Below are 72089 nucleotides of genomic sequence, written 5' to 3'. Positions count from 1 at the left end.
ATGATGAATGATATGTCGATGATGTTTATGATAAAATGCTATGTGATTTATGATATGATGCTATGTGATTTATGATAAGATGCTACATGTTTACTAATGATGATATGTGATGATGTTATGATTATTAATTGATGATATGTGAAGATGATTATGGTTATTATTAAGATGATACATGACGATGTTTATGATTATATTTATGATGATATATGATGTTATGATTAAGGTGATATATGATGTTTATGATTATATTTATGATGATATATATATATATATATATATATATATATATATATATATATATATATATATATATGACGTTATGATTAAGACGATACATGATGTTTATGATTATTTATTATGATAATATAAGATGAAGTTTATGACTAATGTAGGAAGATTAATGATACTAGTTAATGAAGTTTAAGTTGTTAAATGTGATTGATGAATTATATGCTTAATATTGTTGTTTGTGAAATCTCACCCCTTCTGCTTGAAAATGTTGCTCTTCGTATGGGTAACTTGCAGGAAACCAAGATTAGTTGCAGTCGTGAGTGGACTCCTCACAAGTGTGTGTCTTAGGTGCTCTGATACGTAACGGGATGGGAGTTTTGACTTTGTTTTCTATTCCTTACCTATTGTTTTATGAGATTTTATAATAAAGATGTTGGACTGAGCCAGTTATTATGTTTTAGACTATTTATGAGACTTTTATGATGAGGCCTTAGTGCTAAAGACTATTTTAGATGATGAATAATTCCGCTGCAAAGTATTAATTAATTGTTGATTGAATTTTGAAGGATAAATATTAATTTATTCCATTTATGATTTTTAAGAAATCTGACATTCCGTTTTGTGATGAAAAACTCTGATAATTGTTATGAAATTTTTACGTTGGGAAAACGGGGTGTTACACTGTCGGGAGCCGCTCATTGGCGTGCCTTGTGCACCGAAGATCACTCCCTTGCTCTCGTCAGTGGTGGGTGTTACATGCCCACCAGCTTTCGCCTGGTTCGTCCCCGTACCACACCGTACTGGGAGAGGTCTGCTCTGATACCATTTTGTAACGCCCCAGATTGCTTTAAGGATTGCCGACTGACCCCACAAACCAACACGAGTCTTTTCAGCATGTTTTGTCCTCACTCGCATGCTTACCGGGAAACTTCCCGGTAGTTCACCCATCCCAAAATTGCTTCAAGTCAAGGACGCTTAACTGTGGAGTTCTTATGGAATGAGCTACCGAAAAGAAGATGCATCTTGTTGATATAGGTAGTACCAAACAATTCTTATAAGCCTTCCTTCAACCATGTAGTCCCATACCTACACGGCCTCAGGATCCCTCTCATTCCGATGTGATTCGGTTCCTCTAGATGCTGTCGGGAGCCGCTCATTGGCGTGCCTTGTGCACCGGCGATCACTCCCCTGCTCTCGTCAGCCATGGGTGTTACATAACACATACTAAACGTATCTAGAAAATTTAGCATGTGCGTTATCTTTAGTACTGGATACATTAAAATTTACAACTATAAATTTTCCGAATGAATATTATATACAACAAATCACGTTCGTACAAACAACAATATAATACATCTCGTCCATACATAAAGAATACATCCTTGATATCTTTGACATCCTGCAGCGGGTACGAACGAGCACTTGCTGAAATATCCATCCAGCTACGAGCTTGCATGCCAATCTGTTTATCTGAAACAAATAAGGATTGGGATGAGACATAATGTCTCAGTGAGTTCTACCTAATCCTAGGCTATAGGTAACCTCGGGGGAAACCTATGGTCACCACGTGTCTACAATACAACCTAACGGTTGATTATACGTGTGTGGTCATGCTTTCCTAGACAATCGTGCACACTAGCTCCGTCTTAGGTTCATCTTATCTTGTCATAGGTCTTACTTACATCATACGTGTCATGGCGGTCAAGGGAACCTATGACTGCTATGCCAAGGTACGCCAAACGCACCGAGGCCTAAACATAACATATTCATGACACGATCCTAAACCGGACGATCGAGGAATCCTAAATCATCATCGATATAACATTCATAACTTGCTCTAAAGCATAACCTGTACATGCCTAGCATCATATCATAATCATAATCATATCATCTCATACACAATCATATTCATTCATTCCTTCATTCATTAGGTTAGCGTTGAACAAACAATCATTATCTTGATTCATTTTACGGAGAGCCCCGGGTGGAGTAACCCCGAGTACAATCCCATACATAACCAATGAAAACCTAGCTAAGGTACATCGGACTCCCTCAGTGACGTGCGGGCCCCCCTTACAGAGCTTATCCCATTCCCACGACACCTACATCTTGCTTACTCAGTGACATGCGGGCCCCCCTTGTGGAGCTTATCCCGTTCCCATGGTGAGAACCCCTTGAGATCCCAAACTTGCGTGGATCACAAGAGACATGGCACCTACATCATTCATTATAGTCTTAATCATTCATGAAAGGTTAAACCTATACATGCTTACTCATTTACCTCAGATCCTTGATCGATCCGATTAGCGGTAAACTACATACTTATTCATTCATGTTCATACTTATTCATAGTGGAGAGATTAACTTATCAATCCACGGCTTAACATGCTTGCATAATCATTCTTGTTCATGTACGAAGAGAATTAACTAATCACTTTGCGTCTTAACATACATGGGATTCATGCTTTCATTCTAGTTCTCAACAAACTATGTCGAGGCTCTACATTCATTCCTTTTCTTAGTTCATCACTACCCGAGTAATTCGACTTAAACTCTCTTGTGCCATCCTTGTCGTACATGCTAAGATTGCCATGATTTGAAATTCAAGGATCATTTGATGTTAGGTGCATTGGTTAGATGTTGTTTTGGGGTTATAAAGTTGTAAATCGATGAAAGAAAGGCTTCAGATTGCACCACCGACCCTAAAATGAGCCAACAAGCAAAAGGAAGTTGGCCAGGGCAGAAACTTTCGCTATTAGCGAAATTATCTGGGCAATGTTCTGGAAATTTAGCTATTAGCGAAATATTTAGCTAATAGCGACTTTCATCTGGGTAATTTCGCTAATAGAAAAATTATTTTGCTAATAGCGAGTTTCTTCGGGTCTGTGGTGCAGATTTTACAATTTTGACCCAAAACTCGTCCAATTTGATCCTGCAATGCATCATACACATCCAGCAACATATATTGACTTTAATAAACATATTACATGGCAATTTTATCATATAATCAACAATAATTGCTTTGGGGTGCTAAAATCATATCATACTTAGCATAATTTCATAGTTTTCTCATAACTTAGAAAATGGGATTGCTCCAGCCCTTACCTCCTCCGTCTCAGGTATGGGAAGACCTCTGTAAGTTCAAATTGTAACCTAAGAGGGGGGGTGAATTAGGTTTCTAGGAATATTTGTTAATTTTTAAGAGTTTCTCGTTGTTGATTGTTTTTGCGGTAAATAATGATGAAGGTATTAATTTGTAAAAATAAAAGAGTAAGGGAAGAAGAAAAGACACAAGAGAATTTATAGTGGTTCCCCTTTAAACCTTAGGGTCAGTCCACTCCCTTCACACCCCGTGAAGGAATTCACTATGTTAGAATCTTTGTTACAAGCAATCTCACCCCAAGACCCCCTAACAATCTTTCTAAAATAAACACAAGAAAGAAACCCTCTCTCTTGATTACAACACAAACACTAAACACTTTTGGTGGACTTTGAATCTTCCAAAAAGTGCTGCCAACGACATGTTTGAAAGACTTTTCTTTTCAGATATGGCTGTTACTTTTGGTTGCCATTCCCTTGTTAGTGACCTGATAATCTTCAAGTTTATTTCATTGTTGGACAAAGTTTTTCCAAGGGCTGGAAGATGATTGATAAGATGTGAAAATCTCTTTTGCATGTCTATAATCTTTTCTCCTGATTTCATTCTAAACATCTTGTACTCTTGAGAGGGGGTATTCAATCTGGAACGTTTTACTTCTTCTGTTCCATCATGTGTTGTTTCCAAAGTGTCCCAGATTTCTTTGGCTGTTTTGCAGTTACAAATTCTGAAAAACTCATCCATCCCAAGAGAGGATTGAAGAATGTTCTTTGCCTTTTTTGTCAAATAACACTTTTTTTCTGTCATCATCATCCCATGATGTTTGTGGTTTGATACCAGTCACACCATTCACAGTTGTAGTGGGAACATAAGGACCATTCTTGACAGCATCCCAAATTTCTTCACCTTGGGCTTCTAGATACGTTGTCATCCTAATTTTCCAGAAATCATAATGATCTCCGGTGAAACATGGTGTTCGGTTTGAATTAGGACCTTCTGCTAGAAACGGTTTAACGGAAGCCATTTTCTGGATCAAAGAAGCAAGTTATCTTTACTCTTGCTCTGATGCCAATTGTAAGTTCAGATTGTAACCTAATCGGGGGGGGGGGGGGGGGGGTGAATTAGGTTTCTAGGAATATTTGTCAATTTTTAAGAGTTTCGCGTTGTTGATTATTTTTCCGGTAAATAATGATGAAGGTATTAATTCGGAAAAATAAAAGAGTAAGGGAAGAAGAAAAGACACAAGAGAATTTATAGTGGTTCCCCTCTAAACCTTAGGGTCAGTCCACTCCCTTCACACCCCGTGAAGGAATTCACTATGTTAGATTCTTTGTTACAAGCAATCTCACCCCAAGACCCCCTAACAATCTTTCTAACATAAACACAAGAAAGAAACTCTCTCTCTTGATTACAACACAAACACCAAACACTTTTGGTGGACTTTGAATCTTCCCGAATCAAAGAACCTTTTACAACAATCACGAGATAGCACCCCCACTATGTTAAACAATAATTCTCACCAACAATGGCAAGAAACTTTACAACAAAGTAATTGAAGAATAACAAATGTATGACTGTATATCTTTATCAATATCTCTCTAACAAATGGACTTAGTGCTCAGAAAACTTTTTAATAAATGTTAAAGTGTAAGCAAAGTTTTCCAAACAATTTGAATGAAAGTTTGAAAGCAAGTGATATTGAAAATGTCAATTGAGATAATGAAAATTGTTGTGTATGAAATATTTTGATTCTCAATTGAATTTATAGAGGCTAAAAAGATGTTTATGAAACAATGCTACTTTTTAAAAAAAGGTTACAAGAATATATTTGAACTATAAAAAATTGAAACAAAATAAAGATGGCCGTTGGAAATTAAAACAAAATACTGGCCATTGGAAATAAAAAGCAGTTGCATGAATTCTGAAATTAGAAGCACTTAATGCAATTGAATGCAATATGACTTTTACACTTTGTAATCAAATAAGGCCATATAAGTAGCCGTTGCCACATTGTAAACTAGAAACAAATCTGCCATCTTAATTTTCAATGCATGCTAAAACTTTATTGTAAAATTTCCATAATAAATTATGGTTTTTCATGCAAAAATAATTTTATGTAAAATCACATTGAGTGTGTGATTTATTTTCAAGAGATTTTTAGGCATTGCTTCGTATGGGAAACTTAGAAAATATTTGTAATTATTTCCTGAGCATTCTAAGTTGTTTCATAAGTTAAGAATGATAGTGTCAAAAATAAGAACCATACTTACAAAAATATAACTATGAAGCCTAAGTCCTATTATCTTCATTCTTTAATTTGAGCCTCCATATAGTTTTTATTCTTTTGTGATGTGAGTTTGTTATCATCAAAACCCAGCCAAGTCTAAGGAGGAAATCTTCTTCACAACCTGAACATGGATTTTATCACCCACCTTCTTGTTGGAGCAAAAATCCCTTTGAAAATGTTTTTAAATGATAAACAAACTCTTGCATTAAAATTAAGATTATAATTTTATTTGGTTATTTAATGTGTGCTCTTGAGTGAATTTTATTAAGGATAGGAAAGTCCAATTCTCACACATTGTTAAAACCATGGATGATTATGCTCAAGTTCTCATGAACATTGTGATTATGCTCAAGCTCTCATGAACATTATGATGATTCATTATTAATCAAGAAAGGTTAATAAAGCAATCACAACGGAAAGCCATGCGCTAATTCAAGGGAAAATTATCCTTCAATCATGTGATAATCATTTGGTAAAGATAAAGATGATGACAAAGCCCTAAAGATGAATCTTGATGAGCAAGCAAGCAAAAAATCTTAAAGAAACAAGACTTGGTGACCAAGTATGATAATATGATTAATTAATGGTGTCTTGGAGGCAAAGAAATGCGAAGACATTAACATCAATGCATCTTGGAGAACAAGCAAGAAACAGTAGTAAAAAGAAAAGATCTTTTTACTGTTCATGTACTTTTCACTGTTCACACACGCTCCTGGTCCAAGACAAGCTCAAGCTCTTAGTGTTAAAAGTTGAGGTCGAGGCTGACAAGCTCAAGCTCAGCGTACAAAAGTATGGTACAATGGCAGTTTTGCAATTCCTATCAACAGCAAGGGTCTCTACACAAGAATGAACAGCTGCAGATATTGAAGGATGAAGGCTGGCTATAAATAGAAGCTTTCTCTCAACAAAGAAAGCATGAATTTGAAATACAATCACAAGCCTACATACAAGCAATAAATTCATCAATCAATCTTAATATCAAAAATACTCTTACAGTACTCAATCATATTTTCGGATCATCCTTTTAAGAGTATTACAAACTACAATCTCTCATTCTCTTAGTAGCTTGAAAGTTGTAACTAGATCCAAACATCAAATCTTATTTTGATTGTATATCCTCAAGACTGTAAAATCTTAAGTGATAGTGTAAACTTGCTGAAGCTAATAATATCAGTAGTGTAAGATTGGTGAGGCTAAGAGAATACATAGTTGTACAACCTCGGCCTCTTTAAAAGCTCGAGTTTGAGTGTAAACCTGGTGTGGCTTAGAGAATACATATTGTTTTGCACATTGCAAAGAGTAGGAAGAAACTCCTAAGAACTAGTGGATAATCTCACAAAGCTGTGGGGACTGGACTAACCCATATTGGGGGAACCAGGATAACTTCTCTGTGTGATCTCTCTTAACTCTACTCTTTACTTTCTGCTTTGCTTTAGCATTACATATTTATTGTTTTACTAACCATCTCATTCCAAGCAAAGTCTTAAGTGTTCAAACTCTTAAAGAGTAAAGATAAATTTTTTAAGGGTCACTATTCAACCCCCCCTTCTAGTGACATTTACTTCAACTTCACTTCCAAAATCATTTGGACACCGATGAGTTAATAATTAGCTAGTTTTAGGATAATATTTAGTTTCGTTTTAATTAGATTTGATTTTATTTGATTTTAATATTGTTTCCTTTTTGAGCTATTTTACTTCAATTGCATATATTTATATTTCAAGAATACATATTTGATGGATTGAGTCTTGGAGCAAAAGAAAGGAGTCTGGAGCTGATTCGGAGCAAAAATACGAAGATTCGGGAACAAAAATATAATACCACCAAGTCAGAAGCTTGGCACGGCCCGTGCCAATATGTGGCACGGCCGTGCCATCCCCCAGAACACTCTTTTGCTGCTTTTGCTTAGGACTTAAGCTACTCTGTTTTAGTTTTACCAAAAAGCCCATGTAATTGCTTAGATTTTAAGTCAAATGTAAACTATAAATAGAGTAGCTTCCCATCACAAATATTCATCTTTTGTTCTTGGAATAAAAGTTCATCTTTATTTTATTGTTATTTACTTTTATGTTCTTCTTCTTCTTCTTCTCTTCTATGTCTACAATGAACGTTAGTGGGTAGACTCTTCTTGTCTTGAGATTGTTGGATAAGTCTAATGACGTAATCCTAATCAAACCAAACCATAAATCCTAATTTTATATAAATCTATTTTCTAATCTAAATTCACCGTTTTAACATGAATTAACCATTATCAAACTGTGGAAGTGATGACACTCTGTCATTACTAGTTTGTAGACAATTTTTCATGTAATTCTTAGGGTAATTCATCAAGATCATGAAGCTGTAAGCACAAAAAAATGAAGATTTCAGGTTGTTAGCACAAGTACAAATCGGGCGCCGATTTTGTACCATCGGGCGCCGATTTCCAGTCACAAGGATATGTGAACTTACTGAAAAAATCGGCCGCCGATTTTATACCATCGGGCACCGATTTTGCGATTGCCAGGACGCGTTCTGATGCATTCGGGGGCTGATTTAGGGACTCAGGGGCCGATTTTTAGCTTCTTATAAATATAAAAGAGGTGTTTATGAATTAAGGGTTCACGTTTTTGGAGATCAAAAGGCATAGAAACACATAAGAAGAGATCTAGAGCATCACTGGAGGAGATTTATCAAGAATCATTCATGAATTATTCTTGTAATATCTATTTTATCCCTTTCTCTTGTTTAATTGCTATGTGTAACTAAACCCTCCATTGTTGGGGATGAGTAAACCTAGACGAATACCTTTGCCATGTAATTTGATTATGACTTTTGACGAAACTTATTGAATTGTTTTTCTTATCTCCATGCTTAATGCTTTTATTGATTGATCACCTTTAAATTGATTTACGGTTTATATTGTGAAACGTAAGTGGAATTTATAAACGCTTGAGATAAGAGAACCTTGCCTTTGTAATCTAGGAATAGATGCAAACCCTTTGAACCATTTGAGAATTCTTGATTGTTCATGCTTAATTCTAATCTGCAAATTCACTAAGGAATTAGGTTTTTATTTTAGAATTAAAGGTTCTGTCACTAAGGAATTAGGGCACGAATATTGTAGAGAATTCGGTAACAATTAAATAAGTCGATTCAATTGTGATAATCAGGTTAATAGGTTTAGGTAATAATCCGGTGAAACTCATCCCCAACGCTTTTCTCTTATTAAGTTTGAACCAATTTATTTTGTTTAATTTTCATTATTGCGATAAAACAAACCTCGTAACCTTTTGTTCGATTAAGTCACAAATACGATTCAATAGTATAACGTGATCCTCGAGTTCGACACTCGGTCTTACCGTTTAAATTTACTACTTGCACGATTTCGTACACTTGCGAAAATCGCTATCAAGTTTTTGGCGTCGTTGCCGGGGATTGCCAAATCACTGTTGAATTTTATTTTTTGATTGAAATTTTTTGCTCTGCAACAAAATTTTTACTTTCTTTTTATTTTAATTATTGCTCAATCTCCTATTACTCACTATTTGTCTAATCTTGTATACGAGGCCAGGCCTCAGCTGAACTTATCTTTGTTCCAAAGGTTGAAAAATTTTGCCGAGCAATCCGAAAGGAAACAAAACTCAGAAAACTTAGAGAAAAGGAAGACGCGAGTAAAGTGGAGACTGACACGGACGAAGAGGTATTCAAAGTAGGCAAAGAGATGGAGGGACAACAACCACCACCGGTACAGCCTGAAGAAAGACTTCTTGGAGACTATGGGGCCCGTGACAGAAACCGAAACAGGCTGACCATTACTAATCAGCCTGTGATGGTGGACAAGTTTGAAATCAATCATGGGTTGTTGAGGGAGCTTAAGGAGAATCAGTATGCGGGAAAGTACAATGAAGATGCTAACAAGCACTTGAAGAGTTTCTTGATACTTTGTTAGACAACAAAAGTGCAAGGGCACTCTGAAGAACCCAAACGGTTGAGACTGTTCCCGTTTACTTTGATTGATGACGCTTGTGAGTGGTTTGACTCTTTACCGGCTGGTAGTATAACAACATGGAATGAGATGGAAGACAAGTTCTTGGAGCAGTTCTTTCCTACAGCTTTGTTTGTGAGGAGGCGACAAGACATCTCTAGTTTCCAGCAGAGAGAAGGAGAGTCCTTGGGAGAAGCTTATAAAAGGTACAAGAAGCTACTATCAGCATGTCCTGAGCACAACTTTGATACTACTGTTCAAATGCAGATTTTTTGTAATGGTCTACGTCTAGCTACTAGACAAGTTCTCAACACAGCTTCCGGTGGTTCCATTAATTTCAAAACCGCCTCTCAAATAATCAAAGTCATTGAAGCTGTTGCACTTAATGAACAAATGGAGATGTATGATAGAACTGGTGGTACATGGGGAGGACTCATAGATTTGAATCAACTTGAGCTCAAAAATGCTCAAAACATACTCACTGGTAAACAGATTCAAGATGCAATATCAGCTGAAGTGACAAAGAGAATGGCAGCCCTTAACTTAACCTAACCACAAGTTGCTCCGGTGAATCAGATGAACATTGTCAAATGTGATTGGTGCACTGGCCCTCATTTTACTATGCATTGTGATGTGCCCATGGATGCAACCCAAGTGGAGATGGTAAATTATCTCAGCACTCAAGGGAATCAACAGAAGAACAACCCTTTCTCAAATACTTATAATCCGGGCTGGAGAAATCATCCAAACTTTTCATGGAGGAATCAACAAGGTGACTCTCAAAACCAACAACAAGGGGGTTATCAAGGAGGTCCATCAAACCAAGCTCCAAAGAAGGCGGATTGGGAGTTAGCAATTGAAGCAATGGCTACCAACATGAATTTCTTAGCTCAAGAAACCAGAGAGGCTCAAAAGAATACAAGGGCTTCAATCAAAAATCTTGAAACTCAAGTTGGGCAAATTGCTCAACAACTCACACAACGAGCTCCAGGAACCCTTCCAAGCAACACTGTTATTAATCCAAGGGATCATGAAAATGTGAACAATGTTACTACAAGAAGCAGAAAGAGGGAAGAATCACTATCATCTCAAGGTGACTCATCTCCTGAACTAATTGAAGTGGAGGTTGAAGTGCGTGATGCCATTGATACTCAGGTTGTCGAAGAGCCAAAAAAGAAGAAGAAAGATGAGCTCCCAAAGCCACAAATCAAGCTGCCTTTCGCTCAAAGGTTAAAGAGAGAAAAAGATGAGAAGTGCTTTGCAAAATTCATCGAGATGTTCAAGAAATTACAAATCAACATTCCATTTGCTGAAGCTCTCCAACAAATGCCTTCATATGTAAAATTCATGAAGGACATCCTTTCAAGGAAGAGAACAATTGATGATGAAGATGTGATGCTCACCGAGCAGTGTAGTGCAGTCTTACAAAGAAAAATTCCAAGGAAACTAAAAGTCTCCGGGAGTGTCACTATTCCTTGTACCATTGGGGATAGAACTTTCAAGAAATCTTTGATTGATCTTGGAGCTAGTGTGAGCCTGATGCCGCTGTCCATCTACAAGAAACTTGGCATCGGAAGGGTAAGAGATACAAGGGTGACATTGCAGTTTGCAGATAAGTCCTACAAATTTCCTTATGGCATAGTTGAAGATGTTCTTGTGAAGGTTGATAAATTCATCTTCCCGGTAGATTTTGTTGTTCTTGAGATGGAAGAAGATGATGATATCCCATTGATTCTAGGGCGTCCATTCTTACAAACTGGAAGGTGTTTGATTGATATGGAAGATGGTGCTTTGACTTTGAAATTCTTTGATGAAGTGGTCAAGTTAAATGTGCTCAAAGCTATGAAACATCCTGAAGAAAAGGAGAAATGCTATAGGGTAAATATGATCAAATCCTTTGTGAGAGAAAAATTGCAAAAAGAAGTGCCAGCTTTACCACTTGAAAGAGTCTTGAGTTTACCAGCAGAAGTTGTTGAAGAAAGTGAAGACCCCCATGAATGTGAAGTTCTAGCTATGTTGGAGGCTTGCCCATCCCACAACCGTCGCACCCCTACTAGGTGGGAGGAATTACATCCTCAAGGAGAAGTTGTGGAAAAATCAATGAAAGAACCGGCAGTTGAACTTAAACAATTTCCCCCTCACTTGAAGTATGTGTTCCTTGGTGAGAAAGAGAAGTACCCAGCCATCATAAGTGCTAGTTTGCGCAAACTTGAAGAAGAAAAACTATTGAGAGTTCTTAGAATGTACAAGAGTGCTCTGGGTTGGTCTATTGAGGATTTGAAAGGCATAAGTCCTACTTTCTACATGCATAAAATATTGATGGAAGATAATTTCAAGACAGTGGTGCAACCACAATGAAGACTCAATCCAGCCATGAAGGAGGTAATCAGAAAAGAGGTTGTCAAGCTACTTGAAGCAGGTATCATTTATCCCATTTCAGACAGTTCGTGGGTTAGTCCTGTCCAAGTTGTTCCTAAAAAGGGCAGGACGACCGTGGTGATGAATGAGAAGAATGAGTTGATCCCGACTCGTACAGTCACTGGGTGGACAGTTTGTATAGACTACAAAAGGCTGGACACTGCAACAAGGAAGGATCACTTCCCACTACCTTTTATTGATCAGATGCTTGAGAGGTTAGCGGGTCATGAGTACTACTGTTTCTTGGACGGGTACTCCGATTACAACCAAATTGTTGTAGCACCTGAAGACCAGGAGAAAACTGCTTGCACATGTCCTTATGGGATATTTGCTTACAGGAGGATGTCATTTGGGCTGTGCAATGCCCCTGCCACTTTTCAAAGGTGTGTGATGTCCATATTCTCCGATATGCTTGAAAAACATATCGAAGTTTTTATGGACGACTTCTCTGTCTTTGGCTCTTCTTTTGATAATTGTTTGCATAATTTATCTCTTGTATTGGAAAGATGTCAAAATACTAATTTAGTCCTAAACTAGGAAAAATGCCATTTCATTGTGAGAGAGGGAATTGTTTTGGGTCACCGAATCTCCCACAAGGGGATAGAAGTTGACCAAGCAAAAATTGAAGTAATTGAAAAACTTCCCCCTCCCACCAATGAGAAAGGCATTAGAAGCTTTTTAGGCCATGCAGGTTTTTATAGGAGGTTCATTCAAGACTTTTCAAAAATAGCAAAACCCCTCACTAACCTGCTTGTTAAAGACATTCCTTTCCAATTCAATGATGAGTGTTTAAATGTCTTTAACAATTTAAAGAAAAAATTGATCACTGTCCCTATTGTCACCGCTCCTGATTAGTCACTACCTTTTGAAATTATGTGTGACGCAAGTGACATAGCTATTGGGGCAGTACTTGGGCAAAGAAAAGATAAGTTGTTGCATGTTATTTATTATGGCAGTCAAGTCTTGAATCCGGCACAACTTAACTATGCCACCACTGAAAAAGAACTCCTAGCTGTTGTTTATGCTTTTGATAAATTTAGATCTTACTTGTTAGGGTGTAAAGTTATTGTTTACATTGACCATGCTGCACTAAGGTATTTGTTTTCTAAGCAGGAATCTAAGCCAAGGCTACTTAGGTGGATACTTTTGTTACAGGAATTTCATTTGGAGATCCGTGACAAGAAAGGATCGGAGAACACGGTGGCTGACCACCTTTCTCGGCTGGAGAAGGTGGATGAAACTGAGGAGAAGAGGCCTATCAAAGACCTCTTTGCTGATGAGCACATCTTGGATCTTACGATGGTGTCGTGGTTCGCGGACTTTGCGAACTACATGGTGGGTAAGATTATTCCTTTTGACTTTAACTCCCAACAACGTAAGAAATTCCTACATGACTGCAAGTCATATGTGTGGGATGAACCATTTTTGTACAAAAGGGGGGTTGATGGTTTGTTAAGAAGGTGTGTCCCCGAAAATGAACAAGAAAAGGTGTTGTGGCACTGCCATGACTCCAGTTACGGGGGACATTTTAGTGGCGATAGGACTGCTGCAAAGGTCCTTCAATCAGGCCTGTTTTGGCCTACTCTGTTTAAAGATGCTTTCACCTACATTAAGAAATGTGACCGCTGCCAACGCACAGGAAATATTTCAAAAAGAAACGAGATGCCACAAAATCCTGTGTTAGAAGTGGAAATCTTTGATGTATGGGGAATTGATTTCATGGGACCATTCCCATCCTCATGCTCAAAGATGTACAGTGGATTACGTTTCTAAGTGGGTAGAAGCAATTGCCACGCAAACCAATGATGCTCAAGTAGTGGTTGCCTTTCTTAAGAAAAATATTTTTTCACGCTTTGGGGTACCTAGAGCGTTAATTAGTGACGAAGGCACCCACTTCCTCAATCGAAAGATGGAAGCGTTGTTGAAAAAGTACAATGTGCATCATAGGATTGCCACACCTTACCATCCTCAAACAAGTGGCCAAGTAGAAGTGTCAAATAGGCATATCAAGCAAATTCTTGAAAAAACTGTGAACTCATCCAAAAAGGATTGGTCACTTAAGCTTGATGATGCCTTGTGGGCATACCGAACAGCGTTCAAAACTCCTATAGGTATGTCCCCTTATCAGATTGTTTATGAAAAATCTTGTCACTTACCTTTGGAACTTGAGCACAAATCATTATGGGCCACCAAATTCCTGAATTTTGATCTTGCCAAAGCAGGTGAATCCAGAATTCTTCAACTTCAAGAGTTGGATGAATTCCGGAATTTCGCCTATGAAAATGCCAAAATTTTTAAAGAAAAAACAAAGAAGTGGCATGATAAAAAGATTCAAAATAGGGAATTTCAGGAAGGGCAATTGTTTTACTTTTTAATTCCAGGTTGAGGTTATTTACGGGGAGGCTGAAATCAAGATGGTCCGGTCCATTTAAAGTGGTGAAAGTCTATCCCTATGGTGCCATTGAGGTGAAGGATCCAGACTCCGACAGAGCTTTCAAAGTGAATGGACAAAGACTCAAACCATACTATGGGGGAGAGTCAGAGCGTCCAACTGAGTCTATCCCGCTGCACTCCACTTGAAAGAAGAGAAGTGGACCGTCAAGCTTAGGACGTTAAACCAGCGCTGGGTGGGAAGTAACCCACTGAGTTCAAATAGGTATCAATTTTATTTTTCTGTCAAAAAAAAAGCTTCTGTGAAAATCGGCGCCCGACCCATACATGTCGGCGCCCGATTTTTCATAAAAAAAAAGTTAAAAAATCGGCGGCCGTTCCATACTTATCGGCGACCGATTTTCTGCGAATGTGAGCTTGTGTCACTGTTATTTTCGGCAGCCGATTTGCTTATTTCGGTAGCCGATTTTTCCTCTTCTCCCATATATTCAACACTCCAACACTCCTTCTTCCCAAAGTCCAAACTTAGTGTTATGCTACCCAAATCTTCATAGGAACCAAAAATTAGCCTTCTATCTTCATCTTCATCATTCTCAACAACCCAAAACCACAAATCTCCATCAAACTCTACACCCATCATCTCTAACTTCACCAACCTTTAAATCTTCATCATTCTTAACAACCCAAACCACAAATCCATATCCAAACTTCATCTTCAACCTTTTTCTAACACCACAAACCCACACATCTTCATCTCTAACCTCACCAACTCATAAACCTTCATCAACAACACCACTACCCATTACCCATAATCTTCAAAAATCATTCCTAAAAACCACAAATCATTATCAACAATCAAACCCACAAACTTTTACCAACAAATTAAACCCAAATTTCATCAATTTCATCAAACCCTAACTTTATCCCCAAATTCATATTCCCAAATTCACATACCCATTCACAAATTCAACAACAACCATGGCCAAAAATAAGAACCAAACTCAAGAACCCACCACAAAGAGAAGTAGAGGAAAAAGCTCTACCGGAACCTCTTCTCAACAACCACCTAGCCCACCACAACCTCAACCACCCATTCAACCACCATACCAAAGGTTTGTTTCAGAGATAGCGGGGGAAAGGTACAATTTGATTAAAAAGATGGCTTTCAACAAGGAGAGGGGTATTGCTATGGACAAGTTGGTGAAGCACCCTATTTTTGTGTGGCAAATTGAAGCAAGGAAGTGGGAAGGAATTGTGAACATGGTAACCGAGGAGAGTAATTCGAGCATTGCCTTAGAGTTTTTGGCAAATGCATTTGTTCAGAAAAATGGTTACACTTATGTGCGCGGGAAGAGGGTTGGTTATCAGAAGAGGGATATTAAGTGAGTGCTTGGGTTGAGGGACGTGGAGAAGTGTGATGTTGTGTATCGAAATCAGGTATATGATACTTTTCGAAGTTGAGGTGCATGGGATAGTTTGCTTGAGGGGCTTATGAGAGATGGAAAGGGATGGATAGGAACTTTGGAAAGACCTCAAGGATTAACACTGTCGATTTGCTGCCAGAGTACAAGGCATGAGCTTCATTAATTTTGACTGTCATTGAGCAAACTTCGTCGACAGCTGAGATGTTAAGAGACCGGGTGATTATTTTGCTGGCGATGATAGCTGATGAAGAGATAGATGATGCTCAGTTGATGACTGATAGTTTGTGGAATCTGATTGGTATTGATAAGAATTCTTTGGGACGTTGTTGTTTGATTAATAGACTATGTTAGGAAGCTCAGGTTCCGGTTGAACCCACTAATGTGTATGTGAGATCTTTGAGGTTTATATCCGATTCTGTGTTAGAAGGTTTTGAGAAAGAACATGAAACTTATGATCGGAAGCTTAGGGAGGCAGAAGAGCATCAAGCTATAGAGCAAGATCACATCCCACAGGTGCCTCCACAACAGGTGCCACCACCACAGGTGCAGCAGCAGGGTCTTCCACCTTATTTCATGGAGTACACCTATGCCATGGCAAACTGGGCCCAAGACATTTCTTCCAGAGATAGGATGCTGCCACCAGCATTCCCTCAGCCTTTCTACGAGGCAGCTGAGCTTTACCGTCAGAGTTCTGTTGCAAGGACTAATGCTTATGACAGGTTTGCTAGCCCACTTGAGATGGAGAACTATTTTGCAGAGGAGTGGCAGAGGGGAGCTAGAGCAGAGGAGCGCGTTAGGGCGGAGTACTTTAGGATTCAAGCTGAGAGGCATCCTGATGCAAATACACAACCTATGTACTATCCGTTTCCACCTTCAGGACCAGGAGGGTCTTCAGGAGCACAGCCGTGATTTGGGCACCTTGTCTAGCCCAAACATTTACTATTTTTTATCGCTTTCAGTATTTGCTTCTGTTATTTGTTTTGTTATTTTCATTAGTATGAACTGTCGTATGGAGTTGAACTTGAGTAGTGTCTTGGTACTTATGTTTTAGTCCCCTATTTTGGAATGCATCTGCGTTTGTTTATTATTGATGAATTCACTTTTCTTGAAATGTACCAGTTTAGTAACAAAGATTCCGCCAATGGTTTGTCAAAAGTTCAAAGGAGGTGGTTGCTTGCTTAGGTAGACACAACTTCCAGAAACCTCAGCTTGTAAGGTTATAGCCAAATTTTATTTTTCAATTTTTACAAATATGAGTGTTTCCATGTGAATGATATTTCTAGGGCTTTCGATTTTTCTCTGCTATTGATTGGTTATGTTGTGTGCACACTAAGGCAAATTGCTTGTACCTTGAGCCTTTGAAGCCAACCTGAGTTTATATTGAATTATTCCTTTGTTTAAGCCAAGTTGAGCCATTAGGATTAAACCCCTTGTTTCGGTGACGAACCACATTACAAGCCTAGAGACCATAGGATTGTCCCAATAATTTTTTTGGAGTTAGGCATAATTTGTGTTTCAATGTTACAAAAATTCAAGTTTAGGGTTGCTCATGGAACTAGCAACACTCTAAGTTTGGGGTAGGGGTACTAGAGAATTGAAGATCATCTTGTGTTATCTTATTCAATGTTAAATAAAAACAAAAATAGGCATGTTAAAAATAATCTGGAAAGTTAAAAATTCAGCTAAAAAAAAAACAATGAATGAATGTCTAATGACAACAAGTGATCAGTTGTTTTTATTCAATGTTGTTGATCTCTAGTCCCTGAATTTTGTTGTGGTATAAACTTTGTTTTCAATGCTTAACTCCAAGTCATTTTTCTTAAGCCTACTTTCCCAATTATCCCACCTCGAACCTAGGCCCCGTTATAACCGAAAAAGTCCTTAAAAGTGTGTGCATGATATTGACTTTGATTGATGCTTAGAAACTTTTCAAGTCTTGGTAATATAGTAGTTTGCATGTCGACTGTGTGAACCTTGTTTCAATATTGTTGCGAGAAGTTGTGGATTGGATGTGTTGCCAAGCAAGTTAGCTCATCAATTGCTAACAAAGGAGTGAAATTTTGACATGACCCTTGGTGGAGTAAGTGTTATTTTACTGTTATTTTTCATTTTTAGTGTGTTCCTTGAGGACAAGCAACGATGCAAGTTTGGGGTTGTGATGACACTCTGTCATTACTAGTTTGTAGAAATTTTTTCATGTAATTCTTAGGGTAATTCATCAAGATCATGAAGTTGTAAGCACAAAATAATGAAGATTTTAGGTTGTCAGCACAAGTACAAATCGGCCGCCGATTTTGTACCATCGGGCGCCGATTTCCAGTCATAAGGATATGTGAACTTACTGAAAAAATCGGCCGCTGATTTTATACCATCGAGCGCCGATTTCACGATTTCATACACTTGCGAAAATCGCTATCAGGAAGCGAACGCGGAGGGTTTGATAATTGTTAATTCATCATCTCAAATATCAATTCATAAAGAGAACGTGGAGCTTTGATATTCGAACAAGTGAATTTAGACAAGGATTGTGAAACATGAGAATAGTCTAGCAAAAGTTGAGACATATAAAGTTTCGAGCTTCAAGGATTCCAAAGGCAATCACCCACGAGAATAGGTGTGGTTGTTGGAGGAACACACTCACTGACTTCGAGAGAAGCTTTGATACGCTAAAGAGAAACTTGTCTTTAGAAAGTAGATCAAATATAAAGTTAGGAGTTTAGGGTTTGTTTGTGAAGGATTCGTTGTTATGATGAACCAATAATCCCAGGGCTCTTTTATTTTAGGATAAATACAGACTTTGGTCCCTTAACTTATTTTTGCGTTTCATTTTGGTCCCTTAACTTTAAACTGTCTCAATTTAGTCCCATAAGTAACTCTCCGTTTACCAAAGTAGTCCCTTCCGTTAGTTTTTTAAAAAAAACGTTAACTTTGTATTTTCTATTATTGAAAAATAATTTTAAAAAAGTTAAGGGACCAAATCCCCTTCTTTTTTCTCTCGTGATTCTCTCTCTCCTTCTTCTTCTCCATTATTTTGTTCCTCTTCTTCTTCTTTTTCTTTTTGGTGTTCTTCACCATCTTCATCTACCTTCATCTTCTTCATCACCTTCAAACCAATAAAACCCATAAATTCTAAACCTTTTCTAAAATATCCATATTTTTTTCCATCAAACCAATCTCTGTTAAATCCTTCTGGTTCCTTCATTTCTTCATAATCAAAAAAGCAAAAAAAAAATTCCAGCCTCTCTCTATCTCTCCCATGTTACTGTTGCGTGTTTTTTTTTTTTGTCAAATTTGACTTTCATTGTTGTTGGGCAAGGCTACATAGTTGCTATTAGACTCCAATTAGTGAAAACACAACAACAATTATATCTCATCTAATTTCAACGTGCCCATTTGGTTTCAATTGATATGTGTCCGGATTTAACTCGAATCTAGATTTTTATTTCGATATGAATTGGGATTTTCTGATCTCGATTGGCTGCGATTCGGATTTCGTTGCTTTAGAGTTGTTTTTCTGGGTCACAAATTGGGGTTTTAAGCTTTTGTTCTAGCTTCACGGTTTCACTCTGATTCTGCGTGATTTTAGTTTCTGGATCAGTAACGACCCGACTTTGTGGGTTTAGGGGATACTGTGGGTTCGGTTGTGTTCTTGGCTCTATGATTTTGTGTTATGTGATTATGGTGTGAATATAAACGAGGGGAGTAAAGAGAAGATGAAGAACAATAGTGCAAAAAGGAGAGGATGAAGAACACCAGATCAGATTTTAATTGAATGAATTTTTAATAATTTAAAATTATTTTTCAATGATAGAAAATACAAAGTTAACGACTTTTTTTTAAAAAACTAATGGAAGGGACCACTTTGGTAAACGGAGAGTTACTTATGGGACCAAATTGAGACAGTTTAAAGTTAAGGGACCAAAATGAAACACAAAAATAAGTTAAGGGACCAGAGTCTGTATTTACCCTTTATTTTATTATTGTTATTTTCTTTTAATTAAACAAAAATACAACTTTCTACCTTATAAACTTTCAATCTAATCATTATTAAAAGTTAATTGAATTCATAACTCCCTGTCAGAACGATACTCTTTTTATTACTACATCGGTAAACCGTGCACTTGCGGTTTGACCTATCAAGTTTTTGGCGCCGTTGTCGGGGATTTATTGCAATTTGATTAATTTTTTTTAACGATTAGACTGAAAAAAAATATTTTTCTTTATTTTATTTTATTTTTTTTCTTTTCTTTTCTTCTTTTTTCTATTTCTTTCTTTTGCCTTCAACTTTTTGGGAAACATGAAATAATAACGATATGGCTGAGGAACACACTCTCAAAGAGTATGCAATCCCATCTTCGGATGAGTCATACGATGTTATTGTGTACCGAACGGTTGAGGACAATTTTGATATAAAACCTGCACTTATTTACTTAGTGCAGCAAAATCAATTTTTCGGATCACCCACTGAAGATCCGAATTTTCATATTTCAACTCTTTTAAGACTCAGTGGAACCTTGAATGCAAACCATGAGGCCGTAAGGCTGCACCTCTTTCCTTTTTCCTTAGGGGATAGAGCTAGTGCTTCGTTTCATTCATTGGAAGTCGGTTCTATCACTTCATGGCACCAAATGAGACAAGCTTTTCTTGCCCGATTCTTTCCCTATTTTAAAACTGTTCAATTAAGGAATCAAAGCACACAATTCACTCAAAAAGATGGAGAATCTCTTTACGATGCTTGGGAGCGTTTCAAAGAAATGCTTAGACTTTGTCCCCATCATGGTTTAGAAAAGTGGCTTATTATTCACACTTTTTATAATGGTCTTTTGTATACCACAAAAATTTATGTTGATGCAGCTGCAGGTGGAGCTTTGATGAATAAAACATACACAGGAGCATATGCTTTGATCGAGGACATGGCACAAAATCACTTTCAGTGGACCTATGAAAGGGACATCACTAATGTTGCTCCTTCACCCTCTAAAAAAGAGGCAGGTATGTATGAAATTTCTACCCTTGATCATCTATCTGCTAAGGTGGACACACTTTTTCAAAAATTTGATAAATTAAGTGTAAGTGTTGTCACACCTACTCCTGTTTCACCACCATGTGAATTTTGTGGAATAATTGGTCATACCAGTGTTGAATGCAAACTAGGTAGCATTGTTGAAAGTCCCGAGCAATTAAACTATGATAAATATAATCAAGGGATGAGGCCAAACCAAATTTTTTATAACAAAACACCTCAAAATCCCTTTGGACAACAAACAACACCGCCCGGTTATGCAAACAACCAAGGAGTCCCTCAAAAATCCACCTTGAAAATTTTACTAGAAAAATGTGTTATGGATCAATCCAAGCAATTTCAAGAACTTAAAAATCAAATTGGATTTTTGAATGACTCTATTGTCAAGCTTACATCTAAAGTGGACTCCATTTCGACTCACCAAAAATTGCTAGAGACTCAAATCTCTCAAGTAGCCAAACAAGCGGTTGCTTCCTCTCCTACCACCAGAATCTTTCCATGTCAAACTGAAACTAACCCCAAAGGCCAAATATGTGATATTACTCTTAGGGATGGTAAACAATTAGAAGACTCCATTATCAATGCTAAGAATAATGAAGGAGAGATAGGGAGTGATGAGCCTCAAGGTGAGAAAGCCATAAGAGAGAATGATATGTCACTCGTTTCACCAATATGTCTACAATGAACGTTAGTGAGTAGACTCTTCTTGTCTTGAGATTGTTGGATAAGTCTAATGACGTAATCCTAATCAAACCAAACCATAAACCCTAATTTTATATAAATCTACTTTCTAATCTAAATTCACCGTTTTAACATGAATTAACCATTATCAAACTGTGGAAGCGAACGCGGAGGGTTTGATAATTGTTAATTCATCATCTCAAATATCAATTCATAAAGCGAACGCGGAGCTTTGATATTCGAACAAGTGAATTTAGACAAGGATTGCGAAACATGAGAATAGTCTAGCAAACCTTGAGACATATAAAGTTTTGAGCTTCAAGGATTCCAAAGGCAATCACCCACGAGAATAGGTGTGGTTGTTGGAGGAACACACTCACTGCCTTCGAGAGAAGCTTTGATACGCTAAAGAGAAACTTGTCTTTAGAAAGTAGATCAAATATAAAGTTAGGAGTTTAGGGTTTGTTTGTGAAGGATTCGTTGTTATGATGAACCAATAATCTCAAGGCTCTTTTATTTTATTATTGTTATTTTCTTTTAATTAAACAAAAATACAACTTTCTACCTTATAAACTTTCAATCTAATCATTATTAAAAGTTAATTGAATTCATAACTCCCTGTCAGAACGATACTCTTTTTATTACTACATCGGTAAACCGTGCACTTGCAGTTTGTCCTTTCATACACACGGTCATCTGGGTCGTGTGCGATCGATTGACAAAGTTCGTCCATTTCATCGCCCTCCCAACCATTTTCACAGCTGAGGACTTGGTACAAAGATTCTCCATTGAAATCTGCAGGTTACATGGAACCCCAAAAACCAATATTTCAGATAGAGACCCATTATTCTTAAGCAAATTCTGGAAAGAGTTATTTAAGGTTCAGGGAACGTAACTGAAGTACAACACCGCATATCATCCCGAAACGGACGGACAGGCCGAGGTGGTGAACCGCACTCTGGAATCGTATCCCCGATGCTTCGTCAGCAACCACCCCCGTCGTTGGTACAAGTTTCTGCATCTGGCAAAATATTGGCACAATTCATCTTATCATTCCACCATTCAGATGACACCATTTGAAGCTCTTTATGGGCGACTCTCCTTCCATTCCAGATTACATTCCGAGTGGCACTGAGATAACCAGCCTACAAGACTCATTACAATAGAGACAAGAAATTATGAACCTTCCAAAAAGAAACCTTCAGAAAACTAGAAAGCAGATGGAACTACAGGCTAATAAGAAGAGAAGAGATTATACCTTCCATGAGGGCGATCTAGTGCTTCTCCGTTTACAACCTTACCGCCAGAGCACAGTCCACCGTCGTCTCTCTCAAAAACTGTCTCAAAGGTTTTTCGGACCCTTCAAAGTGCTAGAAAGAGTGGGATCCGTAGCCTACCGACTGGATCTTCCCCCCGACTCAAAGATACACCCAGTAGTGCACATCTCCCTCCTACGACCTTTTCACAGTGAGGACTTACCACAACAACTCACACCCCTGCCTGAGTTATCTGACGAGGAGGAGGAGGAGACCTCAGAAAAGGATGAGCCTCATAGGGAGTTAGCACACACCAGCAAAAAAGAAAATGTTGAAGCAATGAAGGGTACAACAGAAACAAGAGAAGAAGAAGTGGAGATCTCATCTGGAAGAAGGGACTTCAGCAGATCTAAGACCACTTTAGATCCACTTACCCCATTTACTTCAAATATTCCTCTGCCCTCAATTCACTCTCAACCCTCCGATTTACCTACCATTAAATTTGGGCCTTCTATTCAAAAAACATCCTCATGTGGACATCTTCCATCCACTCAGCTTCCCACCCTGTCACACGCGGCCACAACTCTCAACATCTCAGACCCACTTTCCAACACACGCGTGCATCACACGCCCAGTAAGGATTCACCCACTAATCCAGCCACTCGTTGCTCGCCACGTGGCGGGTCACACCTTAAGGACAAGGTTTTCATCGACAAGGGGAGCATTGATAGCAAGAAAGAATTGGGGACCAGCAAAATTCCAAGAGAGACTAAGGCACCAGTCTAGATGAAAGATTACTATCGTTGTTAAAAGGGGTGTCAATAGTTATTATAGTCTTTATCTACTAGTAGATTATCATTATAAGGCCCATGGCCCATTCATGTATCTTTAACCTAGCTATAAAAGCTAGATACTGTGTATGAAGAGGATATGAATGATTTTGAATGCAGCTTTTATGACTCTGTTTGGTAAAAATAGCGGATAGCTGATAGCTTATAGCTTATAGCTTATAGCTGATGACTGATAGCTTATAGTTGATAGCTGATGACTGGTGACTTATAGCTGATAAGCTAGTTGAAGTATTTGGTAAAATTAGCGGTTCAACTAACTTATAAATGTAAAATGACGTAAAAGGACATTCTTATTTTATAGTAAAATTTATATTCATTAATATTTAAGTGTTTATAATTTATTAATTTAATATATTTTTTATGCATTATTATTAGAAAAATATAAAGAGTATCTACCCAGGAAAAAATATAAAGAGTAAAAGATTTGGACAAAAAAAAATCTTTCTTTCAAAAAAATAAAATAAGCATGTCAATAAAGTATTAAGAAGAGTTTAGTGAATTAAAGCCTAGAAAAAGTATTAAAAATGTGATTATTTTAAATAGGGTTTTAAATGATTTAGATGTAAAAAAAATGTAGACGTGAAATGATATATGAAAAATAGTTTAATCCTAACACCCTTCATAAATACAATTTAAGCCTAACAAAAAGAATTTAAACGTAACCAATATTTTTTTTTAAATGTGCCCTTTTTAAGAAAAAAATTATAACTTAATTCATAAAAAAATATTTGTTTAAACGGAAGGCAATGGTCATTTTATTTATGAAAAAAATATTTATATTGCACTGGAGCTATATTGCAGTTGCACCGAGAATACAACAGAATGCAATAGATCAAACAACGTAATTATAAGGTAAGGCTATGGATGTTTATAAGGTAACTATATCTATTAGTTATATTATAATAAATTATAAAGGGTAAAAAGGGATTTTAGAAAAAATAGTAAGGGCAAAAGTGGAAGAAAAAACGATAAGCTATAAGATATAAGCTCAAACGCTACTTGAAATAGCTTATGAAAAATAGCTTATAAACTCGTGAAATAAGTTATAAGCTCATGGTGAAAAAGCGTTACCAAACATAACTTTTTTTTGTCAAACGAGCTTATAAGCTATCAGCTATAAGCTATAAGCTCTTTTTTGGGTGTTACCAAACAGACCCGTACTCTCCACAAAATGATGTGAAGTATTTCTCTTCTCTCACTAAGAAAAGGACAACATCAAAGTAAATGATTAATTTTCACATCACTTAAAACATAGGTGGTTTACATACAGCTGGTTTACACACACTAAGAAAAGGACAACATCAAAGTAAATGATTAATTTCCACATCACTTAAAACATACTCCAATGTTGGCTGCCTCTTTAACAAATAAATAATAATTATTAGTAGCCCCTATTTTATATATTTAGTGGAAGAATATATTTAGTGGAAGTATATATTTAGTGGAGAAATATATTTAGTGGAAGAATATATTTAGTGGAAGAATATATTTAGTGGAGAAATATAATTATTTAGAATAATGAGGCTTTGGGGCATAATTGGAATTAAGAGAAAATAAATACGTTAAGGTTTATATAAAGAGGAAAGTCAGAGTTAGAAAATAAGGATTACATGCAAACTATTTTTGGGAGAAAGAGGAGAAACCTAGAGAAAGAGGAGAAACCTAGAGAAGAGAAGAACCAGAGAAGAGAAGTCTGTAGAATCCTTGCAATCAATCAATCTAAGGTAAGGGTGGGACTAACCTTCTTTAATCATAAGTATATGGTTCTGAAATAGGGTTTAACATGTTTGTTGTTGTTTTATTTTGATGATTAGAGAAGTTAGGGTTTGAAAAGAAGATAGGGTTTTGAATTGCAATTTAATTGATGAATTATGCTAAATTGATGATTTGTTATGTTGTTGTTGATTTGTGGTTGGATTCATGATTATGAGTTGTGTTTGTTGATGATTGTTGTTGTTAATGTCATATTATGAATTGAGTATGAATTATGTTGAGTTGTTGTTGTTGATTGTGATGATTTTGAATGAATGTGAAGTTTGAATAATATAAGTTGATTTTTCTGATTATTTTCATCTCTGCCCCAAATTTTGATATGAAAACTGGTATTGATCGGTGCGGTATTGATCTTAGTTGTAAACACGAAAGTTGTAGGTATGGATGTTAGCTTTCTAATGCCGTTCGTTTGACTTCAAAAGGATTTATAGAAATTGAGTTATGGTCAAATTACTGCACGTAGGTCACAGTGAATTTTTATGGACTTTCAGCACAACTTTTCCGAATTTAAAATGAAAACTGGTATTGATGGGTACAGAATTTGTCTTAGGTATAAACATGAAAGTTTTAGATAATTTTGTTAGCTTTCCAGTGGCTTTGGTTTGACGTGAAAATGATGTTTGGTCTTTGAGTTATGATGAAAATACTCCAAGGAGGTCTTAGCGAAATTGCACAGTGACAACATTCTCTGTTTCATGTTTTTGCGTTTTGTTCATATGTTTCTGTTTTGAATTGATCTTTGTTGTAAACATGAAAGTTGTTGATAATTGTGATATTTTTCCAGTAGCCTTGGTTTGACATGAAAATATGTTGTTAATAATTTATTATGTTTTTACAAAGATGCATGGTGAATTGTTGATATTTGATACGATGTTATATGATGTTGTTTATGATTGATGAACATGAGATTATGATGCGAAGTCGCTGTCGTTGCCGTCACCACTGTTGTTGTCAATGTCGTTAAAGTTGTAAGTTGTTTCTCGATGTCGTTAAAGTTGTAAGTTGTTTGTCGATGTCGTCGAAGTCGTTGGTCGTCAAGTATTGTTGTTGAGTCCATGCATCATCATTGTCAGAGAAGAGGGCTCATGCCCTGGAATGCTAGTCATTCATCCCTAAAGACGAGGGCTTATGCCATAGAGCTTATGCTCAATCAGAGACGAGGGCTCATGGCCTAGGAGCTTTTGCTCAATAGCGACGAGGGCTCATTGTAACGCCCGTTTTGATTATTTAATTATTTTAAATGGGTTTTAGAATATATTTATATGATTAGTGTGATTTATAAGATTTATGTGATTTATATGATTTTAGAGAAATTTATGAGACATTGTGACTTATTTTATTGTTTAATAAAATAAGATTCGAAAATAAAATAAATATTAAGTTGTGGGGTTATTTTGTGTAGAAATATATTTGTTATTTGATGTAGAGATATATTTGTTATTTTGTGTAGAAATATATTTGTTATTTGATGTAGAGATATATTTGTTATTTTGTGTAGAAATATATATGTTATTTGGTGTAGAAATATATTTGTTATTTTGTGTAGAAATATATATTTTATTTAGTGTAGAAATATATTTGTTATTTTGTGTGGAAATATATATGTTATCTGGTGTAGAAATATATTTGTTATTCAGTGAAGAGGTATATTTGTTATTTGGTGTATTAATATTATTAAGTGGGAGAGATATATATTTAATTTAGAAATAAATAAGATTATGAGGAAAAGAGTAATTTTGAGGTGTAAGAGAAATTAGATAAGGGGTTATAAATAAGAGAAGTTAGGTTTAGAAAGACATAGAACGTACGATCAGTTTTTGGAGAAAACAAGGTTTAGAGAGAAGAGAAGAGAAGAGAAGAGAAGACAAAGAGAAGAGAGAAGGGCTGCCAATCGATAATTCTAAGGTAAGGGTGAGACTAACTTTCAGTAATATTAAGTCTATAATTCTGATAAATAGATTTAACATGTTGTAGGTTGAGTTTATGAGAATTTGAGAATTAGGGTTTTGAGAAAGATTTGGTGATTAGATGATGAAAACTTGTTGAATTTATGTAGAAATTGTGTACAGGCCTTAGATAATCTATAGGATGATTATTGGAAGTAGTTTTGAGGTTAGAACCATGAGATTAGGTGAAACTTGGAGAAAATCTGCATTCTACCCGAATTTTGATATTAAAACTGGTATTGATCGGTGTGGAATTGGTCTTAGGTGTACACACGAAAGTTGTAAGTATGGATGTTAGCTTTCTAATGCCGTTGGTCTCACATCAAAAAGATTTATAGAACTTTAATTATGGTCAAATTACTGAACGTAGGTCACAGCGAATTTTTATGGACTTTCAGCACAACTTTTCCGAATTTAAAATGAAAACTGGTATTGATCAGTACAGAATTTGTCTTAGGTGTAAACATGAAAGTTTTAGATAATTTTGTTGGCTTTTTAGTGGCTTTGGTTTGACGTGAAAATGATGTTTGGTGTTTGAGTTATGATGAAAATACTACAGGGAGATCTCAGCGAAATTGCACAGTGACAACATTCTCTGTTTCATGTTTTTGCGTTTTGTTCATATGTTTCTGTTTTGAATTGATCTTTGTTGTAAACATGAAAGTTGTTGATATTTGTAATACCTTTCCAGTAGCTTTGGTTTGACATGAAAATATGTTGTGGATAATTTATTATGTTTTTACAAAGATACATAGTGAATTATTGTGGATGTTTAAATACGATTTTATATGATGTTGTTTATGATTGATGTATATGATGTTTTAAGATGTTGTTTATTATCATTTGATATTGTTATATTATGATATGACATGAATTATTTATGTGATCCATATATTGTCAAGATGCTAAGATGTTAAGATGTTAAGACGTTAAGATGATAAGAGTTGTTAAGTCGTCGATTCGTTATGAAGTCATCAAGTTGTTAAGATGTTATGTTGTCAAGATGTTAAGATGTCATAGATGTTCATGAAGTTTCTAAGACGTAAGAGGTTGAGTCCATGCATACTCATTTAAAGATGAGGGCTCACGACGATGGAGCATTTGCTCAACCACGACGATGGAGCCTTTGCTCAACCACGACGATGGAGCCTTTGCTCAACCACGACGATGAGGGCTTATGCCCTAGGAGTATATTTATGCTCAACCACGTCGATGAGGGCTTATGCCCTAGAATGGTACCACATGCATTTGCATTTGTCAAGATGATTTGAGAAGTTGAAGTTGCATAGTCGAGTCAAAGTTGTTAAGATGTTAATGTGTCAAGTTGTCGAGTTGTTAAGATGTTAAGATGTCAAGTTGTCGAGTTGTTAAGATGTTAAGATGTCAAGATGTCAAGTTGATGAACTATTAATGAAGTGCTTTATGAATGATTATGATGGTTAAGATGATGAATGATTATGATCTTTATGATGATTGATTATGAAGTTGCTTATGATGATTGATTATGAACTTGTTTATGCTAAGATGCCATGTGATTTATGACTAGATGCTACATGTTTACTAATGATGATACATGATGATGTTTGTGATATTTTTGATGATATATATGATGTTATGATTAAGGTGATATATGATGTTATGATTAAGATGATATATGATGTTTATGATTATTTATTATGATAATATAAGATGAAGTTTATGACTAATGTAGGAAGATTAATGATACTAGTTAATGAAGTTTAAGTTGTTAAATGTGATTGATGAATTATATGCTTAATATTGTTGTTGGTGAAATCTCACCCCTTTGCTTGAAAATGTTGCTCTTCGTATGGGTAACTTGCAGGTAACCAAGATTAGTTGCGGTCGTGAGTGGACGCGTCACTAATGTGTCTTAGATGCTCTGATACCTAACGGGATGGGATTATGTCTTTACTTTCTGTTCCTTACGTATTACTTTATGAATCTTTCAAGAAATGATGTTGAACTAAATTTTATGAGATTTTATATTGAGGCTCTTGTGCCAAAGATTATTTAAGTTGTTGAAATTATTCCGCTGCGAAGTTTAAAATAATATGATATTGGATTTTGAAGGATAAATATTTATTTATTCAGTTTATGTTTTTAGAAAAAGAATGTGACATTCCGTTTAAGTTGAATTACTCTGATTTTTATTATGAAATTTTTATGTAGGAAAAACGGGGTGTTACAATTGGTATCAGAGCAGGTCGGTCCGTCCGGCCAAGTAGATGAGTCGTTGTGTCGTGTGACGGTAGAATACTGTCGTTGTGTTTTCTATTTAATGGTTATGTTTTATTGTGTGATCATGTTTGACTGACTAACCTTAATGTGGTTTTTGTGTAATGTTTGAAGTTACTATTTTGTTTAAGATATTTAAGTAATAATTAAATTCATTTTCCTCTTGTGCTTTGAATTTCGAGGACGAAATTCTTTTAAGGGGGGTAGAGTTGTAACGCCCGTTTTGATTATTTAATTATTTTAAATGAGTTTTAGAATATATTTATATGATTAGTGTGATTTATAAGATTTATGTGATTTATATGATTTTAGAGAAATTTATGAGACATTGTGACTTATTTTATTGATTAATAAAATAAGATTCGAAAATAAAATAAATATTAAGTTGTGGGGTTATTTTGTGTAGAAATATATTTGTTATTTGATGTAGAGATATATTTGTTATTTTGTGTAGAAATATATATGTTATTTGGTGTAAAAATATATTTGTTATTTTGTGTAGAAATATATATTTTATTTAGTGTAGAAATATATTTGTTATTTTGTGTGGAAATATATATGTTATCTGGTGTAGAAATATATTTGTTATTCAGTGAAGATGTATATTTGTTATTTGGTGTATTAATATTATTAAGTGGGAGAGATATATATTTAATTTAGAAATAAATAAGATTATGAGGAAAAGAGTAATTTTGAGGTGTAAGAGAAATTAGATGATGTGTTATAAATAAGAGAAGTTAGGTTTAGAAAAACATAGAACGTACGATCAGTTTTTGGAGAAAACAAGGTTTAGAGAGAAGAGAAGAGAAGAGAAGAGAAGAGAAGACAAAGAGAAGAGAGAAGGGATGCCAATCGATAATTCTAAGGTAAGAGTGAGACTAACTTTCAGTAATATTAAGTCTATAATTATGATAAATAGATTTAACATGTTGTAGGTTGAGTTTATGAGAATTTGAGAATTAGGGTTTTGAGAAAGATTTGGTGATTAGATGATGAAAACTTGTTGAATTTATGTAGAAATTGTGTACAGACCTTAGATAATCCATAGGATGATTATTGGAAGTAGTTTTGAGGTTAGAACCATGAGATTAGGTGAAACTTGGAGAAAATCTGCATTCTGCCCGAATTTTGAAATTAAAACCGGTATTGATTGGTGCGGAATTGGTCTTAGGTGTAAACATGAAATTTGTAGGTATGGATGTTAGCTTTCTAATGTCATTGGTCTCACGTCAAAACGATTTATAGAACTTGAGTTATGGTCAAATTACTGCATGTAGGTCAAAGTGAATTTTTATGGACTTTTAGCACAACTTTTCCGAATTTAAAATGAAAACTGGTATTGATCGGTATAGAATTGGTCTTAGGTGTAAACATGAAAGTTTTAGATAATTTTGTTAGCTTTCTAGTGGCATTCGTTTGACGTGAAAATGATGTTTGGTCTTTGAGTTATGATGAAAATACTACAGGGAGGTCTCAGCGAAATTTCACAGTGACAACATTCTCTGTTTCATGTTTTTGCGTTTTGTTCATATGTTTCTGTTTTGAATTGATCTTTGTTGTAAACATGAAAGTTGTTGATATTTGTGATACCTTTCTAGTAGCTTTGGTTTGACATGAAAATATGTTGTGGATAATTTATTATGTTTTTACAAAGATACATATTGAATTATTGTTGATGTTTAAATACGATGTTATATGATGTTGTGTATGATTGATGAATATGATGTTTTAAGATGTTGTTTATTATCATTTGATATTGTTATATTATGATATGACATGAATTATTTATGTGATCCATATGTTGTCAAGATGCTAAGATGTTAAGATGTTAAGACGTTAAGATGATAAGAGTTGTTAAGTCGTCGATTCGTTATGAAGTCATCAAGTTGTTAAGATGTTATGTTGTCAAGATGTTAAGATGTCATAGATGTTCATGAAGTTTCTAAGACGTAAGATGTTGAGTCCATGCATACTCATTTAAAGATGAGGGCTCACGACGATGGAGCTTTTGCTCAACCACAACGATGGAGCCTTTGCTCAACCACGACGATGAGGGCTTATGCCCTAGAAGTATGTTTGTGCTCAACCACGTCGATGAGGGCTTATGCCCTAGAATGGTACCACATGCATTTGCATTTGTCAAGATGATTTGAGAAATTGAAGTTGCATAGTCGAGTCGAAGTTGTTAAGATGTTAAGATGTCAAGTTGTCGAGTTGTTAAGATGTTAAGATGTCAAGTTGTCGAGTTGTTAAGATGATTAGATGTTAAGATGTCAAGTTGATTAGCTATTAATGAAGTGCTTTAGGAATGATTATGATGCTTAAGATGATGAATGATTATGATATTTATGATGATTGATTATGAAGTTGTTTCAGATAAGATACTATGTGATTTATGATATGATGCTATGTGATTTATGATAAGATGTTCATGTTTACTAATGATGATACATGATGATGTTTATGATATTTATGATGATATATATGATGTTATGATTAAGGTGACATATGATGTTATGATTAAGATGATATATGATGTTTATGATTATTTATTATGATAATATAAGATGAAGTTTATGACTAATGTAGGAAGATTAATGATACTAGTTAATGAAGTTTAAGTTGTTAAATGTGATTGATGAATTATATACTTAATATTGTTGTTGGTGAAATATCACCCCTTTGCTTGAAAATGTTGCTCTTCGTATGGGTAACTTGCAGGTAACCAAGATTAGTTGCGGTCGTGAGTGGACTCCTCACAAGTGTGTCTTAGGTGCTCTGATACGTAACGGAATGGGATTATGTCTTTACTTTCTGTTCCTTACGTATTACTTTATGAATTTTTCAAGAAATGATGTTGAACTAAGTTTTATGAGATTTTATATTGAGGCCCTTGTGCCAAAGATTATTTAAGTTGTTGAAATTATTCCGCTGCGAAGTTTAAAATAATATGATATTGGATTTTGAAGGATAAATATTTATTTATTCAGTTTATGTTTTTAGAAAAAGAATGTGACATTCCGTTTAAGTTGAATTACTCTGATTTTTATTATGAAATTTTTATGTTGGAAAAACGGGGTGTTACAATTGGTATCAGAGCAGGTCGGTCCGTCCGGCCAAGTAGATGAGTCGTTGTGTCGTGTGACGGTAGAATACTGTCGTTGTGTTTTCTATTTAATGGTTATGTTTTATTATGTGATCATGTTTGACTGACTAACCTTAATGTGGTTTTTGTGTAATGTTTGAAGTTACTATTTTGTTTAAGATATTTAAGTAATAATTAAATTCATTTTCCTCTTGTGCTTTGAATTTCGAGGACGAAATTCTTTTAAGGGGGGTAGAGTTGTAACGCCCGTTTTGATTATTTAATTATTTTAAATGAGTTTTAGAATATATTTATATGATTAGTGTGATTTATAAGATTTATGTGATTTATATGATTTTAGAGAAATTTATGAGACATTGTGACTTATTTTATTGTTTAATAAAATAAGATTCGAAAATAAAATAAATATTAAGTTGTGGGGTTATTTTGTGTAGAAATATATTTGTTATTTGATGTAGAGATATATTTGTTATTTTGTGTAGAAATATATATGTTATTTGGTGTAAAAATATATTTGTTATTTTGTGTAGAAATATATATTTTATTTAGTGTAGAAATATATTTGTTATTTTGTGTGGAAATATATATGTTATCTGGTGTAGAAATATATTTGTTATTCAGTGAAGATGTATATTTGTTATTTGGTGTATTAATATTATTAAGTGGGAGAGATATATATTTAATTTAGAAATAAATAAGATTATGAGGAAAAGAGTAATTTTGAGGTGTAAGAGAAATTAGATGATGGGTTATAAATAAGAGAAGTTAGGTTTAGAAAAACATAGAACGTACGATCAGTTTTTGGAGAAAACAAGGTTTAGAGAGAAGAGAAGAGAAGAGAAGAGAAGAGAAGACAAAGAGAAGAGAGAAGGGATGCCAATCGATAATTCTAAGGTAAGGGTGAGACTAACTTTCAGTAATATTAAGTCTATAATTATGATAAATAGATTTAACATGTTGTAGGTTGAGTTTATGAGAATTTGAGAATTAGGGTTTTGAGAAAGATTTGGTGATTAGATGATGAAAACTTGTTGAATTTATGTAGAAATTGTGTACAGACCTTAGATAATCCATAGGATGATTATTGGAAGTAGTTTTGAGGTTAGAACCATGAGATTAGGTGAAACTTGGAGAAAATCTGCATTCTGCCCGAATTTTGAAATTAAAACTGGTATTGATTGGTGCGGAATTGGTCTTAGGTGTAAACATGAAATTTGTAGGTATGGATGTTAGCTTTCTGATGTCATTGGTCTCACGTCAAAACGATTTATAGAACTTGAGTTATGGTCAAATTACTGCATGTAGGTCAAAGTGAATTTTTATGGACTTTTAGCACAACTTTTCCGAATTTAAAATGAAAACTGGTATTGATCGGTATAGAATTGGTCTTAGGTGTAAACATGAAAGTTTTAGATAATTTTGTTAGCTTTCTAGTGGCATTCGTTTGACGTGAAAATGATGTTTGGTCTTTGAGTTATGATGAAAATACTACAGGGAGGTCTCAGCGAAATTTCACAGTGACAACATTCTCTGTTTCATGTTTTTGCGTTTTGTTCATATGTTTCTGTTTTGAATTGATCTTTGTTGTAAACATGAAAGTTGTTGATATTTGTGATACCTTTCTAGTAGCTTTGGTTTGACATGAAAATATGTTGTGGATAATTTATTATGTTTTTACAAAGATACATATTGAATTATTGTTGATGTTTAAATACGATGTTATATGATGTTGTGTATGATTGATGAATATGATGTTTTAAGATGTTGTTTATTATCATTTGATATTGTTATATTATGATATGACATGAATTATTTATGTGATCCATATGTTGTCAAGATGCTAAGATGTTAAGATGTTAAGACGTTAAGATGATAAGAGTTGTTAAGTCGTCGATTCGTTATGAAGTCATCAAGTTGTTAAGATGTTATGTTGTCAAGATGTTAAGATGTCATAGATGTTCATGAAGTTTCTAAGACGTAAGATGTTGAGTCCATGCATACTCATTTAAAGATGAGGGCTCACGACGATGGAGCTTTTGCTCAACCACAACGATGGAGCCTTTGCTCAACCACGACGATGAGGGCTTATGCCCTAGAAGTATGTTTGTGCTCAACCACGTCGATGAGGGCTTATGCCCTAGAATGGTACCACATGCATTTGCATTTGTCAAGATGATTTGAGAAATTGAAGTTGCATAGTCGAGTCGAAGTTGTTAAGATGTTAAGATGTCAAGTTGTCGAGTTGTTAAGATGTTAAGATGTCAAGTTGTCGAGTTGTTAAGATGATTAGATGTTAAGATGTCAAGTTGATTAGCTATTAATGAAGTGCTTTAGGAATGATTATGATGCTTAAGATGATGAATGATTATGATATTTATGATGATTGATTATGAAGTTGTTTCAGATAAGATACTATGTGATTTATGATATGATGCTATGTGATTTATGATAAGATGTTCATGTTTACTAATGATGATACATGATGATGTTTATGATATTTATGATGATATATATGATGTTATGATTAAGGTGACATATGATGTTATGATTAAGATGATATATGATGTTTATGATTATTTATTATGATAATATAAGATGAAGTTTATGACTAATGTAGGAAGATTAATGATACTAGTTAATGAAGTTTAAGTTGTTAAATGTGATTGATGAATTATATACTTAATATTGTTGTTGGTGAAATATCACCCCTTTGCTTGAAAATGTTGCTCTTCGTATGGGTAACTTGCAGGTAACCAAGATTAGTTGCGGTCGTGAGTGGACTCCTCACAAGTGTGTCTTAGGTGCTCTGATACGTAACGGAATGGGATTATGTCTTTACTTTCTGTTCCTTACGTATTACTTTATGAATTTTTCAAGAAATGATGTTGAACTAAGTTTTATGAGATTTTATATTGAGGCCCTTGTGCCAAAGATTATTTAAGTTGTTGAAATTATTGCGCTGCGAAGTTTAAAATAATATGATATTGGATTTTGAAGGATAAATATTTATTTATTTATTCAGTTTATGTTTTTAGAAAAAGAATGTGACATTCCGTTTAAGTTGACTTACTCTGATTTTTATTATGAAATTTTTATGTTGGAAAAACGGGGTGTTACAATTGGTATCAGAGCAGATCGGTCCGTCCGGCCAAGTAGATGAGTCGTTGTGTTGTGTGACGGTAGAATACTATCGTTGTGTTTTCTATTTAATGGTTATGTTTTATTATGTGATCATATTTGACTGACTAACCTTAATGTGGTTTTTGTGTAATGTTTGAAGTTACTATTTTGTTTAAGATATTTAAGTAATAATTAAATTCATTTTCCTCTTGTGCTTTGAATTTCGAGGACGAAATTCTTTTAAGGGGGGTAGAGTTGTAACGCCCGTTTTGATTATTTAATTATTTTAAATGAGTTTTAGAATATATTTATATGATTAGTGTGATTTATAAGATTTATGTGATTTATATGATTTTAGAGAAATTTATGAGACATTGTGACTTATTTTATTGTTTAATAAAATAAGATTCGAAAATAAAATAAATATTAAGTTGTGGGGTTATTTTGTGTAGAAATATATTTGTTATTTGATGTAGAGATATATTTGTTATTTTGTGTAGAAATATATTTGTTATTTGATGTAGAGATATATTTGTTATTTTGTGTAGAAATATATATGTTATTTGGTGTAGAAATATATTTGTTATTTTGTGTAGAAATATATATTTTATTTAGTGTAGAAATATATTTGTTATTTTGTGTGGAAATATATATGTTATCTGATGTAGAAATATATTTGTTATTCAGTGAAGAGGTATATTTGTTATTTGGTGTATTAATATTATTAAGTGGGAGAGATATATATTTAATTTAGAAATAAATAAGATTATGAGGAAAAAAACTAATTTTGAGGTGTAAGAGAAATTAGATGAGAGGTTATAAATAAGAGAAGTTAGGTTTAGAAAGACATAGAACGTACGATTGGATTGATTCACATCTTTTTTTGGACGAACATGCTCTCTAATCTAATTGGCGATTTTAGTGCGATTCAGCACTGTTCCTTTTAGTTTACCTTCCTTCAAAGTAACCTACCTAACCACCGTACACCACCAATAAAGCCACCATGACCACGGCCTATCACACCACCAAACCAGCCGTTATACCTTGGCCATGTTTACAATCTCCACCGATTTCTCCACCAAGATCACCTAACCATCCAACCCTTTCACAAAACAAGCAACAGAAGACTTTCGCACAGGCTTTGGGAAACATTTGTGATATACCCTTCAGTCAACTCCCCAAACCATGTATCAAAGGAGATCGCAGGGCTATACAGATTCCAGATGAGGAATACGAAGCTGGGTTAGCTGCATGCAAACATAATCTTCAGGGTAGAATCATCTGGCCCAAAGGTTCCAGCCCTATCACTGTTGAAAACTTGAGAAACAAGCTAGCTGTGTTGTGGAAAGCAATAAACAGATGGGGAGTAACTTCTATTGGTAGAGGTTTTTATGAATTCTCTTTTTCATCTTTAGAGGATATGAGAAGAGTGAGGTCCATTGGATCGTGGAATTTGAGTCCAGGAATCCTGAAATTATTTGCCTGGACTAAAGATTTTAGCCCTATTATTCAGCAACAATCAACAACTCAGGTGTGGATTCGCATATTAGGGCTTTCGCAAGAATATTGGCGCCAGAAAATCCTCTTTGCCATTGCTAGTGGGCTTAAATATGTGTTTGGTCCCCGCACTTTCATCCAATTTTGGCATTGGTCCCTATGCTTTTTTTTGTTTGGTATTGGTCCCTGCAGTTTGTAAAACTTTTGGTTTTAGTCCTTCTGTTAAGTCTCAGTTAAAAAAAAAAAACTAAAACTAACTGTGTGCCACGTGGACCAATCATGACACGCCACGTGGCACACTAAAAGACAAAATAATTAATTTTTAATTAGTTTTTTTTATTATGGATAAATCGTAGGTTTTTTCTAGTTACACCACAATTATTTTCGGTTACAACCCATACTGACTAAAATACCCTCAACTCATTTTCAAATTTTCAACCTTTACCCATTGTCTTCATCCGCTCATCCTTTCTCCTCTTCTTTTGTCCTTCTCTCCCTTTCATTTTTTCTCTTCTTTTGTGTCATTCCTTTAATTTTAATATTCAAACAACTTTTTACCCAATCTACAAACAGGCCAATTGAGTTACACATAGCTTTAAAATCAATATATGTGATTTCAAAGTTGAAGGAAATTGACAAGCGTTGCATGAATCTGCCAAGCATAATAATAGCCATACGTGATTCAAAAGATTGGAATCAATTGTCATACATGAAATTATCTCAATTCAATTTAAAAATTTCATACGTGAAATCAATTTCACTTGTACCCTCGTGAATTGCATTCACTACTCAACATAATTTTGCATACTTAATTAAGTGAGTTCATCTAAGATTTACGTTGAATTTAAAGCTACGGGGTATAGAAAAAAAATAATGAGAATAACACAAATTCGCTTGAAAGTTCACACGCCTGTAGTACAATTGAATGTTAATGGAAGATTTTTTCTTCGATCCTAAACAATATAGTTTTTTTTTTAAGGAATATATAGGGTTTATATAAAATTAAGGTTTATAAAATTTTGTTTTTTAATGTGCCACTTGGCGTGTCATGATTGGTCCACGTGGCGCACAGTTAGTTGTGGTTTTTTTTTTAACTGAGACTTAACGGAAGGACTAAAATCAAAAATTTTACAAACTGCAGGGACCAATACCAAACAAAAAAAAGCGCAGGGACTAATGCCAAAATTTGGTGAAAGTACAGGGACCAAACACACATTTAAGCCTTGCTAGTGGTGTTGGAACTCCGATATGCACAGATAACATCACAAGTAAGTCCATGTTGGATAGATCATTTGGTCATTATGCTAGGGTTCTTATAGATTTAAATTTAAATGAAACCCTATGTCATAGAATTCTGGTAGAAAGAACAGGGTATGCGTTTTTCGTGGATATTGAATATGAGAATTTACCGGATTTCTGTACTTATTGCAAATGCACTGGCCACTATTTTGAAATTTGCAAGAGAAAACCTGTTGATTTTAATAGCACGGTTCAGAACAAACCAAACAGGAAGGGCCCTGTTTCGCAAGTTTATATGTCAAAGAACAAACAAGGACCTGAACCTGTGAATTTGGTAACCTCATCACCAAAAGATAGAAATCAAGAGGATGTGATGTTGGAGAATGAAGTTATTAAAGAGTTGGAGAGAAACACAAAACACGCAGCTGACAACAGTACTAAATCAAAGAGCAAAACACTTGTTGCAGATTCTGATAGCTCAAATGAATTTGTTGATGCCACACAAGTTGTTAATGATGATGTTGCTGAATCAGAAAACAATTATAAAAACTTAGAAGATGAGGAGGTTCATGTTGATAATGTTGAATCAAAGGGTAATTCAGATAATAAAAACAAGGATAACAACATAGAAGTTGAAGATGTTCACGTGGTTAGTGATGGATCAGATTCAGACATTGAAGGTGTTCATCATGATACTGTGCAGAAGGATATCAATTTTCTAAAAGACTCATGGGCCAATCTTGCAGATTTGGAACCCAATGATGGTGATCTTGTCGTGAATGTACAACCAGATGGTGAAGGCCCTAGTGTCCCTAATAGAAGCTTGACTGGAAAGTTACCTGCTCAGAAAGTATTATCTAAACAAGCAGATGACTCAATACCTGAAGTTGATGAACAAGGATTCCAGACAGTGACAAGCAAAGCAACTAAGAAAGCTGTTAGGAAAGCTGTTATATTGCAAAGTGCAAAGAAGAAGCCTTATATCACCAGATCAAAGGTTGGTTCTCCCAAACCTTTTAGATGAAGTGTATGTACGGGAACTTAAGAGGTTTAGCTAATTCTCCTACAAAATTAGCTTTAAAAAAATTACTTATTAAGTTTAAACCTGATGTGTGTTTTTTCTCTGAACCATGGATGCATATTTCTAATTTTCTCATAGATGGCTTCACAACCTAGGTCTCAAAGTTTTTTGTGTCAATGATAGAAACACTTTGCTCCCTAATCTTTGGTGTCTCTGCTCCACTCAGTTATCCCCTACCTTAATAAATGTAGATGACCAACAAATTTCCATTCAGTTAGATGTTTGTGGTAAGCTTTTTGGTATAACAGCTGTTTATGCTTCCAACTGTTATGTTAAAAGAAGAAACTTATGGTCCACTATTTCTAATATCCAATCTCAGTTCAATATGTCATGGTGCTGCATTGGTGACTTTAATACTGTATTAGGGTCACATGAGCATCAAGGTTCTCATGCTCCTGCAAGGTTACCAATGTTAGAGTTTCAGCAGTGGAGTGACTCAAACAATTTTTTCCATCTACTCACTAGGGGCTCAGCCTTTACGTCGTCAAATGGAAGGAGAGGCAGAAATAATACAAGGAAGAGATTAGATAGAGCAATTGTTAATCAACAATGGATTGCTAATTGTGTCTCCCTCAGTGTCAATACCCTAACCAAATTAAGGTCAGACCATTTCCCCATCCTTCTTGAATTCCAAACTCAAACCAATCAATTCTCCTCTTCATTCAAGTTCATGAAAATGTGGAGTGCCCACCCTGATTGTGAAAATATAGTTAAGCAATGTTGGAATAATCAAGTTACAGGCTGCCCTATGTTTGTTCTGAATCAAAAGTTAAAAAATTTGAAAGATGCTCTCAAAGTGTGGAACAAGAATACATTTGGTAATGTTCATTCACAAGTTGATAATGCTTATAAAGTTCTGGATGAAATTCAAATGAAGATTGATACTTTGGGAAGTTCTGATTCACTTATGGATCAAGAAAAAAATGCTCAGCTGCAGTTAGAGAATGCTTTGAACATAGAAGAAATTTTTTGGCATGAAAAATCAAAAATCAAGTGGCATTGTGAAGGGGACAGAAATACAGCTTTTTTCCATAGAATTGCTAAGATCAAAAGTACCTCTAGCCGTATCTCAACTATGAAGAATGGTGACATCACACTAAATGAACCCAATCTGATTTCTGAGCATGTTGTTAATCATTTCACAAATCTTTTCACCAACAACTCAAATATAGGTCAAAATGATATGATTGAGGAAGTTATTCCAGAATTGATTACCGATAGAATCAATAATATGTTGACAATGCTTCCTTCCAATGATGAGATCTCAAATGCAGTGTTTTCATTGAATAAAGACAGTGCTCCAGGGCCAGATGGTTTTGGAGCACTATTTTTTCAAAACTATTGGGAAATAATCAAGCATGATGTATGCAAAGCTGTTTTACAGTTTTTCACATCTGGATGGTTATTGCCTAATTTCAATACTAATATTATTGCTCTTATTCCTAAAACTAACAATGCAGATACAGTGGAGCAATACAGGCCAATTGCAATAGCAAATTTCAAGTTCAAGCTCATTTCTAAAATTCTGGCTGATAGACTCTCCACAATTATGCCAGCAATCATCTCAGTTCAACAAAGAGGATTTATAAAAGGTCGAAGCATCAAAGATTGTATCTGTTTAACTTCTGAAGTTGTGAATGTTCTCCACAAGAAGTCATTTGGAGGAAATCTAGCCTTGAAAGTGGATATGGCAAAAGCTTTTGATACTTTGAATTGGGACTTTCTAATTAAAGTATTGAAAACTTTTGGGTTTAGTGAGTTATTTTGCAATTGGATCAAAACTATTTTACACTCAGCAAAGATGTCTATTGCAATCAATGGTAAACTTCATGGGTTCTTTTCTTGCTCAAGGGGTGTCAGACAAGGGGATCCACTATCCCCTCTACTTTTCTGCCTTGCTGAAGAAGTCTTAAGTAGAAGTATAACAAAGCTAGTTAGGGAAGGAAGGCTAAAATTGATTCATGGTTCCAGGAATAATCCAGCTCCATCCCACATTCTATATGCAGATGATATCATGATATTTTGCAAAGGCTCATCATCAAACATTCAATCTCTTACAAAATTATTCACTGATTATGCTTTGATTTCAGGTCAATATGTGAATCCCCATAAGTCATCATTCTATGCAGGCTCAATCTCTAATCAAAGAATCAATCAAATCTCCAACATGACAGGTTTTAATATTGGAACTTTACCATTCACATATTTAGGTGTTCCAATCTTTAAAGGCAAGGCTAAAACTGCATATTTTCAACCCATTGCTGACAAAATCAAACTTAAGCTTTCAGCTTGGAAAGCATCTCTCCTATCCATTGCAGGAAGAGTTCAATTAGTGAAGAGTGTAATCCATAGTATGCTGCTTCACTGCATTACAATTTACTCTTGGCTAGTTAATTTGATCAAATATTTAGAAAAATGGATGAGAAATTTCATTTGGAGTGGTGATGTGAATAAAAGAAAGCTTGTTACTGTTGCCTGGCACAAGGTTTGTGTTCCTACAAAAGAAGGAGGGCTTGGTATTAGGTCTCTTGCAAAAATTAATGAGGGTGCTAATCTCAAATTATGTTGGGAGATGCTTCATAGTAGTTTGCCTTGGGCTCAGTTTCTAAAGAGTAGAGTGATGAAGAATCAAAAGCCTGTCAATTATCACATATCATCTTCAGTTTGGAGTGGTATTAAACACAAATATTCTGAAGTCATTCTCAATTATTCTTGGTTACTAGGTAATGGTAATGATATTAACTTCTGGACAGATAGTTGGTGTGGAGATCCCTTGGTCACCTCATTAAACATATCTCCGGGTATTCAATCTTTTCTTCAGTCTCAAGTCAGTATGTTCATTAATAATTTTGCTTGGAATATTCCTTCTGCCATAACGCAACTTTTTCCAACCTTGCAAAATATTGTTGATAAAGTCTCCATTCCACTTATTGAAAAGGATGATCAATTCATTTGGAAGCATACTCATGATGGCAGCCTCTCATTCAAAGATGCTTATCATTATCACTGCAATGTTAGTCAAAACATCTCTTCGGCAAAAATTATATGGAATATTTCTATCCCTCCTTCCAAATCACTGATGGTTTGGAGAAGCTTGCATAATAAATTACCAACAGATGATAACCTCTCTGCAAGAGGTTGTCAGCTCCCATCAATGTGTTCTTTATGCAAGAAAGGCCAAGAAACAACCTCTCATTTGCTGTTAGAGTGCACCTTTGCTAGATCCTTATGGCATTGGTTAGGCTCCATTATCAACATCCCTTGTAATTTCTCAACTATTCAGCTATCCAAATCAGCCAAAGGAGTTGGTCCCCTTTATGCAAGATTGTTGTCCTATCAGCTGTTATCAATTGTTTAAACACAATTTGGTTCTGCCGAAATCAAATTAGATTTGCTGATAAAAATATTAGTTGCAGATCAGCTATCAATCTTATAATTTCAGGCACTGCAATGACAGGTAATAACTCAAAATGTGCTGCAAGTTCCACCATTGCTGATTTTGTTCTTTTAAAAGCTTTTCCTGTCAAGATTAACTATGGAAATGCTCTAAGAATCAAGGAGATTATTTGGCAGCCCCCAGTATTTAACTGGATCAAATGCAATATTGATGGTGCATCTGTCGGGAATCCAGGTCCATCTGCGTGTGGAGGGATATTTAGAGATAAAAATGAGGAGTTCCTAGGAGCCTTTGCTTATAATTTGGGAATCACTAACTCTCTAGTTGCTGAGCTTAATGGTGCAATGTACGCTATCGAGTTAGCTCATCAGAAGGGTTGGGATCATTTGTGGTTGGAAACTGACTCAATGTTGGTAACCCAAGCTTTTAGGTCAAAAAACATTGTTCCTTGGCATCTGCGAAATAGATGGGAAAATTGTTTGCATCTCACAACGTCAATGTCTTTTATGGTTACTCACATCTATAGGGAGGGGAACCACTGTGCGGATCTTTTGGCTCCCATTGGTCTCTGTTCAAATACCTTTTTCTGGTGGGATCATCTACCTCAACAAATTAGGGTGGATTTTGCTAGAAATAAGTTGGGAATGCCGTATTTTAGGTTCTGTTAGCTTTTGGAGGGTTTTGGTTGTTTGTCCCCCCTCTTATTTTGTATCTCTTTTGGTTATTAATATATTTTAGGGTCTTGCTTACCTAGCAAGACTCCTTTGCTTAAAAAAAAAAGACATAGAACGTACGATCAGTTTTTGGAGAAAACAAGGTTTAGAGAGAAGAGAAGAGAAGAGAAGAGAAGACAAGACAAGACAAGACAAGACAAGACAAAGAGAAGAGAGAAAGGGCTGCCAATCGATAATTCTAAGGTAAGGGTGAGACTAACTTTCAGTAATATTAAGTCTATAATTCTGATAATTAGATTTAACATGTTGTAGGTTGAGTTTATGAGAATTTGAGAATTAGGGTTTTGAGAGAGATTTGGTGATTAGATGATGAAAACTTGTTGAATTGATGTAGGAATTGTGTACAGACCTTAGATAATCCATAGGATGATTATTGGAAGTAGTTTTGAGGTTAGAACCATGAGATTATGTGAAACTTGGAGAAAATCTGCATTATGCCCGAATTTTGATATTAAAAATGGTATTGATCGGTGCAGAATTAGTCTTAGGTGTAAACACGAAAGTTGTAGGTATGGATGTTAGCTTGCTAATGCCGTTGGTCTTACGTCAAAACGAATTATAGAACTTGAGTTATGGTCAAATTACTGCACGTAGGTCACAGTGAATTTTTATGGACTTTCAGCACAACTTTTCCAAATTTAAAATGAAAACGGGTATTGATCGGTACAATATTGGTCTTAGGCGTAAACATGAAAGTTTTAGATAATTTTGTTAGCTTTCTAGTGGCTTTCATTTGACGTGAAAATTATGTTTGGTCTTTGAGTTATGATGATAATACTACAGAGAGGTCTCAACGAAATTGCACAGTGACAACATTCTCTGTTTCATGTTTTTGCGTTTTGTTCATATGTTTCTGTTTTGAATTGATCTTTGTTGTAAACATGAAAGTTGTTGATATTTGTGATACCTTTCCATTAGCTTTGGTTTGACATGAAAATATGTTGTGGATAATTTATTATGTTTTTACAAAGATACATAGTGAATTATTGTTGATGTTTAAATAATATGTTATATGATGTTGTTTATGATTGATGAATATGATGTTTTAAGATGTTGTTTATTATCATTTGATATTGTTATATTATGATATGACATGAATTATTTATGTGATCCATATGTTGTCAAGATGCTAAGATGTTAAGATGTTAAGATGTTAAGATGATAAGAGTTGTTAAGTCGTCGAGTCGTTATGAAGTCATCAAATTGTTAAGATGTTATGTTGTCAAGATGTTAAGATGTTAAGATATCATAGATGTTCATGAAGTTTCTAAGACGTAAGATGTTGAGTCCATGCATACTCATTTAAAGATGAGGGCTCATGCCTGGAGCTTTTGCTCAACCACGACGATGGAGCTTCTGCTCAACCACGACGATGGAGCTTCTCCTCAACCACGACGATGGAGCTTTTGCTCAACCACGATGATGGAGCCTTTGCTCAACCACGACGATGAGGGCTTATGCCCTAGAATGGTATGCATTTGCATTTGTCAAGATGATTTGAGAAGTTGAAGTTGCATAGTCGAGTCAAAGTTGTTAAGATGTTAAGATGTCAAGTTGTCGAGTTGTTAAGATATTAAGATGTCAAGTTGTCGATTTGTTAAGATGTTAAGATGTCAAGTTGATGAGCTATTAATGAAGTGCTTTATGAATGATTACGATGCTTAAGATGATGAATGATTATCATGTTTATGATGATTGATTATGAAGTTGCTTATGATGATTGATTATGAAGTTGTTTATGATAAGATGCTATGTGATTTATGATATGATGTTATGTGATTTATGATAAGATGCTACATGTTTACTAATGATGATTGATGACATTCAATTATTCGCTTTTTTTAGTGTCATTTTCATCACATTTTGGAGTTCACAAGGCAACTTAAGCAGCAAGAAAAGCATGAAAAGTTGAAGATTTTGAAGAAAGTAATTTTCTGAAGAATATTGGAGTTCATAGTTATTTTGAGCATGATAAAGTGCGAAAAAGAGGAAAAATTGAAGATGCTGGAAAAACGCCAAAAACGTGTCACGATTTACCAAAACGTGACACGATTTTACCAGACCAGAAAAACATGCTCTCGGTGTTGGGGTAAAACGTGTCACGATTGCAAAAACGTGACACGATTTCTTCAGCTGTTTGTAAAAACGTGTCACGATTTACTTAAAACGTGACACGATTTTAGGCGAATTTCTGTGCCTATTTAAGCTGAAGTCTATTCCAAAAACAAGGGTTACGAATTCTGGAGAGAGAAAGTGCGATTTGCAGACCTGGAGACTGAAGAACGGGGCGATTTCCTCCATTCTTTACCAGTTTATGTATGTTTTAATTCTTTCATTGATTATGCTATTTGTAAACTCAATTATGAGTAGCTAAATCTCTTAGAGATTAGGTCTGAGCTGATTCTTTGTAACCCTAATTGATACATGATGCTGTGAAACTCTATTTATTGTGAATAATATTCTAGTCTTTATTCAATTCAATTGTTCTTAATGCTTTTTATATCCTGATCAAATATAAATATGATTTAGTGAGAATGAATGACTACTGACCATAGCTTTCTACTTAGACCTATTGAATTGTTCTAATAAACATGGTTAGTCTAGGAATGGATAATCGTTTATTAGTGATATTAGGTTAACGTGCTTTAAACCTTCAAAGATTATTAGACCACCTAAGGGATTAGGGGCTGTAGTTTAAGAAGAGGGTCCTAACTCAAGGGATTGATTATGACTATTTTGTTAACTATCGTGGGATTAGAAGATCATTCATACGAATAGGTGCAACATAACAATTAGGGGAACATAGATGATTCGAAAGACCTGATCTCATCTCTCTATTATTTTCTAACCAAATCTTTATTTTATGTTATTTAATTTTATGCAATCAAATCTACTGCCTAGTGGCAAACCAAAAATAACTTTTACGCATCCTAAATATTTTACCTTATTGCTGAATTGAGATTAACACAGTCCTCGTGGGATCAATATTTTTACTACTTCGATAGTATTTGGTGCACTTGCCAAACGCATATCAAGTTTTTGGCGCCGTTGCCGGGGACTGTTGAGTCATTTTAATTTGGCAATTTTGTTTTTATTTAGGATTTCTGTCATTCATATTTTTGTATATATATTTATAAAAAAAAATTATGCTCTTTATTTTCTTCTCATACTGTGCTACTAAAAAGTTTATCCAAGTTTTGCAGCTATGATAGACAGGTTACGCCTCTATGACACAGAAGAGATTTGGTCCTTGCAGTATGAAAAGTATATGCTATCTTTGAAGATAAAATATTTGGACTCGATATTAAATTTGAGAAGTGGTCATTATGAGGCGAATCAACCAGGTAGTGATTGTGAAGGGAAGAAAGAGGTGATCAACATCGATTACAATACTCAACTTCAGAATATTTTAGATGATTTCTTGGTGTCAAATCAAATTTCATTTGAGAAGTTTGATGTTCGGTGTGGTGATCTTGTTGAGAAAGCACATGAGTCTCGGAGGAAATTGGTTCAGATGGAGATTGAGTGTCACAATGTTGTGGTGGAAGAAAATTCAAAAGTGAGGAGTGCTGACATTTTCCCGAAGTCTGAACAAACAAGGGTTAAGGAAATCACTCGTGTGCAAATGGATGCATGTCCTTCTCTACGGTGGGAGAGCTTAAATTCCAAAGGTTTAACGGTGAGAGCATGGGAACATCTACTTCTTTGCTACAAATTCATGGAATTCCTACCAAACAAGAGGAAGAAGAAGGATGATATATTCTTTCTATCATATTTTCCACCCTAACATTGGTTGAAGCGTCAAGCTCAATGACGTAAAAGAAAGCGCTTGGTAGGAGGCAACCCATCCTTTTTATTATGTCTTTATTTTCAGTATTTTATTTTTATTGTTGAGTCAGACAATTGTCAGTATGTTTGAATAACTCAATTGTATCCTCCTGTTATGTGATTGAATCTGAACTTGTTTATTATTGATGAATTTGTTTGTTTGTTGACTTTTTACAGTTTAGTAACAAATAGTTGTTCAAGTGGTATTCCAAAAGTTCAAAAGAAGGAGTGACTTGGTATTTCAAAGGCGAAGTGTACGGCAGTTAAAGATAGGTAGTCACAACTCCCAGATATCATAACTGTAAGGTTCATGGCCAAATTTTATTTTTCCAATTTACTTATATAGAGTGTTCCATGCTTTTACATTTCTAGAACTTGCATTGTTTCTCTACTGTTGATTGATCTTTATCATTAGCACACTGAGGCAAAAGTGCTTGGTCCTGTGAGCCTTTTGAAGCCTACCCTGATTTTAATTGTTATATTCTATCCTTTTCTTAACCAATTTGAGCCGGTAGGATTAGAACTTTTTGTTCGGTGGCAAACTACATTACAAGCTTAGAGACTTTTAGGACTTGTCCCATATTGCTTTTATGAGTTAGGCATTGTAGAATGTTGCTAAATAATTAAGTTTGGGGTTGCTATTGGAATTTGCAACCAACTAAGTTTGGGGCTGGGGGTACTAGAGAACAAAGAACATTATCATGAAAAATACACACAAAAATGGTGTATCAAAAAAAAAAAGAAAAAAAGAATAGAATGAAAAAGGGACAAAACATTGAGAATCCGAGTAACTTTAAACTCGATTGTCCCAATAGTTACAAGTGTTCTCTAGTACCTTTGCAAGAATTGTTGTTCCATAAGGTGAATGAATGATGGATTGAATTTTGTGCTTAACTTCCGTAGGAATGCCTAACTCAAATTTTGTGTAGCCTACTTATCCAAATATTATCCCACCTTCACCTAAGCCCCGTTATAACCCTTAAAGACCTCAAAGTGTGCATTGACATGGATTTTGATTGACGTTTAGAAACTTTTCAAGCGTATGGTAATATGTAGATTGCATGTCGACTGTGTGTGAACCCTTTCATATTTTTGCGTGGAGTTGTGAATTGGTGGATGCGTACAAGTCAAACTAGCTCATCTTTAGCTAGTAAGGTGTTGAACTTTTGGGTACTATCGCTTGATCAGGTAATTGTTATTTTACTGTCGATTGTCAATATTGCAAGTAGATTCCTTGAGGACAAGGAATGGTTCAAGTTTGGGGTTGTGATGACAGTCAATTATTCGCTATTTTTAGTGTCATTTTCATCACATTTTGGAGTTCACAAGGCAACTTAAGCAGCAAGAAAAGCAAGAAAAGCATGAAAAGTTGAAGATTTTAAAGAAAGTAATTTTCTGAAGAATATTGGAGTTCATAGTTATTTTGAGCATGATAAAGTGCGAAAAAGAGGAAAAATTGAAGATGCTGGAAAAACGCCAAAAATGTGTCACGATTTACCAAAACGTGACACGATTTTACCAGACCAGAAAAACATGCTCTCGGCGTTGGGGTAAAACGTGTCACGATTGCAAAAATGTGACACGATTTCTTCAGCTGTTTGTAAAAACGTGTCACGATTTACTTAAAACGTGACACGATTTTAGGCGAATTTCTGTGCCTATTTAAGCTGAAGTCTATTCCAAAAACAAGGGCTACGAATTCTGGAGAGAGAAAGTGCGATTTGCAGACCTGGAGACTGAAGAACGGGGCGATTTCCTCCATTCTTTACCAGTTTATGTATGTTTTAATTCTTTCATTGATTATGCTATTTGTAAACTCAATTATGAGTAGCTAAATCTCTTAGAGATTAGGTCTGAAATGATTCTTTGTAACCCTAATTGATACATGATGCTGTGAAACTCTATTTATTGTGAATGATATTCTAGTCTTTATTCAATTCAATTGTTCCTAATGCTTTTTATATCCTGATCAAATATAAATATGATTTAGTGAGAATGAATGACTACTGACCATAGCTTTCTACTTAGACCTATTGAATTGTTCTAATAAACATGGTGAGTCTAGGAATGGATAATCGTTTATTAGTGATATTAGGTTAACGTGCTTTAAACCTTCAAAGATTATTAGACCACCTAAGGGATTAGGGGCTGTAGTTTAAGAAGAGGGTCCTAACTCAAGGGATTGATTAGGACTATTTTGTTAACTATTGTGGGATTAGAAGATCATTCATACGAATAGGTGCAACATAACAATTAGGGGAGCATAGATGATTCGAAAGACCTGATCTCATCTCTCTATTATTTTCTAACCAAATCTTTATTTTATGTTATTTAATTTTATGCAATCAAATCTACTGCCTAGTGGCAAACCAAAAATAACTTTTACGCATCCTAAATATTTTACCTTATTGCTGAATTGAGATTAACACAGTCCTCGTGGGATCAATATTTTTACTACTTCGATAGTATTTGGTGCACTTGCCAAACGCATATCAATGATACGTGACGATGTTTGTGATATTTATGATGATATATGTACTTGTAAAAGTACGGTAAGGAATTCTAGGGTTAAGAATCATATGCTAGTGTTTAGACTGATGATTAGATGATCAGAGGATGCTCTCAAGAGTGGTATTTATAGCCTGTTATGGGTTTGGGCTTCTGTTGCTTGGTTCCCAAGCAAAAGGGGTATTTATGTATTTTAGTCTGCTTCTAGAGGTATCTACGAGCTTAAGAGGGCGACGCCTCTCAGACTAGCGTGCCAGGACCTCGGGGGCCCTTCTGGAGGGCGCCCGAGCCATCTTTGAGTGCTAAGGAACCCTTTTAGGGGGCTTCCAAGCCTCTAGGAATATTTATGACAGTCCACAGCCCCCCAAGCACAAGTCTTGGGACAAGGCGAAGTGATGATGTCATGGAGATGGATCTTCTGGGAGTCTTTAAGTCTCTTAGGAATGTTCTGACAGTCCACAGCCCTCCAAGCACAAGTCTTGGGACAAGGCGAGCTGCTTGGTTCGGCGAAATCATGCCATGCCGCGCATTGCTTCGAAAAGATTCGCTTAAGTTGACTTCAGAGTTCCCGAAGGGCCTAAAAGTGGATGTGTGGCCTGTATTTGAAGTAAAGTATTGAGCCTGTCGTGGAACGTTGTAGTAGCATTTAAGGGTGTACGTATCATGTGTTATTGGTTCATATAGCCCCCCAAGCACGAGTCTTGGGGCAAGGCGAAGTGATTTGTATACCTGGTCGCCAGTTGGTGTACGCCATAGGGCGTTGTCCGTTTTACGAGTAGTACCTTTCTCAGGATTTGGGCGACGTGCTTCGTGCGGCGTCCGCCGAGGGTTTCTTTTGGATGTTTCGTATCCTTGCGGTTTCCCGATGGCCGCCACGTGTCAAGATCTTATGACGTTATTCCACTCAATCATTCTGGAAACGCTTCCCAAGGCGACTTCGTCTTTATAAGAGCGTGTTTGGCTTTTAGTTTTTCATTTCTTTGCTATTTTATTCTGTTCTAAACTCCTCTCGTCTGTTTCCCTTCCGTTTTAAGCAGCCTCAGCAGACATTTCTTCCTTTCTTCACAGGTATTCCTCAATTCCTATCTTCTCTCCCATTTTAATTTGTTTTCACACTTCGAGAGAGTTCGTCATAGCTATGGTGTTGATTAGAGAGTGTGACGAGAAGGGTCAATTGGTTCAACCTATCGATCCTGTTGAGAGAGATCGATTGAGGAAGGGGTGTCTTAAACATGCTTCTGGTCTGGATGGGGTTATTAACTGGGACATTTATTATGAGGGGTTATTCGGGGAGGAATGGTTTAGCGAATTATCTAGTGAATCTAGCGCTAACTCGGGTAGTGATAGTGATTGTGTGTTCTTGTCTGCCACTTCAGGAACGAATCGTAAGCAGGACGAGTGTCTGGAGATTCGTCCGCTTCAGATTCCCTTAGGGTTGGTGGGAGACGAACCTTCTTCCAGGTTAACATAGATGGCCTCATTTGCTGAAGAAGTACTAGCGGAGGAGTCACTGTACGTCGATGTTTCCGCCCTGGATACTTTTCGGAGTAAATTTGATATTTCCGCCACTGGACAAGAAGAGGACGTAGTGTTGTTATCTTGTGATCCTGACGAGCGTGCTTGCGATCAAGAGATGGCGGGCGAGGGCGACGAATCTTACTTCGTCTATACCGCCGTGTTGGAAGAGTTTAGCGTGAAGATTCCTTTCACGGCTTTTGAGATGGATGTCTTGAGACGCCTTAATGTGGCGCCCACTCAAATACGTCCTAATAGTTAAGCGTTTATTCATGGCTTCGAGATTTTATGCAGATCTTTAGGTCTCGAGCCTTCTGTTGGTGTTTTCTTTCACTTTTATGGGACCAAGGATGTCAACAAAGGTACATGGATTGCTATTTCTGCCCATTCTGGGAAAAGACTTTTTCCTACTTATGAAAGCAACTTTAAAAAGGAATGGTGAGACACCTTTGTTAGGGTACAGGGGTCGCCAGAGTGTTCTACTTCTTCTGTGTTAGTAAATGGTGTGCCAAAGTTTCCTCTTAGATGGACAAATGCTTCTTTGGCAGTGAAGGGATATGACCTCGACGTGATGTCGTCTTACGAGCGTAAGCTTATGCACTTCTTGGAGGAGGCCCTACTGACTAATATTCATGAGCTTTTAAATAGGGAAGGTGATGTCGTTCGCTTGAACGCCTATTTACGTGAGTGTCTCTTTAAATAGTCTGCGTTGAACTTTGTTCGAGAGTTTATGATTTCATTATTCTGACTGATCTCTTTTGGCTTTTTGCAGAGGAGATGCTGCCTCTTACTGGAGCACAGATGAGAAAGTATATGGCTGAGCTGGAGAAGAGCAAAAATCCAGATGGTTATGTGTCAAGTAGTTCGGGGGGTGTTTCTTTACGGAAGTTGAAAAGGAAAGACTCTGGAAGAGGAGAAGCCGGCGTGATTGAGGTGGAGGATGCTGAAGGCGAGGCTGAAAGGAACATGCTTGTTTCAGTTGAATCACCTGTTTCTAAGAAAGCGAGGACGGGAAAGGGTGTCAGACCTATTGGTGGTCGCCCTCCGGCGGGCAAGGACGTTGGTGGTACTTCGCTAAATGACGAGGCGATGGAATCCTTCTGGCACTCGCAATTTGACATCCGTCGGTACGTCGTACTTGGTTTTCTTGTGTTTACCAGTCCTAACTTTTGAGTCTGTTTTCTGTTTTTTGTTTTAAGTTTTTGTGTTTTATTTCTCGTTAGCACCGTGTAATGTTATCTCCATGGCGGTCTTACAGATATATGCATGAACAAGTGCCATTTGCGAATGTGGATGTTGAGGCTGGGGTGAAGGCCAAGTGTAGCAATCTGGTGGCGGATACTGGTACCGCCGCGCTACGAATATTGCTTATGAGTCATTGTTTAGAGGTGAAGCATGACTTCGTGGAGAAAAAATACAACGACGCTGCTGAGGACGTCGAGAAGTGGAGGCACAAATCTGTTGGTCTAGAAGGTCGCCTTGAGGAGGCGTTAAGAGATAAGAAAGCTGCAGAGGACGCCTTGGAGGAGATGAAACAGGCCAAGGAGATGGCGAAGAAGGAGAGAGATGAGAGCAAAACTGCTCTGGAAAGATCAGAAGCCGCCGTGGATGAGGGAAGGCGGTCACTCGCGGTAAACTTCGAGAACGGCTTCAGTCGTGCCAAAGAGCAGGTGCTGCTTTTCAACCCAGAGGCCAAAGTGGAAGAACTCGATCCTTTCAAGATCATCGTGGATGGTGAGTTGGTGGATGATGAATAGTTCTTGTGTCTCTTTTGTTTTTTTAATATATTTATGGTTTGTAGCCTAATTTTGGTGGCTCTGTGAAGTGCCTTTTGGACAATGTTTATTTTGATGTTTTAGAATTTCCTTGTCAAACTTGCATTTTAATTTATGCTGCGTTTTGATCACAAGGGGTTTCGTTTTGTGAGCTTGTTCTTATTAGTTCATCTTTATTTTTGCTTAATCATATTTTGTTGTCACCTTTTAATAAAAAATGGCGGTCGCCTTGGATGATTGGCTTGAGCTTTGTCTGAGTCTTAAGACTCCAATCCGTCAAACCTCGCCAGAGCCCTTCCAGGGTTGGCGTTTCAGCAAATCCTTGGGATCAAAGTTTTATGTGTGCAAGCGAGTTTTTATCGTCGACCCCGCCAGAGCCCTTAGAGGATTGGCGTTTCAGGGGCTCGCAGATACATGGGATCAAAGTTTTTTGTCTTTCGGCGAGTTTTTATCGTCGACCCTGCCAGAGCCTTTAGAGGGTTGGCATTTCAGGGGCTCGCAGATCCATGGGATCAAGGTTTTTGTCTTCCGGCGAGTTTTTATCGTCTACCCGCCAGAGCCCTTAGAGGGTTGGCGTTTCAGGGGCTCGCAGATCCATGGGATCAAGGTTTTTTGTCTTCATCCTTTTCGAGTGGTTGAGTTCTATCTATTTAAAAATGGCAACGAGGAGTAAAATAATCAATGAATGTAGAGAGCGGCATATAAAAAAAGGAGAGGGCGCCTCGTTAAAAACCACTGCCCTTGCAGGGGAAAAGAGTGCTACCCTAACCTTATATTATTGATAAAGTAATGAGATAATACTATACTGGCGACTTGATATCGTCCTTATTTAAAATTCATAATGTAAATACTAGGAAATCAACTATAATTGTGACGCAGATTAGCCACATTCCAAGTGCGGGGCACCACTTCTCCGCTCAGCTCTTCCAATTTATATGCTCCATGTGAACATTTTTCTCGGATTCTGTATGGTCCCTCCCAGTTCGGGAAGAGCTTTCCTATCCTTATTGGGGCGACCACTTGCTTCAGGACTAGGTCGCCTTCCTTCATCTCCATGGGTGCTACCTTAGAGTTGTATCGGCGAGCAGCTCTTTGTTTGGCGGCGAACTCTCTGATGTGGGCTTGTTCCCGGACTTCATCAATGACGTCCATGCTAACTGGCAAACCTACTTCGTTTGCTTCTTCTGAGAAAGTATCTCGTCGCCAAGTGGGGGTATCTATTTCCACGGGGAGCATGGTGTCCGCGCCGTAAACCATTGTGAATGGTGTTTCCTTGGTGGTGGAATGAGGGGTGGTGTGATAAGACCATAATACCTGTACTTTCGTTGACCAATATGACGTTCATATATAATGCGACAGGATATTCTTATAATAGTTTTAAAGTGATGGAAATAATTTAAAAGGTTATTCATACCTTATGGAGTTGTTCTGCCCAAAGACTTTTGGCGGCCTCTAGCTTTTCCTTGATCCCGTTAAGGATAACCTTGTTTGCTGATTCAGCCTGCCCGTTGGCTTCTGGATGAATTACGGAAATGAACTTTGTCTGTATCCCTAGATGTTTGTAGAAATCTACCACTGTCGAGCTTGCAAACTATGTTCCAATGTCCCACACTATGCTTTTAGGGAGGCCAAAGCGGCAGATGATCTTCTTCCAGTAGAACTTCTTGACCCTTTCTACAGTTATCTTGGCGACCGCCTCTGCCTCAATCCACTTGGTAAAATAATCTACACCTACTATAAGGAATTTTAGTTGTCCTGGGGCGAGAGGGAAAGGCCTTACGATGTCAACTGCCCATTTGTGGAAAGGCCAGGGAGAGTAAACTGAAGTCAACTCGTGAGCTGGGGCGTGCTTCTTATCTGAAAACCTTTGACATTTGTCGCATCTTTTGACGAACTCCGAGCTATCTTGAAGCATGGTGGGCCAGTAGTATCCTGCACGGAGGAGTTTTGCTGCCAGAGCTCGCCCACCAATGTGGCTTCCGCATACGCCCTCGTGTACTTCCAAGAGAACTAGGTGGGTCTCATCTTTGCTCAAACAGCGTAATAAAGGGGTTGTTCTGCCACGTTTGTAGAGTTTTCCGGAAATAATGACGAACTTTGAAGCTCTTTTTCGGACAATCTGTTCTTCTTCACTGTTGGCGGGTACGAATGACCCGGTCAGAAATCTTAGTAGTGGTTCCATCCAGCCTTCTTCGCCCTCGGCGATGTGGTGTACTTCTTGGATTTTGGTGCTAGGTATGGCGATTATTTCTTGAATGACGGTCTTGTTGTTGCCCGACCGTTTGGTACTAGCGAGCTTTGCTAGTAAATCCGCTCTGGAATTCTGTTCTCGTGGGACGTAGATTGCTTCGAAGAAAGCAAACTTTTTGGCGAGGCCCTGCACCCTTGCTAGATATTTGGCGAGTTGGGCATCTTTCGTCTGATACTCGCCCGAAATCTGGCTTGTTACGAGCTGGGAGTCACTTTACGCCCTCAAATTTTCGGCTCCCATCTCTTGCGCTAAAGTCATACCGGCAATCAATGCTTCATATTTGACCTGGTTGTTGCTTGCCTTGAATTCGAATCTAAGAGATTGTTCTATGAGGATATCATCTGGCCCTTCCAATATCACATCAGCGGCACTACCCTTTAAGTTGGAGGTGTCGTCTACTAATAAAAGCCATACGAAAGGAGCCTGCTATTGTACCGGCGAGGTAAGTTCTACAACAAAGTCAGCCAGTGCCTGAGATTTGATACTCCCCCTTGGAACAAAATGAACGTCGTACTCTGAAAGCTCTATGGACCAAGCTACCATCCTTCCCGCCAGATCTGGTTTTCCAAGCACCTGCCTGATGGGGTAGTCTGATTTCACGATGATTTTGTGGCTTTGAAAATACGGACGAATTTTTCTAGTCGTGGTAACCACGGCCAGAGCTAGCCGTTCTATCTTCTGGTATCGCAATTCTGCGCCTTTAAACACCCTGCTGACGAAATAAATTGGTTTTTCGCCTGTTACTGAGTCTTCCACTAAGACTGTGCTCATGGCGTTGTCAGAGATAGCCAAGTACAAGAATAGGACGGCGTTCTTACTTGGCCGTTGGAGGACAGGTGGACTAGATAGGAACTTTTTCACCTGCTGAAAAGCGTCCTCACATTCTGACATCTACTCAAACTTTTCCTTCTTTTTGATAGAGGCGAAGAAAGAAAAAGCTTTGTCGCCCGCACATGATAAAAAATGAGATAAAGCCACCAGTCTTCCTGTGAGTTGTTGTACTTCTTTGATGTTGGAGGGGCTTCGCATGTTGATGATCGCCTGACATTTTTCGGGATTTGCTTCAATGCCTCGCCTTGTTTAGAGGAAACCTAGGAATTTTCCTGCCTGTACTCCGAAAGAACACTTTGTTGGATTCAGACGGATTTTGTATTTCCGAACCTGATCCAAAATTTCCCCCAAGTCGTCCGCGTGATTGTACCCTTCTTTCGTTTTCGCCACCAGATCATCGATATAAACCTCTAAATTCCATCCTATCTGCTGAGAGAAAGCTGTGTCCATAGATCTTTGAAAGGTGGCTCCAGCATTTTTGAGACCAAAAGACATGACTTCACAATGATAATTCTTGTCGTTGGTCATGAAGGCCGTTTTGGGTGCGTCCAGTGGATCCATCCGTATCTGGTTATAACCGGAATAGGCGTCCATAAAGCTCAAAGTTTTGTATCATGAGGCGTTGTCAATCAAGTGGTCAATATTGGGCAACAGATAGGGATCCTTGGGACACGCCATGTTCAAGTCAGTATAATCTACACACATTCTCCACTTCCCATTTGCTTTCTTCACGAGAACAGTATTGGCCAGCCACGTGGGATACCTTATCTCACTGATGAAGTGGGCGTCCACTAATTTCTTTACTTCTTCGTCGACGGCTTTCCTCCTTTCTTCGCCCATCTTCCATTTTCGTTGAACGACTGGTTTAACACCCGGTTTGATGGACAGGTGGTGGCAGGCAATGTCGGGGTCCATCCCTGGCATTTCGGATGGGTGCCAGGAGAAGAGATCTAAATTCATTCGCAGCAGGTTGACCAGGGCGATCTCTTCCTCAGGGTTCAAGGACGTGCCAATCTTGGTTGTCTGATGAGCCTCTGGACCAATGGATATTTCTTTCAAGTCTTCAGTGGGTTCTATTCGTTCCTGATGGAATTCTTCTCTCGGGTCGAGGTCGATCATGTTGACTTCATGCGTCATCTCGTTACTGGATTTCTTCCTTGTTTTTTGTAACCTTAAGCTATTGTGATAGCATTCTCTGGCTAGCTTCTGATCACCCCGGATTGTTCCAACCTTCCCATTATCTAAGGGATACTTCATAACTAAAAACTTGGTGGATAAGAAACCACCCAAAAGGTTGAAACCAGGGCGACCAATAATGATGTTGTAAGAACTTGGCGAGTTTACCACGAGATACTTTACGCGGATGGTTTTTGAATGAGCTTCGCTGCCAAAAGTCGTCCTGATGGTGATGTAGCCCCTTACGTGGACCTGTTCGCCAGTGAATCCTGCCAGTGTTCTTTTGAAAGGTTGCAGTTGTTCTGGGTCTAGCCCCATTCGATCAAATGTGTCATAGTAAAGTATATTAGCGGAGCTTCCTGGATCTATCAAGACTCTCTTCACGTCCCACTTGAAGATTTGCAGAGTGATAACTATGGGATCATCGTCGTGTGGTACGACGTCTTGATAATCTTTGGTTGTGAAAGATATGTCTGGCTCACGCTCTAGAGTTCACCCTTCGTATTCCTGGCACAACATTACTTGCCTGACATACTTCTTTCGAGAAGAACTTGATTCGCCTCCTCCGGAGAAACCGCCAGATATGATGTTTAGCCTGTGCCTCTTCTCTTCGTTGACTTCCTCTTTTTTACTGTCAGCTTTTTGCCTGTTCTCGCATTTTCTATCCTGAGCGTATCCTCTCAGCTTTCCATTATGTATCAACTTTTCGATCTCTTGGCGAAGATATATGCATGAATCAGTGTCATGTCCCCGTATCTTGTGATACTTGCACCATTTATCTTTGTCTCCGCCCATGGCATGGTATCATGTTGGAGGTGGATCAGGGATTAACTTTGTCTCGTAAACCTCCTTCATGATACGCTCTGGTCCTGTGTTTAAAGGAGTGAACTCTTCCAGACGCGGCCTTTGGAGGTAAGAGTTGTAAGGCTGCCTTTCTGGCCTTCTGTAAGGAACTCAGTCTCTGCCAACCGTCGGCTGATATGATCGCCGTTCTGTGCCGTTGGGCACACGCTCCTTGGCATCCCTTGCTTTCTTTTCGGCGTTGCTTTCCTCGCCCTTGATGTAGCAATCCGCTCTGGCGATGATTTCTTCCATGGAATCAGCGGGTTTCTGGGCCAGAGATTCGTTGAACTGGCCTGCCCTTAGGCCATTCTGGAAGGCGCCCACGAACACTTCCTGGTTGGGGTTGATCACCATGATGGTCGTGTCGTTAAATCTTGCCAGGTAGTCCCGGAGGGACTCGTTCTGCCCCTGGCGTACGTTAAAAAGGCTGGTTGCTAGGACTTTGCGATGGCGGCTGGCGGAGAATTGCTGGACAAGTTTCCTCGTCATGTCTTGATAGATGAGGATAGAGAATCGGTGGAGGTTCATGTACCATCGTAAGGCGGCGTTGGAGAAAGTACCAGCTAACAGTTTGCACTTGAGAGAATCGGGGGCTCCGACTACAGCCATGCGGGTGTTGAAAGCCGTGACATGTTCCATGGGGTCGCTCTTCCCATCAAAGACGGAGAGATGGGGAGGTTTGAAGTTCTCTAGAACTGGCGCGTCCCAGATTTCGGCGGACAAAGGTTGGGGTTCCGATTCGTCCATATCGTCGTGATGCGACTCGTCCTTTTCTTGCAGTTGTTTCTGTTGTATGGTTTCCAATGAAGCCTGCATGGCATCGTTGTGATCCTTCAGCTGAGCCAGTTGGGTTCGCATGGATTCCAACTCGTCTTGTGTTGCCATGTTGAGGAGGCTTTTCTCTAGGTCGTACATGAGGTGCGGCCTAGGTTGGTTTTAGGTTTTCCAATCGCAAAGAGGCTTGCGGCTTGGGGTTCTGAATCGAGGGTTTTGAAATCGCGATGTGCGATCTTGAAAACGAGTGGTCAAGACTAGTTTTACCTTTTCCCACAGACGGCGCCAACTGTACTTGCAAAAGTACGGTAAGGAATTCTAGGGTTAAGAATCGTATGCTAGGGTTTAGACTGATGATTAGATGATTAGAGGATGCTCTCAAGAGTGGTATTTATAGCCTGTTATAGGCTTGGGCTTCTGTTGCTTGGTTCCCAAGCAATAGGGGTATTTATGTATTTTAGGCGGCTTCTAGAGGTTTCTAGGAGCTTAAGAGGGCGGCGCCTCTCAGACTAGCGCGCCAGGACCTCGGGGGCCCTTCTGGAGGGCGCTCGAGCCATCTTTGAGGGCTAAGGAACCCTTTTAAGGGGCTTCCAAGCCTCTAGGAAGATTTATGACAGTCCAATATATATGATGTTATGATTAAGGTGATATATGATGTTATGATTAAGATGATATATGATGTTTATGATTATTTATTATGATAATATAAGATGAAGTTTATGACTAATGTAGGAAGATTAATGATACTAGTTAATGAAGTTTAAGTTGTTAAATGTGATTGATGAATTATATGCTTAATATTGTTGTTGGTGAAATCTCACCCCTTTGCTTGAAAATGTTGCTCTTCGTATGGGTAACTTGCAGGTAACCAAGATTAGTTGCGGTCGTGAGTGGACTCCTCACAAGTGTATCTTAGGTGCTCTGATACGTAACGGGATGAGATTATGTCTTTACTTTCTGTTCCTTACGTATTACTTTATGAATCTTTCAAGAAATGATGTTGAATTAAGTTTTATGAGATTTTATATTGAGGCCCTTGTGCCAAAGATTATTTAAGTTGTTGAAATTATTCCGCTGCAAAGTTTAAAATAATATGATATTGGATTTTGAAGGATAAATATTTATTTATTCAGTTTATGTTTTTAGAAAAAGAATGTGACATTCCGTTTAAGTTGAGTTACTCTGATTTTTATTATGAAATTTTTATTTTGGAAAAACGGGGTGTTACACTCATGCCCTAGGAGTATATTTATGCTCAAAAGCGACAAGGGCTTATGCCCTAGAATGGTACCACATGCATGAGTAAAATGATAGAGTTGCATAGTCGAGTTAAGTTGCATTGTCGAGTCAAGTTGTTAATTTGATTTATGAAGTTGATATTGATGTTGATTATGAAGTTGATTATGATGATGATAATGATGCTACATGACCATTGTTATGATATGTTGATGATGTTTATGTTGTTAAATATAATTGTTGAATTATATGCTTAACATTATTGTTTGTGAATCTCACCCCTTCTGCTTGGAAATGTTGCTCTTCGTATGGGTAACTTGCAGGTGATCGAGAATAAGTAGCCGTTGATTGCTGTCGTGAGTGGCTATCTCTCACTGTGTCTTTATGTGCTCTGATACGTAACGGGATGGGAATTTTTGTGGCTATTTTCTATTCCTTACGTACTGCTTATGATTTTACATGACTATGATTTAGTTTTTTGATTATTACAAGATGTTTTGATGAGGCCTTCATGCCAAGACTAATTATGTTGTTGAATTAAAATCCGCTGCGAAGTTTTTGAATATTTATGTTGACCAATTTATGAAGGATGAATTGTTATTTATTCCATTTACGATTTTTAAGAAGTGTAGCATTCCGTTTATGCTGAATGACTCTGATTTATATGTGAAATTTTTATGTTGGGAAAACGGGGTGTTACAATTGGTATCAGAGCAGGTCGGTCCGTCCGGCCAAGTAGTTGAGTCATTGTGTCGTGTGACGGTCAAATACTATCGTTGTGTTTTCTAATTAATGGTTATGTTTTATTACGTGATCATGTTTAACTGACTAACTTTAATGTGGTTTTTGTATATTGTTTAAAGTTTCTATTTTGTTATATATGGTTTAAGATATTTAAGCAATAATTAAATTCATTTTTCTCCTGTACTCTGAATTTCGAGGACGAAATTCTTTTAAGTTGGGGAAAGTTGTAACGGCCTCCTTGTTTTTTAATTATTTTGTTGAGTTAGAGTCTATTTAAGTGGCTTTATTTTATTATTATTTTTTTTGGTAGTGTTACAATGTAACGAGGCAAAAAGAAAAGGAAAAAAAAGAGAGTCGAAATTAAGTTCCAAGCTTATCTCTCAGGATGAGAGATTCCATTCCAGGCGGAGGGCAGTTCCAGTGAGCAGAGCACCTTGCATGTGATCCTTCCTTAGCCATAAAATCCGCACACATGTTTTGCTCCCTAAGAACATGCATCAATGTTGTATTTCCATTTTCATGTAAAACATCTCTAATATGAAGGATGTCAGCAGCATAAGTGTGCAAGGTATGATCATGACCATCAATAATCAGGTCAACTGCTTCCAAACAATCACTCTCACAAATAATATTGATATAACCTTTTTTGCTACAAAAATCAAGACCTATCTGGATAGCCCGTAACTCAACTAATAACGCATCACCTCCAACTTCATAATGGGAAAAACCAGTTATCCAATCTCCATCATGGTTGCGAACAACACCACCGACACCTAAACAACCAAATTCTTCTAGGAAGCTGCCATCAATATTAAGTTTAAGTGTACCTTCTGGAGGGGGGATCCAATGAGCTAAGAGGCGCGATGAGTGTAGGTCCAAAACATTCATCATGTAACAAAAATGTCTTTCGCACCACATCTTGAATACGCCAATGTTGATCCTAAAAAATAGCATTGTTTCTCCAACACCAAGAATTCCATACTCCTGTAACAAACAAAATAGAGGAAGTACCCTTTGTCATCTCATGAAGCCAAACCTTGACATCCAATTCAGAGAAAAAATTATTATAACGCCCCATATTCAAGTGGAGCCAAAGCTCTTTAGAGTGTGGGCAATCACGTAAACAGTGAAGAATATCCTCCATGGGTGAAGAGCAACGAGTGCAGCTTGGAGAAGCTACCATGTTGCAATGATGCCGACGGGCATTAATAGGGAGAGCATTGTGAAAACAAAGCCATAAAAAGTGTTGAAGTTTTGCTGGTACTTTAAGGCGTCAAAGCCAATTCATGTTACAATTCACATTCCAATCTCTATTTCGTTGAAGAAGCCAATAGTATCCACTCGAGCAAGTATATTCACCTTTCTTTGCATGCTTCCAAGTCCACGCATCTTGAAGTCGTACATCTAAACTATTAGGAGCTGGAAGCTGATGAATATAGTGAACAATATCGGTTGGTATCATAGTGGCAAGATCTTGCAAGTTTCACCTACCATTCTCCCACACATCCTTCAAACACATAATTGAATCACTGATGTTAACAAATGGGACCAATTGGCAGAGAGGACCTAGTTGTGTCCAGTCAATATTCCAAATCGATGAGTTTCTGGAGCCTACACGAAAACTATACCCTGCAGCAAAAAATTTAATGGCATGTTGAATACCACGCCAAGTAATTGATGGTTTATTATGTTTCTTATTCATCCATAAAGACGTATTGCCCATGTATTTATGGGAAAGAACTTTCACCCACAATTATCTTTATTATGCCGCATGCTCCACACTAACTTACCAAGCAAAGCTAAATTAGTAAGTCTAGCTTCACGAATACCTAGGCCACCAAAGCATTTAGGGGTTGTAACCATATTCCAATTAACATGATTCCAAGTTCGATAGAGCCCATCGCCCCCCCAAAGGAAACTCCTTGACATCTTATCTAACCTGTTGCAAACATAAGTAGGAAGATAGTGAAGTTGCATGGTATAAACGGGAATTGATGTTGTGACAGACTTCACTAGGCAAGCTCGTCCTGCTTTATTCAAGATATTTCCTTTCCAAGTAGCTAGCCTTTTTGAAACTTTGTCAACAACGTCATTATATACATCTCGAGAAACTCGCCCCTTGACAAGAGGAAAACCAAGGTAATGACCCAAATCTGCCACAAATTTAATAGTTGAAATATCCTGCAGCTCACGCTTTCTTTCCCCTTGAACCATCCTAGAACACATAGCTTTGGATTTTAAGGTATTAATCCTTAATCCTGAAGCTGAACAAAACTCCTCTAAGGTATCCATAACTACTTTGACCTGTTCAGTACTAGTTTCACAAAGCAACATAACATCATCAGCAAAAAGAATATGAGATAATGATGGGCCACCCTTAGATACCTGTATAGGTTTCCATATTCCATTTAGGACTTTCTGTTGAATACTAAGAGAGAGTTTCTCCATACAGAGAACAAACAAGTAAGGGGATAAAGGATCGCCTTGACGTAGACCTCTAGATGGAATAAAATGATCAGTTTTGGCACCATTCCAAAGAACACTCAATTTGCTAGATCGAACACAACTCATGATGAGAGATATAGTTGCTGGAGGGAAAGCAAAATCATGGAGAGTGAGTTCCAAGAAGTCCCAATTAAGCCTATCATATGCCTTTTCAAGATCAATTTTGAACGCAATAGAGCCCTTTTTTGCATGAGAATGATGTATGAAATGAACAACCTCCTGGGCCAGGATGACATTATCAGTAGTACCTCGACCGGAGATGAAGCTACTTTGAAGAGGGCTTATCAGCTCAACAAGAAACGGTCGCAAGCGGCTAACCAAAACTTTTGTGATTACCTTAAAAATGACATTACAAAGACTGATGGGTCTAAAATTCTTTAACCTTTGGGGATTGCTCTCCTTAGGTATTAGGACAATTAATGTCTCTGCAATTGAAGCATTAATAGAACCCATATTGAAAGCTGTATGCACGAGACACCATATGTCATCACCAATTCTTTTCCAAAAATGTTTAAAAAATACGGGTTGGAAGCCATCAGGGCCAGGAGCTTTATATGACTTCATACTAAACACGGCACTCCTCACCTCTTCCTTAAGGACCAGTGTTGTAAGAGAATCTCTGCATTGTTCACTTAAACAAGGCATATCATTAACCAATAAAGTATTTGGAGTAGTGGAGTGGTCTACCTCAAATAACTGTTTAAAGTAATTTATGGCCTCTGCTTGGAGGACAACATCATCAGTACTCCATTGACCATTTTCAAGAAAGAGACCTTGGATCTTATTTCGCTTTCTCCTCACTAGTGTCTGAGTGTGGAAAAACCTCGTGTTACGGTCTCCCAGTTTCACCCAATTCTCCCTCGACTTTTGATACCAAAGGATCTCTTCCTGTCTCAAAACATCATTATATTCTTTGTGGAGTGCTGCCTCAGTCATAGTGAGGTGGGTTGAATCAACCGTTTCTAACTTGTGCTGCACCTGCTTTAATTTCTCCGCAAGAGTACTCTTTCTTTTATTAATGTCACCAAACACCTCTTTGTTGAATGTAGTCGCATCTAACCGAACATGCTTAAGACTCGCAGGTACAATATGTTCACCTTTATCCCAAGTTTTATATACTACCTCTGGAAAATCTTTATGGGTTAGCCATGCAGCTTGAAAGCGAAAAGGTCGCATGCATTTAGCTGGAACAAATCCGACACCCCTTAAGAGGATAGGGTGATGGTCGGAATAATTCCGTGTCAAATTCTCTACATAAGCTTCTGGAAAAGTAGTACGCCACACACAATCACCAAGGGCCCTGTCCAACCTTTTAGCAACCTTCAGAATCCCTCGCTCCTTACGAGTCCAAGTATAAGTACTACCCGTAGCTCCAAGGTCAATAAGATTACATTGCTCCATAATATTCGAGAATTTCTCAGCTTGTCTAGCTGTAAAGATGCCCCCCTTTATCTCAGGGGGTTGGAGCACTTCATTGAAATCTCCTATCATAACTCAAGGACTCAAAATATCTTCGCGAATAGAAATAAGATAACTCCATAATTTTTCACGATTGACTGGTTGAGGGCTACCATAGATAGTAGAGCAAAACCATATACAATTAGCCTTTTTAATGCAAATGGTGACCGCTTGAAAGTAGACATCTATTACAGTAATATCATAATCGCAACCTTTACTTTTCAGCACCCAAATACCTCCCGAATGTCCGGACGCTTCGGAGAGAGCACATATCTCATAACCCAGACGATTCCAAAATATTGATGCTTTTGAGAAAGGACAATGAGTTTCCATGAGAAAAATAAAGAGAGGATGATGTTTCCTTACCAATTCCTTAGCGTGTCGGCGACCCTCAAGACTAAGAGCACCTCTGATGTTCCAGCTCAAAATAGTAAGATCTTCGAAATCCATGATAAAACATATATTGTAGTGTGATCACAACAGTGTCCTCTCACAATGGGGAGAGAAAAACCAAAATTATCACAACGAGGAGATAAAAACCAAAGCTCTCACAACAGGAGAGAAAAACCAAAACTCTCACAATGAGGAGAGAAAAACCTTGTTTAATAAAAGCAAAGTATTATCCTTACAATAACATCACCGGGAGAGAGAAACGCTTTTCATAGAGAGAAAAAATCGAATACTGATGCTAAGTAGTTTATAGTGATAACAATTGAGGATGGAACAACAAGAAACACACTCGATTGAATTACCAAAGAGAAAAGGCACCAAGAACAATTTCAATCATACTGCAACAAAAGAAAAATTGCTCACCGTTTCATATAATCATGGCAGAAAGGGTAATCGGTGATAAAACAAACAAGCATAAAAAGAGAAAGACAAAGGAATTCAATCGATTGGAATTTGGTCTATGGATTTATTATTGGAATCAATAGAAACAAGGGTTCATGGCAGATATGCTACTAAAAAACTACTACTATGTACTTAACAAAAACACATTAGCGGTTAAGTTGAAGTGCGGTGGTAAGAGAAAGATGCATAATTACCAGTTGTTAGGTTTTGCTCAAGTAAAAAACAAAAGGCTCTCGGCTTGAAGTTTTCTTCAGCGATTGCGATTAGCGGTATGCATTATGCATTACCCAATTTATTTATTTGATTGAGTTTAAAGTCTTTTTATAATTTAATTAATATAGCGGTATGCATTACCCAATTTATTTATTTCAGCGATTGCGATTAGCGGTATGCATTATGCATTACCCAATTTATTTATTTGATTGAGTTTAAAGTCTTTTTATAATTTAATTAATATAGCGGTATGCATTACCCAATTTATTTATTTGATTGAGTTTAAAGTCTTTTTATAATTTAATTAATATATTTGATAAGTGATATTTTTATTATGTGTTAATATTTATTAGTAACCCCTATTTTATACTACCTCCGTCCCTAATTATAGGACCCTTTTGAAAAAATAACGGGAATTAAGATAGTGGATATTTGTATTAAATATGTTTGTAATTACTATTGTTTTTACAATTTTATCCTTTAAGAGAGAGAGTTGGTTTATGTTTTCAACATGTTATTTATTGCTGATTGAAGAAAAAGATGTATAATAAATAGGGGCATGTATGTAAAGAAATAATTAATGTAGTTGGAAATAACAAAGGGGTCTTATAAAAAGGGACAAAAAAAATTCTCAAAAGGGTCTTATAATTAGGGACGGAGGTAGTATATTGAATGGAAGTACTTATTATTGACTTGATTGAGTTGAAATGCATGTGTATGTGTGTATAGGTGGTTAAAGATAAAATGAAGTCTCATTTGCATTGATTATTGACTTGATTGAGTTGAAATGCGTGTGTATGTGTGTACATAGATGGTTAAAGATAAAATGAAGTCTCATTTGCATTGATTAAAGTCCAACCAATGCTGAGATTGTGCTCAAAACAAATTTCATATGTTTTATAAATAGAACAATTTTATTTTAACAAAAAAGATTTTTGCATTTAACACTAAACATGGTAAAAAATAGTGCATCCTTTGTATATGCTAAAGATTAAATAATGAAATTATAATTAATCAAATTAAATTTTAATGAAAAATTATTTACCGTAAAAGAGATTAAGATGAATATTTTTATGAAAAATTATTTACCGTAAAAGAGATTATTATTGACTTGATCAAGTTAAAACATTTAAAAACGTATTTAAATAAAGGTAAATAAAAAGATGTAATATAAACTAAACACACAAAAAAAAAAAAAAAGAATAAAAGAAGTTTTTAGTATAATTTATTATTCATCTGCAACTCTATTGACTTCTAATAAAGGTGAATGACACCAATATTTGTGTAAAAACTAAAATTTTATCCATTCTCTGTATTATATATTCTATATTCACTTGATGAACGAATAAATTTAAAAATATTTTAAAAGTTTTTTTTTTAAATCGAAGAATAATAATCTACCAAATTTATTTATTTTTTGCAATAATTTTTTTAAAAACATTATAGTCAAACCCGTGCAACGCACGGGTTATATACCTAGTGTTATACTTATCTCACGATTGAACTTTGAATTATTAGAGTATCATTTCTCTAAGAATCGAAGGATGAACACAAAAAAGAAAATGAAAAGAAACAAAAATAATAGTTATATAAACACTAAAACATCCAAAGTTTAGTTCATTTTTCTTGTGTTTGAATATACCTAAATTACCCTCTTGAACTTTTGCTCTTAAGGACCCGTTTGAATTAGGCTTATTTTGAGTCTAAACAAAATAACTTATGCAAGTAAATAAGCTTTTATGTTAATATATAAGTTCTCAATAACGAAAATTGTTTTTTTATAAACTCTTTTTTCATAAACTACATTTACAAACTTTTGAATAATACATAAAAGCTTATATATTAGCATAAGTTGTTTTACATAAGCTCAAAATAAATCTAATCCAAATTAAAAAATTGATCATCCTTTTTCTAAACCAAATTTTCCAAAACTGTATAAATATTTTTAGGCTAGATTGATGATTTGGTCCCCTAGTTAATTTCTTAGTTTCACTTTGGTACCATAATTCCGAAAACATCCATTTTGATCTTTTATGTTTACCTCCGTTTGTCAAATTGGTTATGTTATGTTAATTTTGACTCCAAATATCTATGGTAGATCAACATCCAACAGTTCCTATTTAAAAGAAAAATCAAACGGTTTTAAATAATAAAATTAATAAGGTATATGGTGGACCACCTACAATAGTTGTTCTCCATAGAAATTTATGGTAAAAATTAACATAATAGAACCAATTTGACAAAATGAGGTGAACATAAGGGATCAAAACATACATTTTAGAAGTTATGAGACGAAAATGAAACTAAGATTAAATAGGAGACTAAATGATCAATTTAGTCATATTTTTAAATCAAAATAACACTAGTATTGTGAGAGAAAACAAAAACCAAATTTAGTTAAATGAAAATTGATATAATACAAATAAAATATACACGAAGATGAATAATATAGACTATCTCCAATAGAAGGATCTTAAACATTTAAGACCCAGTACCTACTAGATATCCCATTTGAAAGAAACTTTGTATGAGTCTTATAAGATCCGGGGTCTCACTTAAGACCCTCAATATTAAGTGGGCTCCACACTTTTTAATATTAAAAAATTGAAATATAAAAATATAAAGTTATTGGTAGTTGATTATTGGGTACCATTTAATTTTTTTTTATATCACATGCTAGATCTCATTTAAATATAAAAAAATAAATAAAATGAGTGTCCATCCTTGATGTTGAAGTAAATAAATACTAAAATAGAAAATAATAATTATACAACATTAGATATGGACAGAAATTGATGTTATTGTTTGTATCGCATAGAAATAGAAACATAGGCAAATTTGACGGCAGGTGAAGCGGTGAACCATAACTATACTGCTTTGGTCCACTTGTATTCTTCCATCATCATGTCATTTTTTGGCGGTGCCCTTAATTTTCATCTCTTCTCTTAACACCAACTTTTTTTTGGTTACGCAAAGTTTCCAAATTTAGCACAAATTCGCATAGTTCTTCTTCAAATGCCTTCTTGGTCGGTTCCCCTTTCTTCGATCCAGTTTGGGAACAATCTGCAACCAGTTAGGTTAATTCTTCAATTAATTCAGTTTTTCTTTCTTTTTCTAATTTAATTTTTTATACAAAAAAAGACTTTATTTGTTTCTTTAAATTGGCTTTTTATAAGTTGTTTAATCATCTGATTTTTATAAGTTGTTTTTAGAAGTTGAAGAATGTAGAACTGCTTTGGTTGATATATAAGTTGAAAACTGTTAATATAGATGTTATGTTAAAAGTTCTTTCCATAAACTCTCCAAAACAATCTCATGTTTATACCAATAAATTAGTTCAAATAAGCTTTGAGTACTGACACTTTTATAGAAAGTGTGACTTGGCGTCCGACACGTGCTAGTCTCTGATAACACACCGACACATGTGATTTTTTTGCTTTAAGTAGCCGATGGCTAGAATTCAAAGGTGAAAAAAATGAGGTGTTTGGGGTTCGAACCTTGACACATGCATATTTCATTGCATTGTTCCTGTCAACTGAGCCATGCTTACGGGACACCGACACATGTGATTTGATTATATTGAATTATGTCATTTTCACAGTTTTATCCGTGTCATTGTGTCGGTATGCATTTTGAATCTGATGTCCATTCATTGTAGAAAATAAGTTGATCCAAACAAGTTCAAATTAGTAAATTGGGTTTTTTTTTTCTTTGGAAATGAATATTAGTTGGTATATTACCTTGACATGTATGAATGTTTAGACTTGATTCTAACTTTTGCAGGTCTTTGTTTCAAGTGTTCTGTTGACCTTATTCCTGTAAATTAAGGATTGCAACTTTGCAACACATGTTGGTGAAAAACCAAAATAAAGTGGATGGACACAAGTCCCTCGCGGATACATTGGCGAGATGGAAAGAATATAATGCACGGCTTGAATCGAGCGGTGAAGCTCCGAAGGCAGTTAGGAAAGTTCCTGCCAAAGGATCGAAAAAAGGGTGTATGAAGGGTAAAGGAGGTCCCGAGAACTCGCGATGTAATTACAGAGGTGTTAGGCAAAGGACTTGGGGAAAATGGGTTGCTGAAATTCGTGAGCCAAATAGAGGGAATAGGCTCTGGTTAGGTACATTTTCAAATGCCGTCGGTGCTGCTCTTGCTTATGATGAAGCAGCGAGGGCAATGTACGGTTCTTGTGCACGCCTGAATTTTCCTAATGTGGAAGTGTCCAATTTCTCTCAGGTGGAATCTTTGAAAGATTCTCCAGCTGTAGATCAATCTGGTTTAGCAAAGACAACATCAGAGATTACCGAGTCTGTGGTATCGCTGGATAACGCTCAGGTAGATGCTGCTGAAGACATTGACATGAAAGATCTTTCCTTGTCCTTAAGTGTGACTGTGAATCATGTGGAAAGGGAAGGTGAATCACTATCTGTGACTACTTGATCACGTGCGTAACTGTCTTGATGTAAGTTATGCATAGTCTGATTTAGCCATGGCTAGAACCTTTAGCCTTCATATCTGTTAGTATAATGCTTAATGTGACGGAATCTTGATAGTTGTCCTGGAAGATTAGATTTTGCAGAATTAACTTTATTGAGAAGTGTTCAATACCCTCTGATATTGGACTATTGCAAGCTGGATTATCCAGTCAAGTTATAAGATGTGAAATTAACTTCATTGAGCAGTGTAAATTTCCGGTGTTGGACTGTTGAAAGTGCCGCTATAGGTTATTGATTTTCTGGTTACTTCCTTTCTAATGTAAATCACTAAATCAAGTGTGTTCTTAAAGCGGCGCTATAACGTTATAGCGGAATTAGAACAAATCACTATTTTCTGCATTATGCTATTTAATACATAATGTTGTTAATTAATTAGTGGCACTATAGGACTGATTCATAACCAAATTTAAATAAACAGGTATTTTCTGCGATCTGCATTTGATAACACAAACTAAATCTCTATTTTTATATTATGGTAAATTGCATTGGCCATAGATGAATTTGTAAAACCAAGATTTTATGGAATGACGTATGATTTCGATTCCATGTTTGTAGATATACTGGTAACAATATATGATTGTAAGCGAGCAAAACCTGAAACCAAGTTCGAGTAACAAGAAAAATATATGAAACATGTTCTAACTTGTTTCCACTACTGTATTTAAATGTTTCACTTTACTTTTTGAAAGCCTTTGTCCTAATTTTTGGAGGGAAAAGAACATTACCTCAGTTGTGGTTAGTTTCACATAGACATTACAATTTGGAAATTCAGTCTATTTGGAATCTATTGTACCTCAGTTGTGGTTTTTTTTTTTTTTCCTTCTTTTTTCCATCATACTCTCTTCCTTTGCACCCTACTCAATTACAAAAACTCCCAGAGTTCAGAAAACTACAAGAAATGGTTGTCATTGATGATTTAACATAATTTTATTATATATATTTATATCAACGTCGAAGGTAGACGAGGTTCGAATTTCATTGTCGGACGGTTTTTCAACTGGAGGTGCAACCACGACTTTCTTATCACCGGAAAGATTCTCAATTAGAAGTGGAGGGACCAACCTTGACTTTGGCATGGTCGGGATCTTCCAAAACTTCAGCTGAAACGGTTTCCAAACTCATATGGAGGTCCAATGTCAGGTGCCAAAGTAGAGGGAGTGTCAATGAGAGCATCCACAACTGAAATAGTGCAAAATTATAGTGAGAAAAATTGGACTTTTTCAGGATTAGCAGGTTTAGGGTTGTATAATCCAAACTAGGTTGTTCATATTTTCATATTATACAAGTATATATTGGTCGACATGAGTC

General features: G+C 36.5%; 6 protein-coding genes, 1 non-coding gene and 1 pseudogene across 9 annotated transcripts; 4 read left to right on the top strand and 4 right to left on the bottom strand.

Annotated features, from left to right (window-relative positions):
- Positions 1–10221: 10221 nt before the first annotated feature.
- LOC146929644 (uncharacterized) lies at positions 10222–11940 on the top strand. Its single transcript, XM_085707378.1, has one exon. The coding sequence runs from the start codon at positions 10222–10224 to the stop codon at positions 11938–11940; it is 1719 nt and encodes a 572-aa protein (XP_085563504.1).
- A 1969-nt stretch (positions 11941–13909) lies between these two features.
- LOC146929643 (uncharacterized) lies at positions 13910–14580 on the top strand. The gene is made up of 2 exons (XM_085707376.1): positions 13910–14250; positions 14382–14580. Exons 1-2 carry the CDS (start codon positions 13910–13912, stop codon positions 14578–14580), a joined length of 540 nt encoding a protein of 179 aa, XP_085563502.1.
- A 5911-nt stretch (positions 14581–20491) lies between these two features.
- LOC146929642 (small nucleolar RNA R71) lies at positions 20492–20598 on the bottom strand. The gene has a single exon (XR_015009157.1). It is a non-coding gene; the product is annotated as a small nucleolar RNA R71 (small nucleolar RNA).
- Positions 20599–36830: 16232 nt separating this feature from the next.
- Positions 36831–43002, top strand: LOC146929641 (uncharacterized). The gene is made up of 3 exons (XM_085707375.1): positions 36831–37425; positions 38581–39560; positions 39811–43002. Exons 1-3 carry the CDS (start codon positions 36831–36833, stop codon positions 43000–43002), a joined length of 4767 nt encoding a protein of 1588 aa, XP_085563501.1.
- An 11257-nt stretch (positions 43003–54259) lies between these two features.
- On the bottom strand, positions 54260–54658 carry LOC146929640 (uncharacterized). The gene has a single exon (XM_085707374.1). It carries the CDS (start codon positions 54656–54658, stop codon positions 54260–54262), a length of 399 nt encoding a protein of 132 aa, XP_085563500.1.
- Positions 54659–57095: 2437 nt separating this feature from the next.
- On the bottom strand, positions 57096–57977 carry LOC146929639 (uncharacterized). The gene has a single exon (XM_085707373.1). The coding sequence runs from the start codon at positions 57975–57977 to the stop codon at positions 57096–57098; it is 882 nt and encodes a 293-aa protein (XP_085563499.1).
- A 636-nt stretch (positions 57978–58613) lies between these two features.
- Positions 58614–59387, bottom strand: LOC146929638 (uncharacterized). Its single transcript, XM_085707372.1, has one exon. The coding sequence runs from the start codon at positions 59385–59387 to the stop codon at positions 58614–58616; it is 774 nt and encodes a 257-aa protein (XP_085563498.1).
- Positions 59388–69055: 9668 nt separating this feature from the next.
- LOC146929637 (putative dehydration-responsive element-binding protein 2H pseudogene) lies at positions 69056–70959 on the top strand (annotated as a pseudogene). Of its 2 annotated transcripts, none has more exons than XR_015006097.1 (2): positions 69056–69361; positions 70068–70959. The product of XR_015006097.1 is annotated as a putative dehydration-responsive element-binding protein 2H pseudogene, transcript variant X1 (transcript). The 2 variants fall into 2 exon arrangements; XR_015006098.1 differs by having other exon boundaries at positions 69218–69356.
- Positions 70960–72089: the final 1130 nt, after the last annotated feature.

Source organism: Medicago sativa, chromosome 4, assembly GCF_051527215.1.
Source record: "Medicago sativa cultivar Bolivia chromosome 4, Bolivia_mono, whole genome shotgun sequence".
Lineage (NCBI taxonomy): Eukaryota > Viridiplantae > Streptophyta > Magnoliopsida > Fabales > Fabaceae > Medicago > Medicago sativa.
The sequence above is the reverse complement of the archived record's forward strand: the minus strand, read 5'-3'. Positions and strand labels throughout refer to the sequence as shown.

What these genes read in the sequence shown, in the direction of transcription:
- LOC146929644 (XM_085707378.1), top strand. Translation starts at nt 10,222, where the DNA reads ATGGATGCAACCCAAGTGGAGATGGTAAATTATCTCAGCACTCAAGGG.
- LOC146929640 (XM_085707374.1), bottom strand. Translation starts at nt 54,658, where the DNA reads ATGGTTTACGGCGCGGACACCATGCTCCCCGTGGAAATAGATACCCCC.
- LOC146929641 (XM_085707375.1), top strand. Translation starts at nt 36,831, where the DNA reads ATGACCACGGCCTATCACACCACCAAACCAGCCGTTATACCTTGGCCA. An exon ending in AATCCTCTTTGCCATTGCTA is followed by an intron (nt 37,426 to 38,580) that starts GTGGGCTTAAAT and finishes CGATATGCACAG; the next exon opens with ATAACATCACAAGTAAGTCC. An exon ending in CTTATATCACCAGATCAAAG is followed by an intron (nt 39,561 to 39,810) that starts GTTGGTTCTCCC and finishes TGCTCCACTCAG; the next exon opens with TTATCCCCTACCTTAATAAA.
- LOC146929639 (XM_085707373.1), bottom strand. Translation starts at nt 57,977, where the DNA reads ATGGGGCTAGACCCAGAACAACTGCAACCTTTCAAAAGAACACTGGCA.
- LOC146929643 (XM_085707376.1), top strand. Translation starts at nt 13,910, where the DNA reads ATGGAAGCGTTGTTGAAAAAGTACAATGTGCATCATAGGATTGCCACA. An exon ending in AGAATTCTTCAACTTCAAGA is followed by an intron (nt 14,251 to 14,381) that starts GTTGGATGAATT and finishes TTTTAATTCCAG; the next exon opens with GTTGAGGTTATTTACGGGGA.
- LOC146929638 (XM_085707372.1), bottom strand. Translation starts at nt 59,387, where the DNA reads ATGGCAACACAAGACGAGTTGGAATCCATGCGAACCCAACTGGCTCAG.